Here is a 72,089-nt window from a genome sequence, read left to right on the forward strand (position 1 = left end):
CACACTTGATATTTAGGTAAACCCAGACACATGCACACACACTGTATTTTCATCAATTCTAAGCGCATTCAACACTGTATTTCTAACACTGCCTCGCAATTGTTTGTCTTGAACACAGGGAGATTCCCATGCCTTTTGGGGGTATGGGAACACTGTCACCCGAGGTTGGTATATGGAGCTACCCGACACGGTGCGTCATATTGTCGACCGGGCTGGCTTTGGAACCTTCTGCATAGGACTCTCGCGCCTTACTACGAGTAGGCCCCTTCTTATTGCTCTGGTGGAGAGGTGGTGGGACACCACCGACTCCTTCCACCTTTCTGCCACCGGGGAGATGACGATGACTCCCTTTGACTTCTCCATGCTCACAAGCATCGGAGTAGGGGGTGATCCGATCCCCTTTGACACAGATATGGACGAGTGGGACGCCGCTCAGCTATACTTGCTCGGCATTAAGCCACCTCTTGCTCGAGCTGGATTTGTGAGGTACTCATGGTTTGAGGATCACCTCTGGATCGAGGCGCCTACTACTCGGGAGGAAGAGGAGCAGTATGCCCGCGACTTCATTATGTTCCTGCTGAAGACCACACTTTTCGCCGACCGGGCGAACACCGTCGCCCTCTACCTACTGAGTGCATTAGTGGGCGTGACACGGATCCGCCGCTACAACTAGGGTGGTGCGGGCTTGGCCACTCTTTATGGATATGAACTCATCCTCCCGCCTCAGCGGGCAGTTACTTGGAGGCTACTGGCGAGCTTGGGAGGTACACTTTTCCTTTTCTGTCTTTTCAATTCTGTTTTTCGTTATCTGTACATCACACACACTGCGTGCACACAGTCTGCTTTACACTGTTTGTACACTGCACACACTTCACAATACACTGCACATACGACACATCTATATACTGCTTTGTCTGATAAGCATACTCATAACTGCTCTGTTACATTCTGTAGTTGTGGGTGTACGCCTACTTTCCTAGGCTTATCCTAGTGCCAGATGAGGAGATTCCTCTCGGTGTTCCATTTTCTCACCGCTTTGACGTGAGATACGAGCGGAGGCCACGGGAGTTCTTCATGTTCTTCCGGAGCTACTTTGACACCATCACCGCAACCGGGGTATGTCAAACATTATAGTTCATTTAAGTTTTGCTTTATATTGTACTCTCAATATCAGTAGATAACCAACTGTGTATTATTTGTAGATCACCTGGCAGCCTTGGGCTCCGTTGCCTGACGTAGTTCGGGAGCGGTATGCCGGTGCTCGAGAGACTGCTCGTTTCAGAGTTCTGCTAGAAGGTCCAGTCTGCCGGGCATGGTACTTTGGGGAGCGCTTCTTACACCAGACCCTTGGTCTACCAGAGCAGACAATTCCAGCACCTCCTCCTACCCACGTGAGGCATACCGAGAGTTACACTCTACGGGAGATGACAGAGTACACCATCGGCTGGGAGTGCGACTGTTTCAGCGACGAGGGCGATTATGCCGAGTACATCCAGGCTTTTATCATGCGGCTTTTGATCGGTGCTCGTCAAGATGAGCGAGAGAGGCCAGCGGCGCCAGCAGTAGGAGTAGGGGCACCGAGGGCACCTCCGGCCCGAGGCAGGAGTGGGTCCCGGAGAGGACAGGGAGCTGGATGGCCAGAGCTTCCCACGATGATCACATGCCGATGACAGGGTGGGGAGACTTATCAGATCCCCTTCGGTCCTCCTCCGGCTGATCATGAGCTTGTCAGAGTCTATGGCTCGACCCCGGTATGTACTACTACACTTTGTATTCTGTACAGTCATTTCAATTCATTTGATATCCCGTAGAATACTAATGACTTCAACACTTTTGCAGGCTTCCGTCGAGTACACTCGCCAGTCCCTAGAGTTGACAGCCTTAGCGGTAAGGATGTTGCAGCGGTGCTTCAACTTGTTGACCATCTACAATATCCCAGTAAGTTCTTTCAACCGTAGTCTCAAAATCTGCCCAATCAGTTTCATACATAATCTGATGCATCAACACTATCATCACGACACTTGATACACAGCACTCACGGCATTGATACTCTGTAATCCACATGCTGTTCACAGCGTTCATTACGGCATTCATACACTGTACTCACGCATTGCATTCTGTACCGATATACTACTCACAGCATTAATACGCTGTAATCACACACTGTATTCAGCATTCATACTCTGCTTTGCGTAGCATAACTGATGTATTTGCCATTCGTCCTTTTCAGGCCCCGTTCCAGATTCCGGCCACAGGAGGTGCTCCAGCTGGACCATCTGTTCCTGCTCAAGGAGGAGGGGGAGTCAGGCGGAGGATGACTATCCACAGTTGAGGCAGACATAGGCATACCCATGCTGAGAGCAGTTCCCGAGAGCCCACTCCAGATGACGATGAGTCAGATAAGGAGGCGGCGTCATCCCATGGTGAGGCCGGAGACAGCTCAGATTCTGACTATGGAGATGGCGGTGGTGACCCTGGACCCTCGTCCAGGAAGAGGACCAGGACCGACTCCCGCACTTGAGACGACTGATATTGATCCAGACATTCTGCTGCTTTTTCTTCTTTTTTTGCTTTGTTCAGACATTTTGTTGCTCTTCTCCTTTCCTTTTGCTTCACTTTACTTTTTACTGGTAGTTTGAGCACATTGTACTGCCTCAAGCAGGTTTTATTTTCTCAAAAACTATGTACTTTTGTAAAAGACATGATGGAAATGAAACAGCTATTTTGTTCAAAAAGTGTTACATTTGTACATTTTATGCATCGCATTGCATAACAATGTAAATGAGATTTGAACTTTTGTTTGAAAATTAAGCACTTACATCGTAATAATCAGGTAGTGAACCGACTAACGACAAAAACAACTCGATAATCGAAGCAAAGAACTCGATAAGCTAACCAAGTGTAAATACAACTCGATAAGCAAAGCAAAGACTTAAAGAAAGTGAAATACAACTCGATAAGCAAATGTAAAACAACTCGATAAACAAATAGCTGTAACAAGTGTGACCTCGTAAAATCATCACCAAAAGGCATTGGAAGTAGAATCAGTTACAAGTTCTCAGCATGTTCCATACATAATCAACACAAGGAACAAGAAGGAATGCCATCGGCCACTAGAAATGGCCATCGGCCACAATGTTTAGCCGATCGGCCAAAGGAGATAGTCGGTCGGCACTAATTTTGGCCGATCAACCAAAAATGACAAGCACCTCCAGAACGTTGACACCTGTCTTCCACTCACCATCTTATCCTCTACAAAAGCTTCAGCTTCGCAATTTTCCTCATTTCAACACTATTTTACATCAGAATAGAGGCATTTCTCATCCAAAATCTCACAACTTGGATTGTCACCTTGGATGGCTAGGAAAAGTTGAATTTCTGGGGCTTCGGCATAAATGCACTATTCACTTTGGGTCACACCCCCCTGCGTTTTCCATTCCTCCATGCTGCAGCAAGGTTTTGGAATCCGGTGACACACGTGTTTAGCTTTGGCAGACAAGAGATGTGTCCCGCTTTCGAGGACTTCCAAGCCTTAATGGAATCCGAGCGCGATGAAGAAATCTTGCCTCAATTCTTGTTTGGACATGTCCAAGCGCTAGGAAGGATGTGCGGTTTTACTTTGCATGATGCTCGGTCATTGATTTGTGATGGAGAGTTGGACATTTCGAGCTTGGTTTGTCGATTTTCTGATGTTGGCGACCGCGTCGACCATCATTGGCAGGGTTATCGACGACATGCGCTCTGCTTGTGCATGTTGTCTCATTTCCTATTGGCCCCGGGCTTTGGCGGGTTTAGCACTCGTTTGATTGAGGTCGCCGAGGGCTTAAAAGAGGGCAAAAGCTGCATCGCCATGACACTAACCAAAACGTTGATGGGATTGGATGCTTTTCATCGCCGGGAGACAACTAGGTTTGTAGGGAGTCCACTACTATTGCAGGTAATGTTTCCCACCCTATCTCACATATATTGCTCACATCACTCGGCGCTCAGGCTCGATTTTTCTCTCAAAAACCTTCTACTCACTTTTTCTCTCAACGTATACCTCTCTATTCTTTATTCTCTCATTTTTCATCCCTCCCCAAGTGTGGTTGATGGACAAGTTAAGAGTTGTGGACTCGTGTCCGCCATATTCAGCTCGTAGCTACTTCTCCCGGTGATGTCTAATCGATGCTCCGGATGAAGGATGGTGGTACAGTTGGATGTGCAATTTGTCCGCGGATCGCATTGCTTGGCACTGCCCCTAGCTCAATTTACCGGCAATGAGCTATAGCATGACCACATTAGCCCGGGATCCAGTTGATTGGCCTGACACACTGCGTGTTTTACTTTCCATTTTGGTTCCGGCGCCAGTTCGGACATGATCAGACTTGCCCAGAGGAGGGGATTGAGTACCCCGCTACATTTTCGGTCCGAGGCGCGCAGCTAGCTCGGTATACCACAGCATGGAGGACGAGAGAACTTTTGGCCCCCGCTCCTGCTTTCAGCTACATCCTCTCTGATGAGTGCTTAGATTGGCTCAATGAAGAGGCACAGATCGGGCCAAGCTTGGCATCAAAGGCTAAGACCAGCTCTGGGAGAGGGTGCAGGAACACCTGACTATGCCCCGAATTTATTTGCTTTAATAAGAACTTTCAAGTTTTCTTTATGAATGTAATGAAAAGCAACTTCAATTTTGTATTAAAGAGCAAGGGAACTCTGTATTGAAATTAATGAAATTGAAAGTTGTGGCACTGAAAATTTTCCGTTCGGCCCAAAATGATCTAAGTTGTAAAAAGATTAATTTGAGCAAAGTCAACTTTTATTAAAACTTTTCAAAATTATTTTCGATATGGATCAGAACTGGACACGCTTGAGATCTGTCGCTAAGATGTACAACCCCGGATCCCAGCAACTGGAAAGTTGCCCCTAGTCTGAGCAGCATTGCACCGAAGATCACGACTGAGCTCTGAATGCTGAATAGACAAAGATGACCAAGGCGATCACATAGACAAAGTTGATCAGGGAAATGTTTATGGCTGAACTTCGAGATGAAGTTGCCTACGTATCCCAAAGATGGGAATCAAGCCTTACGTAGTTCGGCTCAGGTTCGCTCTTGTATTAACCCTCACCTTTTGCGCTCTAACTTTTTCCAAGGCCACCCTTTGCGGATTTTCAACCTTGTGAGCTCAGTTTTTATCATTTCAACTTTTTTGTACTCTAACTTTTGCCTAGGTCGCCCTTTCGGGTTTTTGGCCTAACGAGCTTCTCAGGGAAAATATTTCTTCAACTTGTCCATGTTGATTGGTTGGGAGAACTCTAGGCCATCTAGGTCCATCAGAACGACAACTCCACCCAACCAGATAGACTTGATGATATAAGGACCAGTCCAATTGGGTCTGAACTTGCCCCTAGGGTCGTGGATGGGAGCTCGGTTGTCCTTGAGCACCAAATCTCCTTCTTTCAAATTTCTGGACTTAACTTTCTTATTGAAAGCCCTGGCAATTCGTCGTTGATGACCCTGAACATGGTACAGTGCTTTCAGCTTCCTCTCATCAAAGAGCATGCGTTCTTCAAACCTGTTCTGCTGCCAATCTACCTCAGCTATCTGACACTCAGCCAGTACCCGTAACGACAGAACCTCAATTTCGATAGGTAGAACAACCTCCATTCCATAGACCAACGAATACGGAGTCGCTCCAGTAGAAGTTCTAATTGAAGTTCGGTAGTCCCACAGAGCAAATGGAAACTTATCTGGCCAGTCCCGGTAGGTTTCCACCATCTTCTGCAGAATACACTTGATGTTCTTGTTGGAGGCTTCAACGGCTCCGTTGGTTTGTGGCCGATATGTGGATGACTTATGAAAAGCCACATTGTATTTCTCCAACAAGTCGATCACTTCCTTCTTGAAGTGGGAGCCATTATCTGAAATAATCTCGTTTGGGACCCCGTAGCGACAGATGATGTTGTTCCTGATAAACTTTGCAACTTGCGACGCCTTCAACACTGCATAAGATTAGGCCTCGACCCACTTTGTAAAGTAATCTATCGCGACTGGAATGAACTTATGCCCATTGGACCCTTTTGGAGTGACAGCCCTAATCACATCGATCCCCCAAACTGAAAATGGCCATGGCGAAGTCATGTTGTACAGTTTCGATGGCAGGATGTTCACACGGTTTGCATGGATCTGACATTTGTGGCATCGTCGAACAAAGCCGATACAATCGTCCTCCATGGTGGACCAGTAGTAACCTTGTCTGAGGATTTTGCGGGCCAGCATCACCCCGTTCGTATGTGCTCTGCACTCTCCTCCATGGATGGCCTCCATTAGGTGCTTCGCCTCTTGAGCCTCAACACACAGCTTATGCATTCCCAGATAACCTCTCTTGTACAGTTTTCCTCCGCAGATGATGAACTGAGCAGCCATTCTTCTGATTGCCCTTTTATCCTTGGCATTTGCCCCTAGTGGATATGCTTCTTTCTCCAAGAAGTTCTAGACATCGTAATACTAGGGGTTCTCATCTTGAACCTCTTCTATGGCAGTAATCGACTCGTAGGCCGGCGCAAACTTCTGGTCAATGATGATCGGACGCATCTGGACTCCAAAAGGGATGTCTATCATAGAAGATAGAGTTGCTAGTGAATATGCGAACATGTTGTTCTCTCTTAGTAGATGAGTGAAGTTCAGCTTCTCAAACCGACGAATCAACAAATCCAAGGTGTGGTGATAGATTCTCATCTTTTTTTCTTTGACTTTCCAATCTCCTTTTGCCTGAGATACAACAAGGTTCGAGTCCCCGATGACGTCCAACCGTTTTGCCCCTAGGTCTAGGGCTGCTTCTAATCCAGCAATACACGTCTCGTATTCTGCTTCATTGTTCGAGACTTTGAAACGGAGTTTGAATGCTAGGGGTATATGGGAATTGTCAGGTGCTATCAGTAACACCCCTATCCCATACCCGTATTGGTTTGATGCTTCATCAAAGTACATCGTCCAAGTTTCATCTTCGACATGCAGAATAGCCTCGTCTAGGAATAGGTACTCAACTGCTTCATCCCTGTCCACTGGGTGATCGACTAGGAACTCCACTACCGCTCTCCCATTTACTGACTTACGAGTCACATACTTCAGATCAAATTCAGAAAGCAGAAGCAACCAACGAGCTAGCCTACCTGTAAGTGCCGATTTCTCGAAGAGATATTTAATGGGTTCCAATCTTGAAACCAACGTTACAGAGTGGGCTAACAAGTAGTGCCGCAGCTTCCTGGTAGCCCATACCAAGGCTAAGCAAGCCTTTTCCAGTGGAGTATAACGGGTCTCGTAATCCAGCATCTTCTTGCTCAGGTAGTAGATAGCTCTCTCCATTTTGTCCTCAGACTCCTGTGCAAGCATGCAGCCCATTGTAGTTTCAGTTACTGAAAGGTACAAAATCAATGGTTTTCCCGGCTCAAGCGGTGACAACGGTTCTGTAAGTATTGCTTGATTTGTTCAAAAGTAGCTTGGCATCGACCGTCCCGTTGGAATTTCTTTCCTTTCTTCAGGAGACCAAAGAGTGGTTCACAAGTTAAGGTTAATTTAGAAATAAACCGTCTTATGAATTGCACTTTACCTAGAAAGCCTCGCACCTCCTTTTCAGTCCTCGGTGGTGGCATTTCTAAGATGGCCTTGATTTTGGAAGGGTCGACTTCGATACCTCTCTGTGTAATCAAGAACCCCAGCATTTTCCCTGCTATAACACCAAACGTACATTTCTGAGGATTCAGCCGCAACCGAAATTCTCTGATCCTTTGGAAAAACTTTTGCAGAGCGGTGTAGTGGCCCTTTCTTTCTTTGGACTTGACAATCATGTCGTCCACGTACACCTCAACCTCTTTGTGGATCATGTCATGCAATATCGTGGTCGCAACCCGTTAATATGTAGCTCTAGCATTCTTCAGCCCAAATGGCATCACCCTATAACAATAGGTCCCCCACGGGGTGGTAAAAGCAGTCTTCTCCCGGTCTTCGGGTGCCATTACAATCTGGTTGTAGCCTGAGAAGCCATCCATGAACAAAAGCAATGTATGTCCAGCAGTAAAATCCACTAACTCATCGATATGCGGCAGAGGAAAGTCGTCCTTCAGACTGGCTTTGTTCAAATCTCTGAAATCCACACATACCCAGATTCTGCCATCCTTCTTCGGCACTGGAACAATGTTGGCCAACCAAGTTGGGTATTCGGATACCAGCAGGAACCCTGCGTCAATTTGCTTGGTGACCTCTTCTTTGATCTTGATGGCCCAGTCCGGGCAGATCTTTCTGAGTTTCTACTTAACGGGTCGGGCCTCTAGGTCAAGAGGGATCCGGTGCTGTACAATCTCAGGATCAATTCTAGGCATGTCTTCGTAGGACCACGCGAAAACATCTTTGAAATCTTTTAATAAAGCGACTAAGCGCTTGTGCTCCTCTGAAGACAACGTGGACCCGATCTGGACCAGCCGCGGGTCCTTCTCAGTACCAACATTAATTTGGATGATTTCATCAACCAGTGATTTTACAAACCTCTCCTACTCTTGTTCTAACAAATATTTCAAAACCGGAGGAATTTCTTCCTCGTCGTTTTCATCGAAATTTTGAAAGTCGAAGTTAATGCAATAAATTAAAGGCACAGAAAAATACTCAAAAGCCACAGCCACTTCATTCTCATTAATTACTTCCAAGTCGCCTAATTCCTTTGTTACAATAGACTCAAAGGAAAAAGAAAAAGACGACCTAGACAGGACTACGACATCTGGGTTGTCGCCCCCAAGAATACCGGACTCAGACTCAGACGAGCTCGAACCTGATTCTGACCCACAAGACTCGGTGGAATCAGATTCCGGCTCACTACCTGACCCGGTGTTACTCGATAAAAATCCCTCCTCGTACTGTCAGACGAGGGAGGGTGCAATGGATGCATCCAAAATGTTTGCAGATGGGCTCGCAGCTGCTTCATTTCCAATCATGGACACTGAAAGATTATCCCCCAAGAACTCATGTGCGATCGGAGGATCTGATAGTAGACTAGCCAGTGCTACCCCCTTTTCAATGTCGATGCCCTCGGAATCCACTTCCTTACACTGCTCAACCTCAGGTGATGGGTTTGTCTGCTTCTTGGCAACATCATCCCCAGAAAATTGTAAGTCGAAGAAGATCTCGAAACCTGGAAGAAGCCTCTTCTCGGTATTCAGCCATGGTTCTGGAAAGCAGCAAAATGGAAAGTCTTCCCCCTTCCGGACGAAGCGTCCATTTAGGGTGCCCTGGATAGGCCGATGTATCAAATCGAAATGCCTCCCGGTCTGCTTGGCTCTGGCTCTCTCGGCCATTTCCTTGCCCTTTCTTACCTAGTCCTCCTTGGTGGGCAGATAGCCTAAACCAAAGGTATGCGGGTTATGCGGCACTTCGGCCGATACTGCAATGCCCTTCCGGCCACTCTTTCTTAATCCTATCCCAGGGACGTGTTAAAGCTTATTCATGAGGTATACTAACTGTGCGCTGACATACAACCCCTCATCAGCAGCCAAAATGTTCTGAACGACCCGGGCCTCGGCTAGGGTAAAACTTGATAGGAACACATTCTCTACACCGTGCTCGATTTCCAAAACCGGTATAGACATTTCTGGCGGTGGATGGATTGACGAATTCCCAAAAACAATAGCCACGCCCTTCCCGTGGGGTTATTTTAACATCTGATGCAGGGTGGAAGAGACTGCCTTTTCCTGGTGCAGCCACGACCGCCCCAAGAGTAGATTAAAGGTCGCAGGGACGTCCAAGACATGAAAGTCAATCTCGTGTTGTCCCGGACCAACCTTAGTGTGAATCCTCGCAGTCCCCATCACCTCTCTGCTTGTATTGTCATATGCCTGTATCACCTGGGCAGTTGGCTCAAAGTTCGCGGGCTTCAACCCGATTGCATATGTTGTCCTTGACAGGCACACATTAATGGTGGATCCTGTGTCGACAAGAACTATCGGTACCCACTTATCTCTACACTCCACAGAGATATAGAGCGGTTTGTTATGGTTTGCACCCTCAGGTAGTAGATCTTTGTTAGAAAAGGTCAATGTCGGGGAAGCTCCTCCCGGAAAGACCAATCCTACCAGCTGCTCAGGCGTGGCGTCTATTGAGAGTTTGGCTTTGTCCATTGCAGATAGGGCAGCTTGTCTATGAACTCGTGAAGCCATAAGGAGTCCCCAGATGGAGATGTCTACCTGTATCTTCTTCAGCTGCTTTAGCACAGCCTTTTCTTCGAGTAACTTTTCTTTTTGTTTCTCCACCTCCTCGTCCTTCCTGGACGCCTCTTGTTGATCTAGATGTGGGGGTTTGAAACACCGCCCGCTCCTAGTCATGTGATCAACTTCGCCAATGTACTATCATCCGGCTGGTTACTCCTCCAGTCATTATCTGTGTGGGCAAGACATAGATCGTCATCTTCCCACCACATGCCATCTGCAGCCGACAGACACCTGTCCGGCTCTGTCACAACTATTCCTGTGCCCACAGCACCTTCAGTTTCGATTCTCACAACACGCTCTGTCCCCTCAGGGGCTTTGGCTTTCCTGACTCTTTCAGAATCCTCGATCCTTTCTTGCTCAAACTGCTTTAGCGCGGCTTGCTGTTGAATATCCTCTATACTCGAAATGCTCTAGTTCTGAGCAAAATTATTATCACCGGTGCTTTCGGGCAGTGCATTTTGATTCCCGGCCCTTCCGGCCACAGTCGATGTCTCCGTCCCAGACGGACCCTGTTCTAGTTGAGGTTGTTCAACAACATCTGGTTGGTCGTCAAGCCACCCAGTAAACTCTGCTGACTCATCAAACCAATTGACTGTCACGTCCCCTGAATCCTGTTCTTCAAAGAATTGCAGATTTACAAGGTCTTCTTCCAAATCCGCTAGGTTATCTAGCCCTTGATCAGGTCCATCCTCTCGTGCTACACAAATCTCTGCCCCTACTGGCAATTCCACATCCGGCCTAGCCTGGCCTACTGATGTAATGTAACCACTCGGGTTGTACTTGAAACTCGCAGAACCCTTAGGTTCTGACTGTTCATCCTTGTCTGTTTCCACAGTTGACCCAGTTCCATCTCCGATAGTTACCACCACCGTTTTTGGTTGGGTATGGGAGATGTCCAACACGCACAAGTCAGTGCTGTCAGGAATGGACACCTCCGACTTGGGTAGGTGAGAAGGGGTGATATATATGCTAGGGTCATATGACGCGACCCTAGTTTGGATGAAATTGATGCGTTTAGGAGGTGGAGCTTGGTTGTGTGGTGGGAGAGGGTTGGTTGTGACATTCGGTTTCTCCGGAGGCACGATCACCCTATTGTCGATGAGACCCTGAATCTCATGACGTAATCGAAAGCACTGGTTAGTATCATGACCATGCTATTGGTGAAATGCACAGTATTTCGCCGAGTTATGGGAGGGGGGAAATTTTTCTAGCAGTGGCCGCGGCTCTAGGGGCTTCAAGTGCCCTTTTCTGATTAAAACCCCCAAAGCTTTGGACAGGGGCATATATAGTGGAGTGAAGGTTCTTTGCTCTTTGGGTGCGTATCTGGCTGTTTGCGAGCTACTACCGGACGCATCAGTGAATGGCGTAGCTGCAAGGGCTCTTAGGGTATTGGTGGTGGTAACCATGCTCATATCTGAAGATCTAGCAACTGCAGCACTGCTCGTGCCTGCATTCGTACTACTATTGAATGTTCTCTTGGGCTGTTCTCTCTCATTATCAATGAGGATAGCGTCTTCGATCTGAACCCCTATCTTATGTAAATCTGCAAAGGTGAGGAGGGGGAGAACGATCATCTTCTGCATAAGTTTGGGCTGGAGGTTACGCACAACCATCCGAATCTGATCTTTGTCAACAGGCCTGATGGTCATCATCAAGGCTTTGGCCCTCCATCGGGTTACAAAATCGGAGAAACTCTCCTTGGGCTCCTGCCTAGTTGTCTCAAGATCGCGGATCGTAATCTTGATCTGTGTATTATATGAGTATTGAGCTATGAAGGCCTCGGCCATCTCCTCCCAACTTCTCTTGACGGAATCTTCCAATTTTGCGTATCAAATGGCCGCTATACCTGACAAGGTCCGGCCAAACAAGGACAGCTTTTGTAATCTAGAGAGGCCCATCGGCCTTAGAATGTCTGAAAATAGCCGCAAGTGCACCATACGATCTCCTGACCTGTCAAAGCGGTCAATATGTGGCATCTTAAAACGGTCCGGCAGCGTCACGGCCGAGTCAGTATACACATCCTCTATATCTGGAATGGATTTTACACCCTGAGATTTCTTAAACAGGTTTTCAAGCTTGCTCACCTTTAATGTCGTGGGGTCCACTTCGAACTTAAAGGGGGAATCCGACAGGTTGATAGGTGTTTTGGATAGCTAGGGTAGAATCGGGGGCGGAGCCAGCCCAATCGGAACGTCCGTATCATCCTAGACGGGTGCTATCTCCTCGAGTATAGGAACTCTTGGTGGGGGAGGAACTTGGTGTGAAGCAGATGCTCCGATTTGCTGCTGTAACCTGGCAATTAACTCTGCCTGTTGGGCCATGACCTCGGCCTATTGTTTGGCGAATTCTACTTGACGAGTAATATCCTGCTGCATAGTTTTCATACTTTCTTGGAGCTGACGCATCATCTCCTCCATTCCTGCTATGTTATGCTGATCTAGCTAAATAACTGGTATATCTATCCCTGCAGTAGAAACTAAGACCTCAACCTGACTGTCCACTGATGGGGTAAACCACTGATCTGGCGACCGTTGCACCGATACACTGCGTCCTCTTGACCTTCATCTGGTAACCGGGGGTAAAGAAAGGAACACTGCTTGTCCGTTTATCAGATCCCTAGATCGATTAAGCCTGCGACCTCTAACCCAAAATGCTCGGGGGATATCTGTCTGGTCGGAATCAATTGTGCTAAACTACCTTGCAAAAAGATAAATAAAGCAAAAAATAAGGAAATAATGAATAGAAAAACAGACAGCACAACGGCTTAAATTAACACAACACACAGTTGGCAAACACAAGTTGAATGAACCGTTCTTAACCGCTGATCGCTGTTCCCAAAATCATTGCCCCAATCTGAATCTGATACTCACAGATATAACTGATTCTCAAAACACTGATGCTAATGCCCGCAGGCCTGATACCCAAACTTGCAGACTGATACATGCGTACCTGTAGAGGCCAACTCAAAAAGCACATAACAAGCAAGTAACAGCCAAAAACACCCCTATGTTGGGGTAGGATTTCCCTATCCTATTGTCAAGAGCTAGGGTTTCGCTACGCACACAGCAGTTTCAAGCAACCTATAATCGGGTAGCAACCTGTCCTAGATTGGAATAGTCATTATGGATTTCGAATATGTACTAGGTCAAATGGTCAAAAGGGGTGCCTCGGTAAAAATTGGGGCTTGTGTTCCTGTCGTGGCAGAGCCTGCAACCGGTCAGCCTTATGGCACGCTTCTCGAAGCGAGCCTCCGGCAAATCGTTCAGGAATAGTATACGGCAAACACGGTATCCTAGGCGCACCAATGCACATGCAATGCAAAGAAACACATAAGTGTAATCAAAACAAGATATCATGAGTTCGAGTCAAGTTCTCTAACTCTCCAGCGGAGTCGCCAGAAACTATAGACGCGCCCTGAGGGCCTTGCTTCTACAGTTCGGACTCAAAGTGTCACGGTTCTTAATCTGATCTCACAATGTGCGGTGTGAGATTGATAAATCACCAAAGAGTCTAAATCCGGCAAATTGTTTTGGAAAACTGATTTTTAAGAAAGAAGTGCCAAACATGGATTGCTTCGCCAGATACAGAGTCGCCACCTAAATATTTATTTTGGGGGAATTTAGGAAACCCTGACTCGTTGCCTAAGGCCACGTGTCTGTCATCACCAAAGTTGCCTCGGCTCGAGAACTTGGGTACGATTGGAGAAGGTCATGCAATGGGCACCCCCGCTCGCCCGATCAAAGATTGGCCTATACTAAACATGATATATTGTTTTTGAAAACACATGCGTTCTTATTCTGGTTAATTAGCTAACGTTACTATGTGATGCGAACAACACACAAGTATAGACTAGATCGCCTAATTTGGAACAAAGCATCGCATATCCGTTTGTTTGGAAATGGTTTGAGATTTGCTACTCGCAAGTAGGCTAAAATACGGATTTCAATGAATCGTTCCAATTCAAGTAATCCAACCTTCACCCACAGGCATTCATGCAGTTATATCACATAAGCAATTAGCCTCATGGCAAGCATGCTGTCATGTTTAACACTCACACACATGCAAGATGCTAAAGCGTAAACACTTACAGTGGACTCTGAGCCAAAACAAGAAACTAGTTAGCAATCATCATGACCTTAGTTCATGTTAAAATGGCTAATGCATCGCATGCAAAGTGCAACTAGAACAGGCTCGGCTAATTTAAAACGGCATATGAGATGCGACAACTCAATACATGTATTCAAGTAGGAATTGAAATACAATGCAGTTAGTATGATGCGTCGAGCCCGGTGCATGCAATACAGATGAATGGATGCAAACATGCATAGCATAAGGATGCTAATTGAAATATGCCCTAAGACTAACCATTGAAAGCAGGTAAGTAAAAGTAGGGGTGTGCGCGGTGCGGGTCGGTGCGGTTTGAGAGAAAAATAGAAACCGTATGGCGGGTGGCGGATTGATAAAAGTGTCACTAGAATTTGCCATTTTCCTTATCAAAAATCGGCGGTTCGGTTGGCAAATAATGGCGGATTTGCCTTGGCGGTTCGGGCGGATTGGCGGTTTATAAAAAATATAATTCAAATTACAAAACTTAAATCAAAGAGTAAAAAAAATACGAGAGATATCGTGATGTTAAGCATCTTGCGAAGCTTTCTTCTTATGCAGCAAGTGTAGCAACAACATGATAATATCAACGACTATGCCATCAGTTCATTACAAGCATCTGTGGAAGCTACAATGATCAAATACAATACATAAAATTCCCCTCGAGCAGTAATGTAATACTATATTCTAAGGTATAGAACAACAAGTAAACTTAAGTAAAAAAGAATTTTTAGAATCCTATAAAACATGATTTAATAGCGGTGCGGGTCGGTGCGGTTTTGAAGAAAAATAAAAACCGGCGGATTGATAAAAGTTTCACTAGAATTTGCCATTTTTCTTACCAAAAACCGGCGGTTTGATTGACAAATAATAACGAATTTGCCTTGGCGGTGCGGTTCGGTGCGGTTTTGGCGGTTTTGGCGGTATTATGCACACCCCTAAGTAAAAGGGAGAATGAGGTGGAGGTTGGAAGACATGCATCACACACACGCACGCTTATTACACAATTGCGCCCTCTCGAGGGAGAGACTGAAAGAATAATACAAAATTAACTAACTAACAAGCTAATTAATTATTACAAAACCAATTAACTAATTAAACAAATTAATTAAGCTAAGAAAGTAGTAAAGCAGCCTCGGGAAGAGGGATGTATGCATGCATGCTCGACTCCGCTCGGAAATCTATCGCCATACTCATACTACCTCTGGTTACACTGCTCTGCACCTCTGGAAACTGCACAAGTCTCAAGGATGCTCCTGAACCACCTTGGGGACATTATGAGAGTCCATTGACCAAGATATAAGGCCACCGGCCATGGGAGAATTGTCATCAACCAGAAGCAAGGAGCTCAGCCAACAATGCATAGCCGGCCGGCACTGAAGATGGTCGGTTGACCATCTCTTCCTGCAGAATTCTGTTTTTGCTGCAGCAGAGGACAAACAGAGCATGGCAATGCATTTTCAAGGAAATGTTTGCACAACCACCCTCTTTATCATGTTTAAGACTCAAAGGAGTATGATTCTCGACTCTTAGGCCACCAATCACACATTTCAATGCATGATAGCCAAAGGAGCAAAGTGTGCATTTAATATCAAATGAAATGCACATAAGCACATAAAAGTCCCTAACCTCTATCATACTTGATCAAGAGGCGAGGGATGCAAACATGCACAATGCTATGCAACCTAAACATGTAAGCAAACTAATTCAACATGAGCATGTGAACAAGTATGCAAACATGCAAGCATGTAACAACATATCAAACACATGACAAAGTGCAAGCTAACAAGGATGCAAAATGCAACTTAAGCATGCAATAATCATGCAATGAGCCAAGTGTACAACAATATACAAGGCAAGCATGCAACAACATGCAAATGATGGACTTACACCAAAATGGACAGCTCTCAAATAGGTCCAAATCAGTGGCCAATAGTGCCAAGGAGTAAGGGACAAAACACACCCAAACATGCACATGTAAGGGTTCAACACTTAGGCATAAAAAGGTCGAATCTTAAGCACATTTAAAGGAGATAAATATGGACAAGTAACAAGCATGAAAAGCTCTGAAAATATGCAAGGGATGATGCCAAATCAACCAAGCCATGCAAATAAAACATGCAAGGAGGCATAAAGCTTAAGGCTAGTGAAGGGACTTGAACCAAAGCTACACAAAACAAAGGGCATATGGCAAGCATGATCCAAAATAGTCTTAAAACATGGCAAAGCAAGCCTAAAACATACAAAGACCAAAGCCAAAACAAGCTAAGACAAAGGGGCAAGAACATGAGGCATGTAAGGCTACCAAAGATGTATTACACTACGCCTAAGACAACCAAACACAACGTGTTTTAAGCCAATAAAAACAGAGTTATGGCATGTCAAAATGAGCCCAAAAACCCGCTTAGATGGCATCCCAAAGGCCTAAACATGATGTCATACACAATGACACATTCATGAGACGCAACATACCAACTCTTTAAAAACATTAAAGGAGTCACAAGTGCAAGCATAGGAGCATACTATATGGACTGAAATAACATTATAAGTGATGCCAAACCACTGAAATGATCCAAGTAGAGCATGCTAGAGGATTCAACACTCAAAGCCTACAAGATAGATTGCATAGTAGCTATACAAAGCATGGCATATGTGGCCCAAGCAACCAAAATCAGACCTCAAGCATGGTAAAACAAAGCTAAACGCTTCTCAAAGCTAAGCCAAAACATGTAAGCATGGTGGTCTAAACATAAGGTGCATGTTAAGGCAAATGAGGGGATTGCAAAGCAAGCATATGAAGCATGTAAGAGCCGACTAAACCCACCCAAAATAGAGTCATGGCATGCTAAAACAACACCAAAAATCCACTGAAATGAGGTCAACATGAGCTAGAAGGACATGCTCAAACATGAAGCATACAAGACTAGTTTGCAAAATTTATACTATGAGTGCATAAACCAAGCATGGAATGACCAAGATGGGCAAAAATAGTGGCATATGACAGAAAAATAACCACAAATACCAGCTAAGACATAGCCAACATGAACTTAACAAAGTACTCACATGTGAGGTAAATATGACAAGTATTGAAGATAACAAGGAGAGGGGATGGCCCTCTCCTTCTTAGGACCTCAAAACACCATCCCCACCACTGAAATACCTCTGGATTTCAGTGGTGAGAATGCCAATACAAGGTGGTCTCGAAACTCACAAAAAAGGCACAAAAATGAGGCCAAACAAGGCTTAAGAGGGGGTAAACAACCCCAAACACCAAAATGATCTAAACAACTATTTTAAGCACTTAAAAACAGGACTTTTATTAGTTATGAGTTAAGCTTAAAAACAGATGCAATATAGGCTAAAAGCTTAAGCAAAAATGGGGAATAAAGGAGTAGTTTCTCACCCTTGAAGAACACTTCAAGAACACCAACTCCAGCACCTTCTTTTGATCAAAACTAACTCAAAAACTCTGAAAATAACTCCTTAACACCTCAGTAACTAAAGGAAAGTGTAACACTAGGTGCCTTAGTGCAAAAATATGAACAAAAAACCCTTTAGAACACTATTACACACACAAATATAGAAAGAGAAGGAGATATAGAGAGAGAGTGATATATCTCTAATATCTCCAGATTGTTCAACCTCTGGAAAGGGAGGGGAGGCCCTCATCTTATAGAGGTTCAATTTTGCCAAGCTTCTTGAAGAAGCTAAGCAAGGCTCAAATCCCTCCATACACGTGTATGGAGGGGGTTAATTGTGGATGCCAGCTGCACCAGCTGGCACAAAAATATCTGCATAAAGTATATGAACAGGGTTCGGCCACCAAAAATGGCCGATCGACCAACACAATGGCCGGTCGACCAAACATAGTGCCGATCGGCCAACACTCTTGACCGATGGAAAGCAAAAGGGGCTGATGGCTTCAAGCCTTGGCCGGTGGGGTGTAGGGATGGCCAACAAGCCACTTCCTACCCTCAGGTGCAAAAACACAAATGCTTGGTCCACAACTAAGCACAAAACAGTCAAGTTGAGAGATCCTAAGGCAAGGTGTGCGGCCGAGACCTTCGGGAACTTAAAACAAACACGAGCATGGATGATCAACGAGTGTTCAAATGATGACATCCAAGTCTTGAGGACTGTCAAAAATGGGTTGTCTACACCCAGAAACTCCCCCTTCACTCCTGATGTAGGATACTGGGACCTTACAATCTACTCCCTTTAGGGCTGCACATACTTGTGCAGTAGCCTGCGAGCTCACAAGTCCGCCCACATGCATCGAGAGATGCTAGGGGCCTACACTCGGTATTTCGGAGAGTCGGCTCTGATACCATTTGTAATGCCCCAACTCTTCATATGTCATTAATATTGTTCACTTTGGGTCATGCCCGCATGGATTTGTTCTTTCTAGTGAATCACCCATTCCAGAACTACTCCTACCTAAGCACGTTTAACTAGGGAGTTCTACTAGAGATTTCACCACCTGGGAAAAGGCCTCAATACTAGATAAGGGTCCAGGTTTTTAATTTTATACCCCAAGAACTTCCTCTATATTCCCGATGTGGGACACCGGGACCTTACAATCCACTCCTTTAGGGCTACACGTGTCCGTGCAGTAGCTTGCCAACTCACAAGCCTGCCTATATGCACTGAGAGACTCCAAAGGCCCATACTCAGTACTTCGGAGAGTCCGCTCTGATACCATTTCTAACGCCCCAACTCTTCACATGTGGGCCCCTGGCGTCTCTCGATGCATGTAGTGAGCTTGTGAGCTGACAGGCTACTACACGGGGACGTACAACCCTAAGGGGGGTGGATTGTAAGGTCCTAGTGTCTTACATTGAGAATAGAGAGGAAGTTCTTAAGTTATAAAAGTAAAAACTTAGACCCTTATATAGCATCGAGGCCTTTTCCCAGGTGATGAAATCCTTAGCAGAATTCCCTAGTTAAGCGTGCTTAGGCTGGTGTAGTTCTGAGATGGGTGACCCACTAGGAAGAATAAATTCGTGCGGGCATGATCCAAAGTAGACAATATCGATGACATGTGAAGGGTTGGGGCATTACAAATGATATTAGAGCCGACTCTCCGAAATACCGAGTGTGGGCCTATAGCATCTCTCGGTACATGTGGGCAGGCTTGTGAGTTGGCAGGCTATTGCACGGGGACGTGCAGCCCTAAGCAAGGTGGATTGTAAGGTCCCGGTGTCTTATATCGGGAATTGAGGAGGAGTTCCTAAGCTATAAAAGTAAAAATCTAGACCCTTATATAGCATCGATGCCTTTTATCGGATGGTGAGATCCCTAGTAGAACTCCCAAGTTAAGCGTGCTTAGGTTGAAGTAGTTCTGGGATGAGTGATCCACTAGGAAGAACAAATCCATGCAGGCGTGGCCCAAAGCAGACAATATCAATGACATGTGAATTACATTTACTAAATAAATAAATCAAGCTTAAACATATTTTAGTGCTTGTTAAGGTTTTCAAACTAAGTTTGAACAGTCAATTGCTCATTTGGCTTGATTCAGTAAGTCTAAAAATATATAAAATATTAAACTACTCGAGCTCGACTCGATAAAAGCTCGTCTAAGATTGGTTCAATAGTTTAACGAACCAAACTTTAACAAATTTTGAAACTTGTTAAAATTATCAACTCAAATTTGAATGATTAACTGTTCGACTCGTTTAGTTCGTTTATCACCCCTACTTGTAATCAAATAAATCATTAATTTTTAGTTTTGTCACTTTAAACTCTAATTTTTTTTTTTTTTCAATTTGAACAATTTACCTAGTTTCATTAACTAAATTAGTCAAAAAAAAAATATTTTAGTCATTAAACTCAATAAAAATGAGTGTTTTAGATATTTTATGAATGCCTATATTGAATTTAATGATTAAAATACTATTTTTATATCAATTAGTTAACAAAAATGGATAAATAATTTAAATAGAAGGGAAATTCTATGATACACACTCTTGAGTGTGTACCATACGCACATTTAGTTACGACCTTTGTGTAGGTTTTTGTTTTTATTTTTATTTTTAGAAAGGGACCTTTGTGTAGTTGGTTATGACTTATTATGTTATTAATTATGATATATTATATTGTTAGTTATAATATTATTTTGGTTATGATTCAAGAGTTACTTGATTAGAATTCATTTTTTTAGTTATGACTCTCATAGTATTAAGTTATCTGATGAGCTATTTACAAAGAGACCCCCTAAACTACTGAAAAGTATCACTTTAACCCCTAAACTTTAAAAACATACAAATGGACTTTCGAAATTATTGAGAAGTATCACTCTGCCCCCCTAAACTATAAAAATGTACAAATAGACCCCCTAAACTATTGGCGTTTGATCCCTTACGTTAACAATTCAATTTGTATATTTTTATAATTTAGGAACATCAGTATGTTTTTATAGTTTAGAGGACAAAATGAAATTTCTCAATAGTTTAGGTGTCCATTTATGCGTTTTTATAATTTAGGGGGTCAAATTGATATTTTTTAATAGTTTACAGGTATTAGTGTAAACAACTCTTATTTCATTTGTGATAATCAAATTCACAAATGATATAACTTGCGTATGTACCATAATATTTTTCTAAATTGAAACAAATAAAAAATTTAGAATTTAAATTGATAAAATTTTAAATTTTTTGTTATCGTCTATTCATTGGGGCTTATTAGATTTGGAAATTTATTCATATTGATTTTTTTTTAGGTCAAAATAGCATTAATATATGGGAAATTTGGCTATAAACCCTTTTTACCTTCCTTTCATTGTTAAAAGAACTAAGAAAAAAAATTATACTTTCTAAATCCCTCATAATTACAAAGTCTTGCCTAAAAGACAAAATTTATTATTTAAATATTTTATTAGACTATTATACCCTGAACTAAATTTTCCTACCTTCTCCACCCACTCTCTCCCCACCTTCTCTGTCTCTCTCCTTCCTCTCTCCCTTCTCTAACTCCTTCAAGCTTCAGATCTGGAAGCTCAGCTACCACCTCTGGAACTCCTGCGTCGACCTCACCAACGCTATCGACGTCTGATCCTCTTCCGCCGCTCCCTCTGGTGAACACGCCAAGCTCCGCCACGTCTCCGCTGATTTGCTCTTCCTATGTATATATGTATGTATGTATTTATATATATGTGTGTGCATGCATGTATGTATATATGACTCATACATACATGTGTTTATGTATATATATCGGTAAGTGAGTGTGTGTATGTATATTATGCGATATTTTTTTTAAACACAGATTTGAGTTTTGAATATATGTATATATATATATATATATATTTTTGTGTGTGTATGCGTGCTGTTGAACACATGTATTCTTTAAAATCAAAAGATAGAGAGATATTTGGATGTGTTCTCTGAAATGGCCACCTCAATCAAATTATGATTATGTTGATATTCGAATGTTTTTGTTTAGTTTTTGATCTGTGTGTTTTGTGGTTATATATCCTTGTAATATAGATTCGTATTTTTACTAGTTTTTGAATTGATCTGTTCATACTCAGCTTGTTCGATGGATGATCGATCTATTAAAATAGATGATCTATTCAATTTTTCTCTCTTTCTCTTTCTCTGATAAGAATCTCTCTATTAACAATTTCACACAAAAATTTTACTAATCAGAGTAAAGTTTACTCTGAATCAGAGTAAAATTTTACTCTGGTTAAAAAATGTTGATTTGTTTAAAAATATAAAATTTTACTTTAAATCATAATAACTATGATACAAAGTAAAACTTTACTCTGAAATTTTACTTTGGTTAAAAAACATGTTGATTTTCTCAGCAACCAAACTATATTTGGCTTTCTTGTTATGTTTCTGTGATTTTCTCAGCAATCAAACAAACAAGATTATTAATACATGACACTTAGTGTGATTCAAAGTGGATACTCTCCTTAAATTATAGTAAAATTGTACTTTTAGAGTAAAATTTTATTTTAAATCAGAGTAAAGTTTACTATGATTCAAAGTAAAATTTCACTTTGGTTAAAACCATGTTGATTTGCTTAACGATATAAAATTTTACTTTGAATCATAGTAAATTTTACTCTGATTCAAAGTAAAATTGTACTTTCAGAGTACTCTGATTCAAAGTAAAATTTTACTCTAAAATACATTATGAAGATGGCTTAATAAGAGAGCTAATAGATATGAGCGTAATATAATCTTTTTGAAAAATAAATTAGACAGTGATGAGTCTATCATCAAATCCCCCTTAATATATTCATGTAGTTAGATTACAAATTCATCACGCCATCGGTTCAAATCCGCGACCTCCCATTTATCGCACCTTAAGATATGACTAGTATAACCACACCCAGTCTCAATTGATTCATATTGATTGTCTCCTTGTTTTTTGAATTTTCGCAGATGGCCTCAAAAATTTGGAAACGTTTGAAAATCTGTGTCAAGTTTCAAAATTTTGGCCTCAAAATTCTATTAAAGCTTACAAATTTTTTTTGAAAATTCAGAAATTTTTTTTTTAAATATATAAAAATTAACATATGTCAACTGTAAAAAAAATAAAATAAAATTTACACGGTTTTGATCAACCGGTTAGGCCAAATTTCAAAAAAAAAAAAAAAAAAATTGAAAGTCGCTTCTGACACACAGTTTTCTGTTTGCTATGAAAATATAGTTTAAAAATTATATCCAAAACATGATATTAGAATGTGTGGTTGGAATTATAATTTAAAAATCGTTCCAAACGCAGCCTTTTATTTCTCTTTCTTCAATTTCAATCTTTTTCCAATTTGTACCCATCTATAATGGCCATCAAAGGTGACTGGAGGTTGATGGTCAAAGTCAGATGAAATATCTGGGTATATTCAACCCCCCCCGAAAAAAAAAATCTGGGTATCTCGTCTTTCTTATTCTTCATAATTCTGATATTTTTTTGCAAGTTAAGATATCCAAAATTGTGGCAAGAACACAGGGGAATGGTGATTGGTGGCACCATGTTTAGACCATGGTTCTTTCTATGTGTTGTGCTTCTATTTGTGTCACCCAAGCCCTGCTTTTCAATTGGAGGCGACACACTTTCAGCTGCCCAGAGTCTATCAGGGAGCCAAACTTTAGTATCTCAGGAAAGCATTTTTGAGCTGGGTTTCTTCAGACGGGGGAATTCCAACATTTACCTTGGCATTTGGTTTAAGAACTTTGCTGAACAGATCATAGTTTGGGTAGCAAACAGAGACAAACCACTGTCAGATCCATCTTCTGTGAGACTTGGATTGTCAGAGGATGGTAATTTAGTCCTGCTCGACAGTTTATCAAAAACTCCGATTTGGACTACGAATTTGGTATCACCACCAACATCTAACTCTACTGAAGCTGTCCTTCTTGATGGTGGAAATTTCATATTAAGGAATGGTTCGGAGCCATCTACTATATATTGGCAGAGCTTTGATCACCCAACCGACACATGGATGCCCGGTGCAAAGCTTGGCATCAATAAACTCACTGGCAAAACACAACTCCTCACTTCGTGGAAAAATTCAGAAGATCCAGCTCCTGGGAGGTTCTCACTTCAGGTAGACCCAAATGGAAGCAATCAATTTTTTATAGTGTGGAACATGTCCACAATATATTGGACTAGTGGAGTCTGGAATGGTCAAAGGTTTAGCTTAGTTCCTGAAATGAGGTCAAACGGCATTTTCAATTTCAGTTTTATCTCAAATGAAAGAGAGACCTATTTTACCTACTCTCTTTATAATAGTTCTGCACTATCAAGACTAGTAATGGAGCAAACAGGGCAGATTACGCAGCGACTATGGTTAGCAAATTTATGGAATTGGAATTTATTCTGGGTACCGGTAGACAAATCCGAAGTTTATGCTTTTTGCGGGGCATTTGGGATCTTCAATGTTACATCCTTAACCCATTGTGCATGTTTGCCAGGTTTCGTTCCGCTTTCACCTGATGAGACGCAGCGGTTAAATGACTGGTCAGGCGGTTGTGTGAGGAAAACCCGTTTGCAGTGTGAAAGTAATATTTCCAACGCGAAAAATGATGGGTTTCTGAAAATTTCAAATTTGAAATCACCACCAGCAAATTCAAAAGCATATCCTGCTAGGAATGGTAAACAGTGTGAATCAGCTTGTAGCCTGAATTGTTCTTGCATAGCTTATGCTTATAATGGTAGTGAGTGTTCAATATGGGATGGAGCTTTATTGAATTTACGGCTCTCAGATGGGAACAACACTAGGCAAAATCTCTACATCAAGCTTGCTGCTTCTGAGCTTCAAGATGTTGGAGGTATGCCTATGCAATTGCTCAAAGTTAGGGCCTTAAAAGAGTTTGAAAAAAAAAGAATGGAACTGGTAAATTGATCTGGATTGATCTAAATCTCTATGGTTTGGTTCAGTTTTTTGAGGTTCTGGTTCCAAGTAATTAAGAACTGTTGATTAAGACTGAATGATTGAACCAAACGAACTGTTTTCTTTTTATTATATGTATTAATTTTAATATTTACGACACAAGGGTGTCATGCAAGGTGGTTGCTCTTCTTCTTATTGGGGTTTTTTGAATCTCAATCTCATTTTTACAAATTTTATATTATTAAAATAATATGATGAATTTATTGTGTTTTACACATTTTATAATAGTTTGTTTCAAGAATATTAAGTAAATTCAAAGTAAGTTATTTGATTTTGGTGGAAAGTAGATAATTGGTGAAGTAAGATAGTTTTGATATAATGGTGAATTTTATAGCCTAAAATAGTGAAACTAAACCGTTTTTCACAGTTTGGTTTTTGTTTGGTTCCAAAAGTTTCACGGTTCCATTTAATCCTTAAATTTTTGGAACCATAAAGACTAATTTTATTCTTGATTCACTTAAAACTGAATCAAACTGATCTGTAAACACCATAATCGAAACAACGTCTACTAATATCCTTTTATTCCAAAAGTACGTAGATATATATATATATATATATATATATACTATTTTGCCCTTGAACTTCATGCTTATCATGATTCTATTATCAAAATTCAGGGAACAGAAGAAAGTCGTGGGTGATCATAGCAATTCTGGTTCCCCTTGCTATGCTTATTACAGGCTTCTCCCTTTGGCATTTATGGAGGAAAAAGCTCAAACAAAATGGTATGTTTTTTTTTTTTTTTTTGGTTAAATCAGAAACAACAAAATGGTATGTATACATGGTTTTAGCCATAGGTTTCAAAGCTCATATTCAAAGAAGTCATTAAATGATAATATAGGGGAAATTCCACAATCTGTAAGAAGTGAAAGTAAGAGTAATGCTACAATAACTATCTATTTGTACGATCTTATTTTTCCATATGATATGTCAGTCTAGTTGTCATACACTGCATTAGAGATATACATTTTGGGATCAATCGGCAGGAGATGATTATTTATAAATATAAAGAGAATTACATCAATCTGGTGCTATGTAGGAAGTCTAACAATATATACTCACAAGTCCAACTCCAACAAACAACTATATCAATACAAAAAGGAGCCCCATAACGAAGAAAAATAAAAAACTAAAGAGACTCCTAATAGAGAAGAAATAATCAATCGTTTCCTTGGGCAAAAATTGACTCCCTGACCTCTTAATTGAGTGTACATGAGTGGCAAACTGAGCTATTATAGTTGATTGAATGCAAACTCCACTTGTATCTCCATATTTTTGCGATTACTTTCATTTCTTTCCACTGATTTGCAATTGCATCATGACTTACTTGAAGAGTATATTTTAGCCTGTGTACAATTTGGTCACTTTGAACTTCTTTTATTTGAAAATTGTTGTGCTTTTCAAAGAAATGATGAAGAGTATATTTTAGCTTGTGTACAATATTGTTGTTTTATGATAAGCAGGGGCAAAGTATCCAAGTGAGGATTTGTTGGTATTTGATTTTGATGGTAGTTCTAATGCAACTGATCATGAAACAAATGCTGGATATAATTTGACAAGGGGGAAGAAGAATGATGCTGATTTGCCATTCTTTAGTTTTGCAAGTGTCTCTGCCGCTACCGATGGTTTCTCATCATCCAATAAGCTTGGACAGGGTGGCTTTGGACCTGTTTACAAGGTAACATTGAATAGTGCTTTAAATTATGACTGTTTAAAGATTTGTCCCATGTCACCTTTCGATGTCACTTTGGTTCATGTAGTCTAAAGCCTCTTTACTCATTGCCAATAGTTTTGGGTTGGATGCCTCTACAATTTTAACATGGTCATGAAACTAGGACTTAGGTGATCTCTCGAGCTAATAGTCTTTGGATTAAAAACTTGTCTCACATTCCATCTCTATGCCATCCAAAAACCACCCACATCGTTAGGCCACTAGAAATTACAACTACACCTTCATGTTCAGCATGTCATGTCATGATTTGGCTTCTTTTTTCTTTTTCCTTTTTTTTTTTCTTTTTCCCCTCAGCAGTTGGAGATGTTTCTCCATTGTTAGTATTTATTCAGCTAGTTACATCTCTAATGAGGCAATGTTCTTTTTATTTTGTCTTTTCCTCTTCTTTTTTTGTGTGTGGTTATTTTCATCCAGGGTAAATTACTCAAGGGACAAGAAATAGCAGTAAAGAGGCTTTCAAAAAGATCAGGACAAGGGCTTGAGGAGTTCAAAAATGAGATAGTATTGATTGCCAAACTCCAACATCGGAATCTTGTTAGACTCTTGGGTTGTTGCATGGAGCAAGATGAACATATACTGATCTATGAGTACATGATCAATAAAAGTCTTGATTTCTTCCTATTTGGTTAGTTTTTCTCCTCCCATGTTTAATGTTTTGCAAATTATTGAAGTGTTGAAAAAACTTCCTAACAAACTTAAACACAGATCCAAGCAAGCGAGAGATGCTAGATTGGAGGACACGTATTCATATAATTGAAGGGATTGCTCAAGGGCTTCTTTACCTACATCAATATTCGAGGTTGCGCATTATTCATAGAGATCTAAAGGCTAGCAACATTCTTCTAGATGACGAAATGAACCCCAAAATATCAGATTTTGGCATGGCACGTATATTTGGTGGTAATCAGTCACAGGCAAACACAAACCGGATTGTTGGAACTTAGTAAGTGGAAAAACAAAAAATCCCACTAAAATTGTTGAGTGAAAGTTATATATATCACTAAGTTACTAAAAATGTTTTTATTTGCACACTTAAAATTTAGTGGATACATGGCTCCGGAATATGCAATGGAAGGCATTATTTCCATAAAATCGGACGTGTTCAGCTTTGGAGTATTGTTGCTAGAGATTGTGAGTGGGAAGAGGAATACTGGTTTTTATCACAGTAATTCTTTCGATCTTCTTGGACATGTGAGCTAATCGATGAGACCCTTGCCTTCTCATTCCATTTAATTTCTCACTTTGTGATGTTGAATTTCTTATTATCTTTTAATTGAAATTTTCAGGCATGGGATCTGTGGAATGCAGACCGTGGCTTGGACTTGCTCGACCCAGTTGTCAATTGTCCTTCAAGTTTGATGTTGTTGAGATACATCAACATAGGGCTTCTATGTGTGCAAGAAAATCCAGTTGATCGACCTACTATGTCTTATGTCATCTCAATGCTTAATAATGAACTTGCACTTCTACCAAAACCTAAGCAACCTGCTTTCTCTACCAGCCGAACTGTTGTGGACCCGAATCCATTGCTGAGCAGTGAAGAAAATTGTTCGCTAAATGGTGTTACAATGTCATTGATTCAAGCCAGGTAGTAACGGTGTTCAATAAAACTAGATAAATAGATAAATCAATTCAAAGTGGTTCAAATGTTTTGATCCAATTTTTATTTTATTTTAAAAGAACTACATTTTGGTTTCAAAAAATTAAGAACCATTGATTATAGTTACAAATTAAGGCTCAAAAAGACATGATTAAATTGAGCCAAACTGTTCACTACTTAATTATTTTTAATAAAATTGGGGTTTTCAAACCTCAGGGGATGTCAACATAAATTACCCTTAAAAAAATGTGTATTTATAGTAATTATATAATATGAAGAATTTGTCGTGTTTGCACACATTTTATGAAAGCTAATTTTGAGAATATTCATAAAAATTTGAATTATGCTTGTGAATTGTTTGGATTGATTCTATTGTTTACAGCACCCTATTGTTAGCATGACATCCTAAAAAATGGTTTAGTTAAAAGGGTTCTATTCATATCCCTTCTCACTGTATCCTTACTAAACACTCAAATTTTACCAAAGTAATTAAGTATTTTTTTCCCCCCAAAATCCTTTAAAATTTCAAGAATGTGAGTGACATGATTACTTGTGATAACATGATAAGATAATTGAGGAAATCCAACAAGTTACATCGTTTACTATCCTATATGCTAATCTATCTATCTATACTATATTAAAAAGGCAACACCTCATTTGGTGTTTTGAAGTTTCAATTTTTTTACTTTCCTAAAATAACATGAAGATTAAACAAATTATGAATGATATTTTCAATCCATAATAACAAGCAAATAAATCACTTTCTTCTAGAGTGTGTGCATAACAACAATCACTTTCAATTGTTTCTGCACGTTATCCCATGAAGATTGAGGAAAGCCCACTGCCAAGAGAGGTTATTCAATTGTCTTGGGGCATAACCAATTGGTGTCCCAGGAAAATTGTGATTGGTGGAGGGATGAGACCCACAATTTTGTGTTGGGGCACATGGCGCCCCCAGGGCAACTTCAAAATCCCACTATCCATACGTTAAGAAATGGGGTCCAACAATCCAAGAATGCATAACAAGCTAACACTCCTTACGTCTAACTAAAGTTCTGATATATTATCCAAAAATCTTGAGTTGTTAAGAAATGAAACCAACAATGTATATCAAAATAACAGTGAGGTAATAATAATTTCACCTAGAAGCAAAACCCTTCAAATTAGCTACCTCTATCCTGGAAACTGGACTAAGTATGCATATGTTTTGAACACTACCAATTCAGCAAACTATATGCTGATCAACATTAAGTTTAGCAACATAAAAAGCTACATGTTGTAGTACCTTCTCAAAAGTACATTTATTAATTCATAAGACGCACACCGCATCCCAGGACGACTACTGTTGTTTGCTTCTTTCAATCATCTGCAACCAACACATAGAGAGACACTGATTCAAAATCTCATTCTATTTAAAAAAAATTTACCCTTTCAAATTGGGTTGGCAAAAGCTGTCTGGTTTAGAGTTAACTCACCATTTGGGGAACAAGCACTCCTGGATGAGATTTCAGACGAAGGCATTGGAACAGAGATTGATAACTGAGTGGTGGAGAATGTATTCTTGTCATATCTCTGATCATCAAGTTCAGACCACGAATCTCTAGCTTTAGGCCAATCATCAAAGAAAGGCCTTATAGCATGACTCTCCTGTTTCACAGGCCCAGGTGAACCAATCTCGCTTCCAAAGAGGAAATGTTGTTGCCGTTGTCTTGTCATTGCAGCATTGTCCATTGACTCAAAATCCTACAGCATGTGTGGTTTAACAGGAGTTACTTAGGACATGAGTACCATAACATGGATTTAGAGAGGACTCTACCTGAACAGATGATGGTGTGAGATGCCACGTGCTGTCCACATCACGGTTTATGCCAAGGACCTGAACACTTCCTGAACCTTCTGGATGGAAACCTAGTTCATTTGCTTCGGGCTTCACTCCTTGGAGATACCTGCATGTTCGAGTTTGCAAAGAGAGGCCAAGTTTTAATTTCAATTTCCATTAGCAAGATGATATGATCAGAGTAATTCATGTCAATTCAACCGCATAAACCAATTTACTGTACATGAGAATGCTAGCCAGAAGAGATAGATCTACAAAAAGAAAAAGAAAAAGTCAAGCAATACAGAAACTGACACAATCCTCTCACATGAGGTGGGCACCACCTTTCTTGGATTCTCACACCCATATGAGAGAGTTGTGTCCGATTTTGTGGTTGATTTCTGTGCAAATAGAATAACTGAAAGAAAAAACTTTATCCAGCCCCAACACCATCACGACAATGCATGGATGGGATGATAGAACAAATTAACTGCTTGAGCTGAAAAAGAATTATTTAATTCTCATTTTGTACTTGACAGATCTAAAAAGTGACAAATAGAGAGGAAGAAGTGGGGAATTATATCATTAGATTTAAATATTTTAAAGCTACACACCAAGTATAGATTGTTTGAATTGATGGCATCTAAAATGTCATCTGCAAATTCCTCCAATACTAACCAGAAAGGCATATAAGCTATTAACAAGTCAGGGGCATGGTGTGTAACAACCATAAAAATTTGTTACTATGATATAAATTTCAGTGTTAAAAAGATAATTTATGAGAACGATTTCTGGAAAGTGATGCTAGCCAAAGTTCTGAGTAAAAGGGTTCATCAAAACTGAGATAGTTCTTAGAGTTAGCCGTGGCCTCCAGGTTTTATTTGTATGCCTGTTGGATGCTTCTCTCTCATTCCTTTTGCAGTTTGGTTTATTACACTAACTCTCCCAACCAATTCAAGGATTGAACTACCAACCTAACTTGTGGCATCACAACCCTTATATTTCATCAATTATCCATTTGTCATGTCCCGCCAAATCAAACATGGAAAAATAGCTCAATCTCTTATATTTTTATAAAATTCAATCTCAAATCCCTTCATTTGAAATCCATCCATATCCAAACAGAGCCTAATATTTAGAGAACTATAAACATGAAATAAATACTACATAACAATTCATCTTTAAAAAGAGAGTCATTAACTCCTTTCCTTTTTCTTTCAACAAATTAATTTATAGACTGTTACAAAAGATTGAATAAAGTACTTAATCTATAGCAATTAAAGACCTGTAATGGAGAATTGGTTTTCAACACAAACATTTATTATTTGTCTCCTCGCCATTTGTATCTTTCTTTTTTTCTTTTTTCTTTTTTTTGATCAATAGAAATTTCCATTAAGATAGGAAAGCCAAACAGCACTTACAAAGGAATCCAATCCAACAAAATAAAAGCTTACACCAAACAAAGAAAAAATGGAGAATTACACTAACAGTCCTTATAGTGTGGGACTTGTGTCACTTTGATCGCAAACTTTTCAATTGTGATACATTTGACCTTGAATTTCAAATCTTGTTCCAAACAAGGACAATCAAAGATACTTCCTTCGCAAAAAGTTCATTTTAAGGGCAAAGTCATCAAACAACTTATTTTGTGTTGGTTAATTTGTATGTTATTTGAAATGTAATGACATTTTTTTTTAATGAATGATGTTGGCACTTTCTTGGTTATAAAGTTTTGTTTTGTTTGGTTTAGTTTTCAAAATCTATTTTTAGAAAAATTTTCTAAGAAATTAAAAATTAAATTGGTGAAAAAAAATTAAAAACACATCGTTTTTATAAAATGAAATAATTTTTTTAAATTTATTTTCGTTAATTCAGTTTCTATTTTTTCAAAAATCAAATATGATGACAACTTTGATGTCATTATTAAACCAATCTATTAAATCAAAAAATCCAAAACTAAAAAAATTTCATATATTAAACATATTGATTACACATTAAAAGCTTAATAACCATCCATTACATAATAACCATTCAAAAATATCTGTTAACAACTAAAATAACCATATATTACATGATAGCCATCCAAAAACATCAACAAAAACAAACACCCATTACATGATCATCATCCAAACACAAACTAAAAATTAATTTAGTAAAAAAATAAAATATAAAAATGTAAAAGATTTATCATTTTTATATAATTTTATCTTTGGTGGGTAGAAATAATTTTTAAAAATTCAAAAATAACTTTTCGCTATTTATTTTTGTCAAACTAGCTTATATTTTATCAAATTGACGACTTTACCCTTCAAATAGAGCATTTTTTGTTTGCAAAAGAAACGGTGCCTTCAATTGTCCTTATTTAGAACGAAATTCAAAATTCTGGGTCAAATATATTATAATTAAAAGGTCAGGGATCAACGTGACACAAGCCTCAAACTACAGGGACCGTTTGTGTAACTCGCCCAAAAAAATATTCTCAAAGAAAGCACAAAAGAGAAGCTATGAATATATCAAGACGCAAAGCTCATACTGCGAAGCAACACTCGATCATAAAAGTTTGACAATAGAGCAAGTCTGAGATAAATACATAGGTTACAACCATTTGTATCTTTCAAAACATTAAAACCATTTACGTTTTAAGATCAAACACATTACTTAATTAACAGTTCCTTCAAATACTATATAAAACCCTCTTGCATGCTTCCCATGTCATCCAAGAGGTGAGAAATAGAAACCAGAAATAGAGAATTGAAATGGCATCCTATTTTGCTAGATATTCCAGGCTAGTTTCTCTTGTATTCGTGTTCATGTTGATTGGTCCCATATTTGGTGAAAAATCATAATAAGCTCAAGAAAATATGTTCTAAGACTATTGATAAACGTCAATGCATGAAGCTTATGAAATCTGATTCGCGTACTGCAGATACTAATATTCGTCGCCTCACTGAGGTTGCGATTACCTTAGCACACTCCAAGGCTAAAGACATTCATAGGGATCTCAATTTGCGTTATGATAACCGAATCAACTATCACTTCAATGATCGATTTAGCTCATGCTCCAAAAATTATCAGGATGCCATCAGAGACCTTGAACAAACCAGGAAACTCTTCTATGATGGTGACTATAAGCGCATAGCGGTTCAAGTGAATGATGCAAAGGAAGAAGTTCATGATTGCAAAAATCAAATCGAAAAATCAGCAAGTTACACATCCGACGTCAAAAGATGGAATAAGGAATTTGAACTTCTTTGCGATGTAGTCAAGGTTTCTTCTAAATCATTGTCCGATGATTCATATTCTCAGTATCCATGAGTCCAAGACGTAGAAATCTGAAAACGAATATTCTATGAACTTAGAGTAGGAATTCATGGTAGTAATTGGTTTGGATAATTGTTTTGTACCTACAGCTATGGAGGCTGTTTTCCAAACTGAGAAGGTTTTGTGAACTTGAAAGAGCTTGATGAATATGGGATGGATGTCTTCTACTCTCTCCACATTGGAATGTATGCTCTCTATTAAGGTTGAAAGCTTATCGTGTAAGAGTAGGGACCTAATCATAATGATTCTTAAATGTCTTTCTCATCATATACTCCAAAAAATTGCTCTTATCACTACCGTGCACCCTTATCCTACAGTTATAGTATAGCTAAGTTGCGACTTATTCTAAACAGAAATGACCACTAGCTGTCAAACGGGATCATCAACATGCCTTCTAGGATCGAGTAACAACCAATCCAGCCTTTTTAGAAACCAGAAATAATTGATATATTGTGCCACTCATCAAAAATGTTCTTTCATGCCCGTCAACTTAATTAATTTTGGTACATGTTAATATTTGATTGATCAAATGAATAAATTAATATGGATTATTTATGAGAAGTGAAAATTCAAGAAACTTCATCAAAGAGTAGAATGAAAGGTTCTCACATTGATCTAGGCATATTACTACTTGCCTATTTGGACTTGCATATAACCTGCACGAATGCGTCAAGTCCATGGTCGCGGAGGAGATGGAGCTGTTTAGCCTGTTGCCTTCTGACATCTAGCCATCTTGGATGCAAATTTGTTCATTTCCCTAGTGAGCATGTAGCCCATAATTATATTAATTTTAATTAACAACCACTAATCATTAATGGATTGTTCATAATAGACCATTATACTTGTAATTAATTCGTAAGCAAGGTTCTGAAAAGTGGTTGCGGTCGCCGTAACGGTGGCGGTAGCGCAGTTGCGGTTGCGGGGTGTAAAGGCTGTAGCATAACGGTTGCAGTAACCGGAACCGCGAATTTTTTTATTTTTCGCACAATTTAAAAAAAATTTACCGATACACGTTTTTTTTCCATAATCATATTTATTGGGTTTTAAAATAAATATTGATCAATTTTTAAATATGATCCAATATGTTTCATATTTTTAAATCACTATAAACTGAGTTTTTTACATTTTATTTTAATAATTAATGACTTTATATGTCATAAATCCATGTTCTGCTTGTGGCAACAAAAAAAAATTATTGGGCTTAGATGTATAAAATTATTTTTTTAATTATTATACTTGTGGAAGCATATGCAACTTTTAATCTGAATAGTTTTAAAAAATAAATTATACATGCTAATGTAATCATATAAAAATTAAAAAAAAAATTATAAAGAAATTTTTTTTGTTTGGGTTTGGATTACTTGAATATTCATTTTCTTTTTGGATAACTAGTAAATAAAGATAAAATAAACAAATCAAAAAAATTGATATGTATAAAAAATGTATTAATATATAATTGTAAATGTTATGTTTTCTAGATATTTTACAAAAAAAATCAATCACTAAACAATGATAAAAGTAAAAGAATAAATAATAGCCTAAATATATATATAAATAGATAATGACTACACTTATTATTATTATTATTATTATTATTATTATTATTATTATTATTATCAAACAATATATAGATAAACGCACATAAACAAAATGGTTGAGTGATAGCAACTGAATAGAATAACATAGGTCTTACAGTTTTAACAAATCAATAACATGTTCATCATCTTCTCTCTTTTCTCTCTCTATCTCTCACTCATCCATCTTTCCTTTTCATTTTCCCTCTTCTCTCTCTATCCCTCTTCCCCCATTTTCAGTTTTTTTATTTTTTTATTTTTTATTTTTTCTTTTCGAAAGAAGCAGTTCGGAGCCGTTACGTAACGATGCGTAACTAGCCGTTACGGCACCGTTACGGCCGTTATAGCAGCCGCTACGGCCGACACACCAGTGAATCTCAATCACACTGCAAAAGCGGCCGTAACAGGTGGCGGTAATCACCAAAACCGTTACGTAACGGTTGCGGCCGCTTTTTAAAACCTTGTTCGTAAGTAGAGGCTCATGGTGCCTATATATAGACCCATTCAGCACCAGCTCCCACTGCATTTGCTCCGTCTATATACCACATACTTGAGAAATATGAGGCTAGAGAAAGGTGTTCATTTTGGTGAAGTTTTGGGCTCGACATCTTGTGCAAAGATCATGCGAGCCAAACGACACAGTTGGACTTTTGTATAATGGAGGGGACAAGTCAATACAAGAAGACTTTTGTGCCGGTTATCTAGGCTCTTCCAATCCCACACCTACAAAGCCTAGCTATAAAGTTCTAGGAGTGAAATCTAAAACTTTGATTGAACATGTGAATTTTCACATAAAGAAAAAGAAAGTGTGAAATATGTAAAAATTCCCACTAGTGTGGCCACCTAAGCTGCTACGCATGGTATTTTCTGTCAAAAATATTAATGCTCATCATCCATTTGACCAAATTGACATGAATTGAAAATCTAAAGAGAATAAGAAAGAGAACATTAATCATCTTCTCATACAATGTTCATATGTGAGACAAGTTCTCCACTATTTTTAGCATAGAAAATTAAAGTCACTTTTATAAGCCAAGGAATGGGTAACAGATAGGCTAGAGAAGGCACCTGGCTTCCAAACAGTAGGAAAGATGCAGGAAAAGTAGAGAATGAGAAAGAGATGTAAAACAAATAGAGAAGCAAAAAGTCGAGATGCAAGATGGGCTGGCATTTTTGCATTACTTCAATTCCAACCAACCCCTTAAAAGAGGCAAGGCAAAGTGCATACAGAAAAAGCAATGAACATCTTAAGATCTTATCCACTGGTTAACCCCCAAGCTTATGTGTCTATGTCTTATATCAATTCTGACATCCAATTGTCACGTGATTGGCATCTAAAAACGTGAGCAAAATTTAAGTGGTCATTTGTTTTTTTCTATTAGGTGCCAAACATGGTTATCCATTTGTCCTGGCAGACTAAATCAAACATGGAACAAACAACTGAATAGTTCAATCTCTTCTATTTCTATAAAATTCAATCTCAAATCCCGCCATTTGAAATCCATTTGTACCCAAACAGAGCCTAATATTTAGAGAACTATAAACATGGAATAAATACTGCACAACAGTTCAACTTTAAAAAGAGTGAGAGTCGTTAACTCCTTTCCTTTTCCTTTCAACGAATTAATTTATAGACGGTTACAAAAGAACTGGTTTTCAATACAAACATTTATTATTTGTCTCCTTGCCTTTTAACATTAAAAACATTTATGTTTTAAGACCAAATACATTACTTAATTAACAGTTCCTTCAAATGCTATATAAAACCCTCTCACATGCTTACCATGTCATCCAAGAGGTAAGAAAGAGAAACCAGAAATAGAGAATTGAAAATGGCATCCTATTTGGCTAGATATTCCATGCTAGTTTCTCTTGTATTCGTGTTCATGTTGATTGGTCCCATATTTGGTGAAAATCATAATAAGCTCAAGAAAATATGTTCTAAGACTATCGATCAACGTCAGTGCATGAAGCTTATGAAATCTGATTCGCGTACTGCAGATACTAATATTCGTCGCCTCACTGAGGTTGCGATTGACTTAGCATACTCCAAGGCTAAAGACATTCATAGGGATCTCAATTGGCGTTATGATAACCGAATCAACTATCACTTCAATGATAGATTCAGCTCGTGTTCCAAAAATTATCAGGATGCCATCAGAGACCTTGAACAAACCAGGAAACTCTTCTATGATGGTGACTATAAGCGCATAGCGGTTCAAGTGAATGATGCAAAGGAAGAAGTTCATGACTGCAAATATCAAATTGAAAATTCAGCCAGTTACACATCTGACCTCAAAAGATGGAATAAGGAATTTGAACTTCTTTGCGACGTAGTCAAGGTTTCTTCTAAATCATTGTCCGACAATTCATATTCTCAGTATCCATGAGTCCAAGATTTAGAACTCTGAAAACAAATCTTCTATGAACTTAGAGCGGGAAATCCTGGCAGTAATTGGTTTGGGTATTCAAATATTAAATGTTTTGTACCTACAGCTATGGCGGTTGTTTTGTAAACTTGAAAGAGCTTGATGAACATGGGATGTGTGTCTTCTACCCTCTACATTTGGATGTATGCTCTCTATCAACAAGGTTGAAAGCTTATCATGTAAGAGAAGGGACCTAATCACAATGATTCTTAAAAGAATTTCTCATCATATACTCGAGAAAAATTGCTCTTATCACTCTCTTTCATCCCTACCCTACAGTTATAGTATAGCTAAAGTGTGTCTTTTTCTCAAGAAAAATGACAACTACCTGTCAAACAGGATCATCAACATGCCTTACAGGATCAAGCAACAATTGATCCGTTTTTTTTAGCAACCAGAAACAATTGATATATTGGCCCACTCATCAGAAAAATTCTTACATACACATCTACTAAATTAATTTTGGTGCATTTTAATATTTGATTGGTCAAATGAATAAATTAACATGGATTATTTATGAGAAGTGGAAATTTTATTTTTTTTTGATAAATTTTATGAGAAATGGAAATTCATGAAACTTCATTAAAGAGTATAATGAAAGGTTCTCAGGCTGATCTAGGCTTATTACTACTTGTCTTTTCTGACTTGGGGATAACCTGCATGGATGGATCGAGTCCATGAGATGGAGTGGTTTAGCCCATTGATGTCCAAATCCTACTGCATCTAGATATCTTGGATACAAATCTGTTCATCTACCTACTCCGCATGGCCCATAATTATATTAATTTTAATTAACCATTAATTATCATTGGATTGTTCATAATAGACCATTGTAGTTGTAATTAATTTGTAAGTAGAGGCTCATGGTGCCTATATATAGACCCACTTAGGACCAGCTCCCATTGCATCTGCTCCATCTACGTAGCACATATTTGAGAGATATCAGGCTAGATAAAGGTGTTCGTTTTGTTTAGCCTTTGGGCTCAACATCTTGTACAAAGGCTGTGCAAGTCAAACGACTTGGTTGGACTGCCAGGGGACAAGTGAATACAAGAAGATCGCTGCATTGGCTATCTAGGCTCTTCCAAACCCACAACCCTATGTGCTTTAACTATAAAGATATATGCCTGAAATTTAAAAGTTGACTGAACTTGTAGATTTCCACATAAAAACTCTGTCTAGCGTGGACACATAAGCTACACATGGTCATTTTCCATAAAAAATATTCGCTCATTATTGATTGGATCAAATTGACACAAATTGAAAAATTAAAGAGAATCAGAAAGAGACCATTAACCACCTTTGCATACAATGTTCTTATGCGAGACAAGAGTTCTCCACTATTTTTAGCATAGCAAATTGCATCAACTTTTGTAATGGGTAATAGATAGGCCAAAGAAGGGACCTGGCATCCAAACAGTACGAAAGATGCAGGAAAAGTAGAGAATGAGAAAGAGATGTAAAATAAATAGAGAAGCAAAGACGAGATGCAAGATGGGCAGGGATTTTTGTATTACTTCAATTCCAATAGCCCCCTTAGAAGTGTGGCAAGGCAAAGTGCATAAGGAAAAAGCAATAAACATCTTAAGATCCTATCCATTGGTTAATTTTGATATCCAATTGTCACGTGACTCGCATCCAAAAGCATGAGAAAACTTAAGCTGTCATTTGACTGGCATTTTTTTTAGGTGCCAAATATGTTTATCCATTTCTCATGACAGACAAAATCGAACAAATAATGACATAATTCTAGACAAGGAAGTTCACATTAAGAGCGAGCCCACACAGCTTATTAACTCAAAGGTTGACTAAAGCAATCACAAGGTTTGCACAGCCTACATGATAGACACCATACATACACATAAGATTCATGTGGAACTATGGGAGGACCACTTTCGAAACACGTTGAGGTTGAAAATACATAGATGTACTTGTCTAGAGGTAAATGATCTATACTATTGGAAGCGGACGGCTATTTAAATTCAAAAAACACACCAAAATCCTAATCGAAAAGTTTCAAAATGATCCAATGACAGCAAAAGTATAAAGATGAAACCCTCCACTCTCATGAGTTTTTTCTATTAAGCCACCCTCTCCACAAAAACAAAATTTAGAATTTTGGTGTTTGCAAATCTTCTATTCCAAAACCAACAAAACCATCTCCCTGCCACACCAAATAGCTCTCACTATGTTCAGATCTTGGATTTGTCAAGAAGAATACAAATAAAATCATTCCAAAATTGACTCATGTTATTGTAATCTTTCACAGTAGAAACACAGCATAACCATATATCAAAAATCTGATGGCACGCTTTCCCAGAACCTATAAACAGTTTTCTCCAAACATATAATCTTCCTACTGGCAGTGGTCACCAGTTGCTTGTGTGTAACAACTATACCTCAAATCTGATGATACACCACATGCATTTTAAATTGTTTTCAGATGAACTACAGTAACACATACAGATAAATTCACTTTCCACAAGTACACTAAATGACTTAGAAGACTAAATGTGCCTAAAAAGAAGGAAATGTGAGGATACCATTTCATAAATCACAAGGGAAAAAGCAGTGTACCTGTATTCTTTGTTATTGATCCCATAGGAGACAGGCTCCATCTGCCACTTTGATGCATTACTTTGAAGTAATGAGTCGTCATTATTAACAATGGAGTGCAAAGGCATGTTTTGGAAGCTACCAGTTCCACTACTACTCCCAGTAGCACTGTGTGATATCACAGTTGACAATGACTGAGACGTAGATTGAGATTCCACAGGCTTTCTTGAACGGTTGCGGCCTCGGTGCATGTGCCGCTCACAGTATTTGGAGTCCGGATACACATCTTTGGAGCACCTCCACTTCTTTCCATCCGTCCTCCGGCACCTACCTGGCTCCGGGTCTATTTTCTTCCCATAATAGGAACAATAGCCCACTGAAAATGAGAAAACAGAATTATGTATGATGAACTGAGTTTAGTTACCAGAGTGTAGATATAATTGGCTTAATCAATCCACAAAAAGATCCATCAATAAAAAATTAAAAAAAAATGAAAAGTTGATTAATTCCTCTAGAGAACCTATATTTGCATAAATTAGAGTATCTCTAATCCTTACTCTCTTTTTTCATCAAATTTGAGTGAAAATTTTGATTAAAAGCTTGATCTGATATATAACACTCCAAATTTTACTCTTTTCTTCTTCATCAAATCCTTTTGAAAAATTCCAAACTTATCGTAAAAAACCTGTTTTAACAATTTTTGATGAAAGAAAACCATCTCCATCCTTACTCTTTATAAAATTTCATCAAATTTGAATAAAAATCTGATTGCTGGAATTTTGGTGAAGGATTTTGTTTATCCTTGATTTGGTGAAAAAAATTGTCTTTCCCTTGATTTGATATAGATTTGATGAACTGGTTGGGGCGCATTTTAGCCATTTTTTCATCAAATTTGACGAAGGATTGGAGTCTTATAGGTTCTTCACAGATCAAATACTAAACAGACTGTATTCAAGTAAGTGCACAATCCTGGGAAATTCAACCACATGCTAAACACTCTATTGCCAATTATACAGGGTAAAAATTACTGTTCATAGCAGATGCAAGCTATAATTACCCGCAAAACAGAAAAGTAAATTTCTTGAACATTTTCATACTCAGATTACAAAATTGACTATGTCAAGAAAACAAAATTAACCACAAAGACTATTCAGAGCCGTACAAGATAAAGAAACAATACCAACAAACTTATTGAAGAAAAAAGAAAGAAATTGAAGTACAGCTCAAAGCAAAAAAAAACCAATCTAAGGCTGTGATAAAGAGAGAATCAATAAGTTGTGATCAGAGAACATTGAACATCAAGCCTAACTCTTCACTGTACATACATACATACACGTATACACGTATACGTAGAGAGAGAGAGAGAGAGAGAGAGAGAGAGAGAGTTACAGGTCGATTGGGGAAAGAACCTAGCCGACATAGATTCGAAGCTGCGTCGAATCGGGGCGAGTAGGTCTGGCGGCACAGGCAATCCCGCTACTAAATACTTGTATATCAGAGCTTGATGCTCCAGCTCCTGCCACTGCGCCGCCGTGAACGGCGGCCGAAACCCCGGTCCGGCCGCCGCCGACGAAGCTCCACTCATTTCACTCACTCTTTCTCTTCCTCCCACACCAAAAACCTCCAAACAGTTCCTTCACTTCCAACAAAAAGCTGCAACAATGGCAAAAACACGAACTAATCAATACTCACATATAATATATATATATATATATATAGAGAGAGAGAGAGAGAGAGAGAGAGAGAGGGTGGCGGTTACCTTGGGGGAGACAGATATAGGGTTTGGCCATGGTTGGATTGTGTGAGGCAGAGCCCAGAAGAAGCTGGAAAAGTGGGAAGTAAAAAGGTACGGTGGAATGGAACTGAAGAGAAGTTATTGGCTGATCCTGGCACACCACTACCTAGTGTCCTGTTCTGATTGATGGAGAAAGTAATGTCAGAATTTTGTGTTGTGTGATTAGAAACTTAGAAGAATGAGAGTTTGTGATTGGTTCGGGACAGGGTCAGATGGTGCCGCTGGTCCAACTAATAATTTTTTTTTTTTAAGAATTGAGGGTTGTTTCTCTGTAATGATGATGAGTATTTTTCTTAATTAATAAGCATTTGATTATGTTTTGATTATGTTCACCATTAGTAGATAATTGGCTTGGTTTTTGAGCTTTGTTAATTACAGTCCTATTGACAGAGTAACTTTAACTCTTACCCAGCAAATGTACAACTATTTGAAGGAACGGGGAGGTACAAATTACTCTGTCAAAAGCAATTACTGTTTCTGTATAAATTGGAGAAAGTCGGTTGTGGTAATGGAAAAACCTTGGGTTTTTTTTAATTAAGGATTTGTTTTATTGATTTTTTTTAGAGAAATATCACAGCAGCAGGGTTTTAAAAAAGTTATTATAAATCAGTGAAAACTTTTATAAAAATTAATAATTAAAATTGTAAATTTTTTTATGAATATGCAATTTTTTTTTTATTTTCACTAGGGTGTAATTATTCTATTTTTTTATTAGAATATTTTTGTTTTTAGTGAATTTTTTTTAAAAAAATTAAAAAAAAAAGATTTTTAAATTCTACACAAAATTTTTAAAAAAAAAATCCTTAAAAGACAAAAATGGTAGACCTTCTTTGTTTATTTTGGATTTTTTGCAATCGTTTTTTGAAATTTTTTTATTTTTTAGATTTGTCAACGTAAGGTGGACCGAAAAAGTACAAAATTGTGACATAATATTAAGGTAAAGTTTGGCATTTTCCCAAAAAGTTAAAAAATTACTCAAAAAAATTAAAAAGTTATTGCTATTCACAAAAAAAAAATATAAAAAATTAATTTTCCAAGCCAAGTACAACTCAGTGATGTAAGCAATCACTGCTCGGTGCTATGTGTGACCGAACAAATCTGATCAGATTGGGTGCAATTGAACACATTGTTGTTCGGCCCGTGGGGCCCCATCACGGGTCCCGTTTTGATAATCTGAATCGTGCAATGTATAGAAATCGTCGAGTACTATACGCTTGTAAAAAATCACGTTAATCGGATATCGATAACTATATGATCAAATCAGTTTTGTATAAAAAAAAAAGATGGTATTATAATTAACGATTGAAAAAAAACAAATTTGATCAGATAGCTATCGATATCTGATCAACATGATTTTTTATACGTATATAGTACTTGACAAGCTCTACACATTGACAGTTCAGATTATCAAAATGGGACCTGTGATGGCCCCCACGAGCCGAACAAAACCGCTCAGTGCAAGGCCCAAACATTGGCCAATAATTTCTTACCATCAATTCAATTGCACAAATTGTACAGCTGTCAACCCACATTCCTAATTTTCTCCTACACATTTCTTTACACAATTTTTTAATACACATTTTTTTCATAAAAAGTCAAAAAATTAACCCAAACATCCAAAAAAAAATTCTCAATTTTTTAGTCCAAAAAGACAAAAAGTGCACTTATTTAGGACACCCCAAACAACCCCTAAAAAAGATCAATAAAGACAACAATAATTGAAAAAAAAAATGTGGCTTATTTGCTAGTTCCAAACAGTCCCTAAGGTACATGTTGCTTTTTCTTTTTCTTTCATCTTTTTTTAGGATTATTATTTACCTCTACCTTTTTACTTTGCCCCTTACTTTTTTGAACTCCCACCCAGCAAAATGAGTTCCTTCTATTTTCTCTTTGAACCACTACCTTAATACCAATTATACCACTAACCCCAAACTCTAGCCTCACTCCCAACCACAACCTCCAACATCACTGTTGCTGCCTCTAGTAGCCAATCCGCAACCCATTCACTAGCAAACTCCTTTCTTTTATGTCCAACAGATACGACCTTTCTTCTTCTTCATCTTTTTTTTTTTAATTATCTTCCAAATCTGGAAAACTCTCTAGATATGAAAATTTATCGCACGTTTTCATGGTGGTGGAGAGTGATGACATAAGTTTGTGATTGAAGTAGACTTGAGAAGCATGACAGGAAACATAGGAGAAGAAGAGAGAAAGGTAGCGGCGAATGATAGGGAAGATGAGGGAAGAGAGGTTGAAGAAGTAGTGATTACCACTTTTCTCCCTTCATCTTCGACCCCATCTTTGTTGTGTTTGTCTCTTCCGAAGAAAAATTGTTTTTCACTTCTCACTTTTCTAGTAAGAATCGCATTGCTACATATTTCATCTTAGTTTCATTCACAGACTTTCATTGATTATTTTAGGCTTTATTGTTAGGGTTTTAATTTCTACCTCGTATTCACGCTAATTGATGTGCTTCTGTGAGGTGCTTCAATGGCGAGTAAGAAGTCTTCCATGTGTTTAGTGACGGCAGAGATGACAAAGGAAATTAGAGTTAGGGTTAGGGCATTGGTGTAGTCGATGAGGAGTATAGGTAGTAGCTAGAGTTAAGAGTGGTTAGGATTTGGGTTTGGGAAATTAGGGTTAGAAAATTAGGAATGAGGGTAAAAGTAGAACTTTATGTTTGGACAAAATTAGAATTAAAAAAAATAGAGGGAGTGGAGGTTCTAAGAAAAAAGATAAGAATAAACCGCATCCTTATTTTCTTTTTGTTTTTTTTTTAGGGAAAATTAGTCTAACATCCCTCTATAATTTTGGGTAATAGAAGAAATTCATAATTATTTTTTATTTATTTTTCTTTTTTTTATGTCAAATAAGGTCTCTCACATCTTTTACTTTTATTTTATTAAAAAAAGGATAAATTACAAACACACCCCCTGAAGTTTACTTAAATTACAAATTACCCCCTATGGTTCTAGAAATTATATTATGTCCCCTAAGGTTTCTAATTTCACAACAAATAGGTCCTTTTATTAATAAATCATCAAGTTAATTAATAGCTTTTAATAATGTTAAAATTTTATTTCAATTAATAATTCACATAATTTTATTATTGTATAGGTGAATAGTTAGAAATTTTACTTTTTCAATTAATTCTGTTAAATAAAAAATTCTGATGGAGAGGTATTTGTAATTTTCCAAATCACGGGGGGCAATTCGTATTTTAAGCAAACCTTAGGGGGGTGTATTTGTAATTTACCCTATCTATCTCTCTGATCTCTCATTCCCAAACCCTAAAACCCAAATCTACCATATCTTCACTCACCTACACCGCCACCTTTCATTCTTTTCACTCTGAAAGCCACTTCATCACTGTCGCTAGCTCCCACTCTGGCACCATATTTCCATTTATCTTCTCTCGTCTCTCTTTTTCTATAGATTTGGATCTCTTCACCACCTCACAATCTTCTTTTCCTAAACCCCAGAACCTAAATCCACCATCTCTTTATTCTTCAACATCGTTACCTCCACCTCCATCTATTCCGACAACCGTTTCATGACCGCCGACCTTGTTCATGTCTTCGACACCAAGTTCCAAATCCTCTCCGCTACCTTTGCGACCACGTTCGTCCCGTTGATCTTGTCCACTACCATGAGGATGGATCCTTGATCTATTTGTTGAAGAATAAAGAATGAGTGATTATGGACAATAATAAACTTATGAATCTTGAAGAATTTGGAGGACTTATTGAAATTTCTCTAAATCTATACCATAGAAATTTCACTTGACCTATACCAAGCAATTTTCTCTGGACCTATACTAGAGAATATAGAGGACCTGCTGAAATTTCTCTAGATCTATATCATAGAAATTTCACTAGACCTATACCAGGTAATTTTCTTTGGACCAATACCAGAGAATTTGGAGAACTTGCTGAAATTTCTTTGGACCTATACTAGAAGTTTCTCTGGACTTATAGTAGAGAATTTGGAGGACCTATTGAAAGTTCTCTGGACTTATACTAGAGAAATTTCATTGGACATATGATAGAAATTTCTCTGGAACTATACCAGAGAATTTTGAGGACCTGCTGAAATTCCTTTGGACTTGTACCAAAGAATTTTTTTTTTTGAAATTTAACTGGACTTATACCAGAGAAATTTCACTTAAACCTATATCTAGAATTTCTCTGTAATATTGATCTTCTTTGGCCATTACACACTTGTAATATGAAATTTCACTGGACCTATATTTGAAATTTCTCTGTTATGTTGATTTTCTTTGAATTGTCTCTGCAAATGTAGTTAGATAAATTCACTTGCATGTTGATTTTTTTCTAACACATTTGATTTTGCTCTAAAATTTCTCTACAAATGTAGTAAAAGAAATTAAGTTGCATGTTGATTTTCTCTACACATTTGATTTTCTCTTAAATTTCTCTACAAATGTAGTCAGAGAAATTTACTTGCATGTTGATTTTCTTTAAAATTTCTATGTAAATGTAATCAGAGAAATTTATTTCATGTTGATTTCTAACTTCGTGAAATTTTGTCAATTTTTTTTCTCCTGAATTTCATATTTATCATAGATCTTGTTTGATAGATCTTGACGAGAGCACTCCAAAAATATATATATATATATATATATTTTTGAAAATGGACATCTAAATCAAAAGTTATTGAATTTTTAATTTTGAAAATTTTCAAAAAGTGAAAGACGTTGATGTAAAATGCAAGGATATTTTAGAGAGAAGAGGCGCATGTTTTTTAGGGAGCTGAGGTAGTATGAAAGTTTGGAATGTCTTTTATCTTCTAAAATTGTAATATTACGAACCTTAAAAAAAAAAATCTCATTTTTTTTAATGTACAAAAATTATGTAAAACATTCATAAAAAATGAAACGTCTTGAGGTTTGTATTAATACAAACCCCCTCTAAAATTCTAAAAATTACATTATTGTTTGTGAGATTTATAATTGTGTTACAATTTAACTCACCCAATTAACTAGTAGTCAGGGTAATTAACACCTTGGTAATATCATTAATTTTTGGGGGGTAAATTATATAAAGTCTCTATAGTTTACATGATGTGTTAATTTAGTGTATGTTGTTTTAATTTGCTTGATTTTACTCCTTAATTTAATAAATTGTCATTTTAGTCCAATAAATAACGATTGTTAAGTTTTGTGAACGAAAAGTCAAATTATATGTCAATTTGGTCCTTGTAATTTACACAATATGTCAATTTGATCCCTGTCAAAATCAAGTAAATTAAAAGAACATGAACCAAATTGACACACTGTGTAGACTTTCCATCCACTAAACTTAACAACCATTATTTATTAGACTAAAATGACACAATCTGTTAAATTAAGGAACAAAATTGAACAAATTAAAACAATAAGAACCACACATCGTGTAAATTACAGAGATCATCTACATAATTTATCTTAATTTTTATTTATTTTTTTAAATGTAACTTGAATGTTGGATTTGCCTACACTCCTTAAAGATTGCCTAAGTTTTCGACAAAACCAACCTCTCAACTATAACTTATCAACTCAACTCTAGTCTAAGCCAAAAAAAAATAAAATAAATAAACTTGAAGTTAAACTCAAATTATTCACAAATTTTACGATGAGTGATATTTTTAATTTTTTTTGACAATTAGATTGATTACTTTTTAGATATTTCCCTAATATAGACGGAGCTTAAAAACACAATCAAACGAAGCGAGTCTATCAAAAAGAGAGTCATTTAGATAATATCCTCATTCTTTCAACAAATTAATTTATAAACTGTTACGAAATATTGAATAAAGTACTTAGTCGTCATTTGGTTTATATTTTGAGGCTAAAAATGTACAAAAAGATAAAATAGGTTACATAAGTCAATAAGACAAAATGTCATATTCAAACCAAAATTATTGTACTTTTTCTCTCACAAAAATCAAAAAAATCCAAAAATAAAAGCCAAACGAGGCTAAAAAAACCAAGCTAAAAAAATTCCAACACAAAAAAGTTAGCTACCGTAGCCAATGCCAAACGAAGCTTTAATATGTAGCAATTAACATTAGGTCTAGCTAATAAATACCCCTAAGACACAAGAAAAAGGAAAAATATTTGTAAAACACAATACACATTTTACTAAATTTAATGCACTTTTACTGAACTCAATATATTTTTTAATATTTTTATATATTTTTAATGTACCTTTTTGTAAACGTCCCCGAACGTCCCGGGAGGAACGAGCTCCCGTTCTGTTCATTTTGGGGTCACTACAGCTTAGGACTCTCAAATTGTCACGGTTCTAAGTCTGAACCAAAGAGTCCAAATCCGGCAAATCGTTTTGAGAAAAAAACAGATTTTTGAAAGAAGTGCCAAACATGGACTGCTTTGCCAGATACAGAGTCGCCACCTAAATGTTTTTTTAATGGGAAATTTAGGAAACCCTGACTCGGTGCCAAATGCCACGTGTCCGTCATCACCAAAGTTACCTCGGCTCGGGAACTTGGGTATGATTGGGGAAGGTCACTTCGTGAGCACCCCCGCTCGCCCGATCAAAGATCGGCCTCTACTAACCATGATATCTATTTTTAAAAACTTTGTGTGTCCTTATTCCGGTTATTAGCCTAGGTTACTATGTGATGCACACAGCATATAAGTATAGACTAGGTCGCCCGAATTGGAACAAAACATTTCATGCTTGTTTATTTGAAAGATGGTTTGCTACTCGCAAGTAGGCTTAAAATGTAGATTTTGCCACCCGCAGGTGGGCTTAGAAAAGATGGTTTTGCCACTATCTAGTGGGCTTAAAACAAACAGTTGATGATTTATTCCAATTTAAACAACCCAACCTTCACCCACAGGCACTCAGGCAGTTATATCACATAAGCATATTGCCTCATGGTAAGCATGCTATCATGGCATTCACTCACACGCATGTAAGGATGCTAAAGCATAAAACTCACCGAGTACTCCAAGCCAAAACAAAAACTCATTAGAAATCATGCATGACCCTAAGTATACAGAAATGCCTAATACAATACATGCAAAAATGCAACCTACAGTAGGCTCGGCTATTCTAAACATGGCATATGGAATGCTACAGCTAACAAGTATTCAACTTTAGAATTGAAATACAATGCAGTTAGTATGATGCGCCGAGCCTGGTGCATGCAATACAGATGAATGATGCAAACATGCTGTCATACTGTATGCTAATTGAAATATGCTCTAATCTAACCATCATAAGCTGGTAAATAAAAGGGAAGAAAGACGTGGGGTTGGAAGACATACATCACACACACGCACACTTATTACAGTTGTGCCCTTGCGCAGAGGGTCCGAATAAATATACAGTCCCGAATAAAAGAATATTACAGTCCAAATATTACAGTCCGAATAATATACAAATTTCTAATTAATTAACGAATTAACTAAGAAAGCTGTAAAACTGGCATGCAAGCCAGGGACTGCCTTGCTCCTGATGAATGATGCATGTCCGGGTTGTCTTGCGCGGAAATCCACCGGGATGCCCCAATTAGCCTCTGTTTAGCAGTTATTCTTGGAAAGCGTGCCGAGCTTCGAAAAGTTGTTGATTCTTCATTTTGTTGCAACAGAGAGCAGGAAAGGGGCATAGCAATGTATTTTCACAAATATATGCATGCCTCGATCCTCGTGCCACCAATCACGCATACCGAGGCATGATGGCCGAGGAGTCGAATTGCACAACTCAATATAGAATGAATGCACATGAAAACACAACAAGACCTAACTCCATCATGGATGATCCGGAGTGTCGGTGACTGGGGAATTGAGACACGTTCTGTCACTCGGAGTACGAAATGCACCTCGTTTCCCGTGCCCGGGCTAACTCCTATTCCGAACACGATGCAATATGCATGACATGCATGAAATGCGACTAAGATACAGCCTAGTATGCACAATGCTATGAAAATGAGATGTCTCAAAATGCGTGCACGCGGGCACGCAAACCGAGAAAATGACAGAATGCGATCTAAGATACAACCTAGTATGCACTATGCTGTAAAAATGAGATGCCTCGAAATGCATGCACACGGGCACGCAAATCGAGAAAATGACAGAATGCGATATAAGATACAACTTAGTATGCACTATGCTGTAAAAATGAGATGCCTCGAAATGCGTGCACACGGGCACGCAAACCGAGAAAATGACAGAATGCAATGCAAGATACAACCTAGTATGCACTATGCTGTAAAAATGAGATGCCTCGAAATGCGTGCACACGGGCACGCAAACCGAGAAAATGACAGAATGCAATGCAAATGACATGGAAATAGGATATGGGCTTACACTAACATGAGACAGCCTCAGCCACACTCACATAAGAGGCCGATGAATGAAAATGAAGTGCCTCGAAATGCGTGCACACGAGCACGCAAACCGCGGTAATGGCATACACAATGCAATATGGCTAAAATGGCATATAGAATGCAACATGGACTTACACTAACATGAGAGAGGCTCAGCTACACTCACATAAGAGGCCGATGAATGAAAATGAAGTGCCTCGAAATGCGTGCACACGGGCACGCAAACCGAGGTAATGGCATACGCAATGCAATATGGCTAAAATGGCATATAGAATGCAACATGGACTTACACTAACATGAGAGAGGCTCAGCTACACTCACATAAGAGGCCGATGAATGAAAATGAAGTGCCTCGAAATGCGTGCACACGGGCACACAAACCGAGATAATGGCATACGCAATGCAATATGGCTAAAATGGCATATGCAAACATGCTAATGGATTTTCAGCAATGAAATGTGGGGGAAAACGGCCCCGAAATGAGGCGAAAACACACCCGATGCATGCAATCTCTCCCGAAATGCAAAATTAGGCGCATAGAATGAACTACAGCTATACAAAGCATGCATAATTGGTACATGGAATGAAAAGACAGAAGCAAGGCAGCCTCAAAATAAGCATTTTTCCAGTACAAATCATGGCCAAACAGCAAGCAAAGATAGGGCAACAATGGCATGCAAAAATGGCCCTAAACATGAGATTATGAAGCAACTCACAGCTGCTAACTCCAAATAGGTTAGGGCCCTTCAACAAAATTGAAGAGGGGCAAAAAATAAGCCACTTTACAGAACTGTAAAAACCCTAAAAACAAACATAGATATGGCTAAGCTCTTATGCAAGAAAAGGGCCAAAAGGTGGCCAAAGAGGCAAGTGGTATATGCAAAGCCCAAACTGAAAAATTTCCTTCTACAACATTGAAGAGGGACCAAAAATATGACTATTTACGGAACTGTAAAAACCCCAAAACAGTATACAAACATGCTAAAAATGCAATGCAAAATGAGGCTCAAAAGTGGCTTATAACACAAAGTATACAAAATATTCATCAAACAGCCAAAGGCCCTTAATGAAACATGAAGAATGGGCCAAAATAAGACTATTTTTAGTACTGTAAAAAGACTAAAAACCGAAGCACAATAGGCTGCCAAAGCATGCAAGAAAATAGCATTTAAGGAAGACATTGAAGCAAGTGCAATATGGGGGGCTCAAACAGGGTTGAGCCCTTAAGAAAAAGTGAAAAAGAGCTCAAAAGAAGGCTACTTTCAGTTATGGTCGGAGCTCAAAGCAAAAAGCATATATGGCTAAGAAATGTTGCAAAAATAAGCTTAAAAATGGGGAAATGGCAACTCACCCTTGTAGACCACTCTTTGGTTGTTCCTTGGACCAAGTTGCAGCACCTTTAGCCTCTGAGAAGCCCTCCTTGCTGCTGGAAATGGAGTGGTGGTGGTGGTGCTTGGTGTTGATGAAGAAATGAGGTGTAGAACTTGGATGTTTTTTAAGGAAATGAGAGAGATGAAGAGGGATTCTTGTATTCAAGCTTGAAGAGCAAATTTTCTAACCCTTTTCCTCTATGTTGCCTGCTGGTTATAAGGACCAAAAGAGGGAGCAAGGGAGGGGCAAAGGTGGGGGAAAATTAGACAAGTTTTTCCCCACAAAATATCCCCCGGATTGGGATATTTTCTGGGGGAAACAGCTATACAGCTGTAAAGTGGATGTTGTAAGGATCATGGCCGGCTGGTTTTTGGAGCTCCAGGTGGCCGGCCAGCCACCTCCCCTAGCCGGCCGGCTAGGGGTCAAAAGGGTCAAGTTGAAATAGTGGCCGGCCACCACTTTTTAGGGTCCTCCCATGTGTGTACAACACAAATATGTGGTCCAAAGTTCAAGAAAGTGGCCCCAAGGTGTTCAACATTAGCCCGGAAGGAGGGGTTCAAAAGGGTCAAGCAACATTACTGGCCGGCCACTAACTTTTAGGATCCTCCCAAGTGTGTACATCACAAATATATGGTCCAAAGTTCGAGAAAGTGGCCCCAAGGTGTTCAACATTAGCCTGGAAGTGTGAAAAACGGGCATCGGAGGGCGTCGGAGGATGTATAACTGGTTGCTGCAACAATTACTGGCCTCCCACCCTTCTACGGCCTTCCCAGTGATAAAACAGAGGTACCTGCCAAAAATGAACGAAAACCATTGCAAAACGAATGTTCGGGGGCCAAAACGCGCAGTTCGGGGTCCCGAAAATGGGCTGTTAAGCACCGAAAGTGGCGTTCAGCCACGAAGTGGGTTTCTGAGACCCCAATGTCCCTCAAAAGGGAGTAAATAGGAGGTATGCCAAAAACCGGGGCAAACGGAGATGGTTAGGCGGTCCCGAACCGAGGCACATGGCCAACAGTCCCGAAAAACCGAAAACCGAACTCCAAAATGGGCAAAATGGCCTACGGCCACGAAACGTAGCCTACGGCCACTGAGAGATGATCTACGGGACCTCTCTCTTCCCTCAGGAAAAGAAACAGAGAAAACCGAGTCTGGTTCGCAAACCGAGGCAAGGCACAGAAGAGGGTTCGGAAATCCGGAGGCAGGGCTCGCAGCCGCGACTCTGAAACTTCTGAACAAGCACAACATGCAATATCACCGAGTGCTCAACTGGTGACGTCTAGATCTTAAGGTCGGTCAAAAATGGGGTGTCTACACTTTTACATACTTTTTAACATTAAACAATACGCAGGGACACATGCTAGCATTCGCAATTAAATTGAATTGGTTTTCAACGTAACATTTATTATTTCTCTTCCCTCCCATTTGTACCTTTCAAAACATTAAAACCATTCAAAGTTTTAAGGTCAAATATATTTCTTAATTTACAATTTCTTCAAGTTAGTCTTTCTTGTATGCTTTCCATGTCATCCAAGAGGTAAGAAATGTTGAAAAAAAAAAAGTTTTATAGTCACTTTAATGTGAAATTAACGTAGGTCTCAACTATTAGTTGAAGTTGGATTAAATGGGTTTAGATTCTTTGTAACATGGTCTTTACACCATAAAAAGAAGGACAGAAAATTATTGAAAATTGAATGAGAAATTGTCTCATAAAGATGGCATCATGAATTAGGTACTAGGAATTGTATATAACTACTAATTCCACATTGATTGTAGATAAAGGCTTTAATGGGTATTTAAACCTTAAGATTTTGATAAGAGTATAAGCCCTTTGGGGCACCTAAATTTTCAAAGGAAGGGAGTTATAGGTGCTTCAAGGATGGGCTTGGGACAAGACTATAGTCTAAGTTAGTTATGGCAAAATTGCCACACGCGCGTGCGGCCTGCCTGTAATAACTCCGACCCATGATTAACGTTAATGTATGATTAATTATGCCTAATTAGCAATTAAGGTGAAATTCTGAATTAAAACGCACGTGTGTGTTGCATTGTTGTGTTTATATCTGTTAAGCGTAGAAAGATCTGTTCATGTTTTAGTTTCGGTTTGTGAATTGAAAACCTTATCGGCGTTCGAATCAGAAATTGACTTGATTTATGTACTAATTAGGATTTATAGAATTTTATGATAGGTTTAATTAAAATTCGGTTCGGAACGATTAAACTAGATTAAAATAATGCCATTTGTTTACTTTTGAATAAATTACTACTTATTAGGCTAATTGAGCCCCACTCACCTCTTTTATTCATCTTGATTACACTTGAGCCCATTCTAAGAGAGAAAGACATGAGAGAGGGTGAGAGTAGGGGAATTTGGTTCAAGAATTGGAGATTGAACCTAACTCAAGGAGGTGCTAAGAATTGTTGATAATTGAAAAAGATTTGTAGAGCCTCAACCTTAATTTTTGGAGATTGAAGCCTCTAGGTAAGAGACTAAGCTCTTCATTAAGTAATTGAGTTAGATCCAACAAGATTGTTAGTGAACTAAGTGAATTCATATAGGAATTGTTAAAATTCACCTACTACACACCTACCACTACCACCTACTACACACTCACCTACTTCACCTACTCTCCACCTACTCCTCACCTACTCCATACCTACTACACACTCACCTATTCTCTTCCCACATCCTCTCTTCTATATATAGGAATCATTGTAACAATCAACATATCAATCAATAATACAATTCTCTATTTCTCTTTATACATTAAATTTCTACATGGTATCAGAGGCATAAGATTTAGGCCCGTATTTTGTTTTCTCACCGGCGGGCAGCCGGCCGGCAACCTTGCCTTCGCTGCCCGCTGGAATTTTGTATACATACCTTCACTTTCCTGCATCTTCCAACTTTCTTACAACTGTTGTCCCATAGATGGGCTTCATATCTACCAGTCCATCTATGCCTTGTGACACCTCTATACTGTGAAGTCCTCTGTCCAAATGTATCAATGGACTTCCTATGGCATGTACACTAGCCTATTCGTTTTCTGCGGACAGCAAGCCCATCTCCTGGTTGGCCATGTTCTTCCTCTCAGATCTCTCCCTGAAGGTGCTGTTGTTTGGGTACTATTCCAAGACTTTGGTTGGCCACCAGTGCTGCCAAATTGAGATCTCTTTGTCATTGTAAAGCTTTCTGATTCCTCCATCAAAGCCATCGACTGCATTGCCTACTTCTCTGTGGTGCTTCCTATTTCTTGCCACTGTCCTCCATCGTGACCCCAGGGTGTACTGTTTGAACTCCAGTATTACCGTGTCACTATTGTGACATTGGCAATGGGTTCTGCTCCCTTCGCATGGTTCAATGTGACCAACAACTCCATACCACCAACCATAAGGGAACTCATGGTTTCTTCTCCACTGAATCTCGATATGATCTCCTGGGTTTAAATCATCTAAACAATCAGAGACATGAAGAACATGTGCAGGAATATCGACAGCTGGTACTTCACGACTCACTGCCCTTTCAAGAATCACTGCTGCTAAAGCAATTGCCCCACACGGGCTTGTCCCCCTCTTTTCATTTCTTTATTTATTTATTTATTTTTATTTATTTTTCTTTTACTCACCCATGTGACCCACGATGTCCCAACCTATACTTTTCTTTTCATTACACTCTTGTTCCCCACTTTCTTTATTATATATATATCTTTTTATTATATTATATTAAAAAAAAAAAAAAAACATCATTATCTCTTCTCCGTTTAATTTCCAACTCCATTATTTTTATTTCTTTTCTCCACACCACTTTCCTTATTTCCCCCATCTTTCATTTTTGATTTCAAATATATTTTTATTATTTCTTTCTTTATTTTTTCTTTCACATTATTTTTTATCTTTTTCAAATTCCATTCATACCATATAGCTTTGCACACCAAACCATAATTTATTCATCTCAGGGATTAACCCCGATCACAATTTTACGCAAAAAAAAAAAAAAAAAAAAACAACAACAACAAACCAAAACACAACACCAAAAGATTTGTTTTCGTTTCTGCAGACGGCCACCCACCCACCTCACTTCTTCGCCTATTCCGCCGGTCTTTTCTTTTTGCCTCCGTCCTGGGCGGCCCTTGACGGTGTTGCCTCCGTGTTTCCCACTCCACTGGGCACGATCACTCCATCCTGCTCCTCCACTGCAGCATATGGCGGACTTCCAAATCGGAACATAACGGTGGCCTTCCGCTTCAGCTCCTTGTTTTCTGCCTTTAGCACACTTATCTCTGCTCGCGCATCCTTATACATGCGTTGGAGCAGAGCCAGTTGGGCGTTTAGCTGCTGCACCTCATTTGTTCGACTTTGCAGCCGGTGTGACAAGTTTGTGACCGCCGTCATGGTCTCCACACATGACTTCAAAGTATACTGATTGGCCTCAATATCAGTTTGCACCGTCATTTTTTGCTCCACAGACCGCATCGGAAAGTTCAACGGAGCTAAACCAGAGGTGTTTGGTTGAGGTTCACTGGCCACCGCACTGGTTATCTCTCTTGTTGACTCGTTGAGGTCGGGAAAGAGAGTGAGTAGACCACGGGACGAAGAGGCCATATTCTGGGTAGCTGAACGGGAAGAAGAGGCCATTGGTCAGATGTTTTAGAATGCAAATATTCAGATATTTCAGAATGAAAATGTTCAGCGGTTTCAGACTGGTTTGCACAGCCTCCGCCTCAACCTTGGTTTAAAAAGCCAGGGCCGATCCGCGCATCGCGCGCCACTTGACGCCAGACGACAAAACGGGCGCGCAAGCCAATGTGGTGACGCGCCTCGCCATCATGTCCGGCACATCTTTTTATGACTTGGGCTCGCCTTTTGATGGCACGCCTTTGTAACAAGCCCGCGGGGGACCTCGCTACAGCTCGGACTCGACTTTTCGTAGTCACGGTTCTAAGTCTGAACCAAAGAGTCCAAATCCGGCAAATCGTTTTGAGAAAAACAGATTTTTGAAAGAAGTGCCAAACATGGACTGCTTTGCCAGATACAGAGTCGCCACCTAAATATTTTATTTTGGGAAATTTAGGAAACCCTGACTCGGTGCCAAAAGGCCACGTGTCCGTCATCACCAAAGTTGCCTCGGCTCGGGAACTTGGGTACGATTGGGGAAGGTCACTTCGTGAGCACCCCCGCTCGCCCGGTCATAGACCGGCCTCTACTAACCATGATATCAATTTTTGAAAACATTGTGAGTTCTTATTCCGGTTATTAGCCTAGGTTACTATGTGATGCTCACAGCATACAAGTATAGACTGGATCGCCTGAATTGGAACAAAACATTTCATGCTTGTTTTTGAAAATGGTTTGCTACCCGCAGGTAGGCTTGAAACATTTTGATGATTCATCCCAATTCAGATAACCCAACCTTCACCCACAGGCATTCAGGCAGATATATCAGATAAGCACATAGCCTCATGGTAAGCATGCTATCATGGCATTCACTCACACGCATGCAAGGATGCTAAAGCATAAAGCTTACCGAGTACTCCAAGCCAAAATAGAAACTATATTAGAAATCATGCATGATCCTAAGTGTACAGAAATGCCTAATGCAACACATGCAAAATGCAACTATAGCAGGCTCGGTTATTCTAAGATGGCATATGGAATGCTATAACTACCATGTATTCAATTTGGAATTGAAAGTACAATGCAATTAGTATGATGCGCCGAGCCCGATGCATGCAATACAGATGAATGATGCAAACATGCTGTCATACTGTATGCTAATTGAAATATGCCCTAATCTAACCATCAAAAGCGGATAAATAAAAGGGAGAAAGACGTGGGGTTGGAAGACATACATCATACTCACCCACACTTATTACAGTTGTGCCGTCACTCGGAGGGTCCGAATAAATAATACAGTCCAAATATTACAGTCCCCAGAATAAAAGAATATTACAGTCCAAAATATTACAGAATTCTAATTAATTAATGAATTAACTAGAAAGCAAATAAACTGGCGTGCAAGCCAGGGACTGCCTTGCTTCTGGTGGATGATGCATGTCCGGACTGTCTTGCGCGGAAATCCACCGGAATGCCCCAATTAGCCTCTGTTTACACCTGTTATTCTTGAAAAACGTGCCAAGTCCCGGAAAGTTGCTGATTCCTGGTTTTGCTGCAACAGAGAGCAGGAAAGGGGCATAGCAATGTATTTTCACAAATATATGCATGTCTCGATCCACGTGCCACCAATCACGCATACCGAGGCATGATGGCCGAGGAGTCGAAATGCACAACTCAATATAGGATGAATGCACATGAAACTACAGCTAAAACCTAACTCCATCATGGATAATCCGGAGTGTCGGCGACTGGGGAATTGAGACGCATTCCGTCACTCGGAGTACGAAATGCACCTCGTTTCTCGTGCCCGGGCTAACTCTTATTCCGGACACGATGCAATATGCATGATATCCATGAAATGCAACCAAGATGCAATCCTAACATACATAATGCTATGAAAACGAAATGCCTCGAAATGCGTACACGGGCACGCAAATTGAGAAAATGATAGAATGCTATGAAAATGAAATGCCTCGGAGTGCGTGAACACGGGCACGCAAACTGAGAAAATGATGTGTGTCTCGAAATGTGTGCACGCGGGCACGCAAACCGAGATGATGAAATGTGTCTCGAAGTACGTGCACGCGGGCACGCAAACCGAGGTAATGATATGTGTCTCGAAGTACGTACACGCGGGCACGCAAACCGAGGCAATGATATGTGTCTCGAAGTACGTGCACGCGGGCACGCAAACCGAGGCAATGATATGTGTCTCGAAGTACGTGCACGCGGGCACGCAAACCGAGGCAATGATATGTGTCTCGAAGTACGTGCACGCGGGCACGCAAACCGAGGCAATGCTAGAATATGATGAAATGATATGGGAATGACAAATGGGCTTATACCAACATGAGTGAGCCTCAGCCACACTCACATGGGATGCCGTCGGCAGAAAATGAAGTGCCTCGAAATGCGTGCACACGGGCACGCAAACCGAGGCGACGCGAAAGCAATGCGAATGACATGGAAAATGCAACATGGACTTATACTAACATGAGAGGGCCTCAGTCACACTCACATAAGATGCCGATGGCAGAAAATGAAGTGCCTCGAAATGCGTGCACACGGGCACGCAAACCGAGGCGATGATAGAATGATATGAAAATGACAAACGGGCTTATACCAACATGAGAGAGCCTCAGCCACACTCACATCGGATGCCGATGGCAGAAAATGAAGTGCCTCGAAATGCGTGCACACGGGCACGCAAACCGAGGCGATGATAGAATGATATGAAAATGACAAAAATGATATGCAAGCATACTAATGGAATTTCAGTACTAAAATATGGGGGAAAACAGTCCCGAAATGAAGCGAAATGACATGAAATGCAAGGAAACGTCCCGAAATGCAACATTAGGCATCCGAAATGGCCTATAGCCATGCCAAACATGCACAGTATGGACACGCAATACAAAGACAGAAGCTAGACAGTCCCAAAAGATGCACTTTCACAGTTATAAACATGGCCAAACAGCAAGTATAGGCAGGGGAAAAATAGCATGCAAGAATAGGGGCCAAAAGAGGGGTAATGAAGCAAGTGGTATAAGCAAAACCCAAACTGAAAAATTTCCTTCTACAACACTGAAGATGGACCAAAAATATGAACATTTACAGTATATGGAAGCCTAAAAATCAGTATACAAATATGCTAAAAATGTGATGCAAAACAAAGCTCAAAAGGTGCTATAACATGAAGTATATAAAATAATCACCAAACAGAAAATAAGTGTGAATGAAACATGAAGTATAGGCCAAAACAAGGCCACTTTCAGTTCGGACCAAGGTCCAAAAACAGAAGCAAAGAGGGCTATCAATTTATGCAAAAATGGGGCCAAATAAGGGATATAACTACAAGTGACATATGGAAACACCAAACAAGGTTGAGCCCTTCCTCAATGTTGGAGAGGGGCTCAAAATAAGCCTAATATCAGTTTATAACATGCTCAAAAACAGATTTCTCATGGGCCAAAAATAGCATGCAAAACTATGACATACAAGATGATCAATGAAACAAGTATATTATGGAGGGCTCAAACAAGGTTGAGCCCTTAATGAGAAGTGAAGATGAGCTCAAAATATGGCCCTTTTCAGTTAGGGCCGGAGCTTGAAACCAAAAAGAAGTGGGGCTTAGAGATAGATCAAGGAAAAGGGTCAAAAGGTTAAAAGTGTAACTTACCCTTGAAGATTCAAGCTTTTGTTGCTTCTTGGATGGATTTGCAGCTTCTTTTGCCTTCTAGAAACCTTCCTTGCTGCTGGAGGTGAGGTGGTGGTGGTAGAGCTTGGTGGTGTAGAAGGAATGAAGGTTAGGGACTTAGGGTTTTTTGAAGAATTGAGAGGGAAGAAGATGGGGTTGGCTATGGAGCTTTGAAGGATAATTTTTCTAACCCTTATGAAGAAGGCCACCAGCTGGTTATAAAGATCAAAAATGGGGTGTAAAAGTGGGGGAGAAGGAGGGCAAAACTCCCCCACAAAATATCCCCCGGATACAGAAAATATCTGGGGGATATTGCCCCACAGCTGGAAAGGGTACAGTGCAAGGAAGCAGGCCGGCCTCATACTTTTGCTGGAGGTGGCCGGCCGGCCACACCCCCTAGCCGGCCGGCTAGGGGTCAAAAGGGTCAAGTTGATTTTCTGGCCGGTCAGCTACTGGGGAGGTACCCCTATGTGTGTACAACACAACCATGTAGTTGAAATTCCAAGAAAGTGGGCCAAAGGGGTTCAACAATGGCTCGGAAAGAGGGGGTCAAAAGGGTCAAGTTGACTTACTGGCCGGCCATGAACTTTTAGGGGCCTCTCATGTGTGTACATCACAGATATGTGGTTCAAAGTTCAAGAAAAAAGGTCCAAGGGGTTCAACATTAGCCCGGAAGAAAGGGGTCAAAAGGGTCAGGTGACCTTAATGGCCGGCCATGAACTTTTAGGGGCCTCTCATGTGTGTACATCACAGATATGTGGTTCAAAGTTGGCAACACTAGCTCCAAGGTATTCAACATTAGCCCGGAAGTGCGAAAAACGGGCGTCGGGAGGCTCCGGAAGAGAAATAACTGGTTGCTGCAACAATTGCTGGCCTCCCACCCTTCAGTGACCTTCCCTGTGATAAAACAGAGGTACCTGCCAAAAATGAACGAAAACCGTTGCAAAACGAACGTTCCGGGGCCAAAACACGCAGTTCGGGGTCCCGAAAATGGACTGTTAAGCACTGAAAATGGTATTCGACCTCGAAGTGGGTTTCTCAGCCCCCAGTGTCCCTCAAAAGGGATGAAATAAGATGTATGCCAAAAATCAGAGCAATAGGAGATGGTTAAGCGGTCCCGAACTGAGGCACACGGCATGACGGCTCCGAAAACCGGGAACCGGACTCCGAAATGGGCAAAATGGCCTACGGCCACCAAATGTAGCCTACGGACATTTGAGAGACGGTCTACGGGACCTTTCCCTTCCCTTGGGAAAAGAAACAGAGAAAACCGAGTCTGGCTCGCAAACCGAGACAAGGCACAGAAAAGGGTTCGGAAGTCTGGAGGCGGGGCTCGCAGCCGCGACTCTGAAACTTCTGAACGAGCACATTATGCAACATCACCTAGCGCTCAATCGGCGACGTCTGAGTCTTAAGGTCGGTCAAAAATGGGGTGTCTACAGTTGCCCCTCTTTGACAGAACTCGAAAGTCACAAGTGACGGGAGTGAATGTCAAAGCCCAGAGACGACCCATTTTTGACAAGGCCGAAGACTTAGACAAACATACTGGATAAACAGAGATGCGCCCGCAGGCATGCCCGCAGGCAGGGGGGGGGCAAAATGCAAATGATATGCAAGAAGCCGAAGGTAACCCAATGATCGTGCAAATGCAGCAAGCTGTAATGAAGCAAGTATTCGCAAATAGATGCAACAGTTTTAAGCAAGAATGCAAAGCAACAACTACATTTCATGCAGTTAAGAATGCGGAGGATTATTCAATCCCCGCCACGTCTCACACGGAGAAGATACAATACCTGCGCGATTCGTCTGGTCGCACCAGCTTCAATTGAACCGTACATACAATATCGTGCCTGCAAAAGAGAGAAATTGCAACAAACACAATATGCTAACAATATGTATTCAATGTGACTTTGAAAATTCGACACACGCAGTGCCGGTGAGTGAATGCATCGCAATGCAAAAGCAGAACATGCGTGACAACGTATGCTCAAACACAGAAGTATGATTAACATCAAGAAACGTGCATGTTAATGCGGGTATGTTCATGAAAATGCAAGATAATGTAACACGAGCAGGAATCAGGGCACTCGTTTGTCAGGAATCAGCGAGTACGAAAAAGCGTGTTTCGGCGAAGGTAACTCAATTGCGGCCTCCGATCCGCTTCTTTGAAATGTTACCATTCATTCAAAAAGGATACACTTTGATTTCGATGAATGAAGATGAGACACATGTCAGAACTTGAAACCGAAGTCCCAACGGAGCAATTTCGCGACCGGAAGTGTACTTTTCTCGAACTTTTTCAGGTCCCGGGAACTCCGATCTTCCTCAAAATTTGCAGAGAGCTAGGTGAGCATGCGGGGATGATGGCCGGCCGTTTATCTTCCCAAGGGGAGGTGGCCAACCGGTTTCCACAAAAGTAGATGGCTGGCCGGCCATTTCTGCAAAAAGCAGATGGCTGGCCAGCTAGAAATAGGGGCCGGCCGGCCATGCCCTTTTTCCGGGGGCATTTTGGTCTTTTTCCCTCCTTTTTGATGCTCTTGCAATCCAAGGCTTGAGGCCTATAAATGGCAGCCGAACCTCACTTCATTTCTTGCCTCTTTCAATACTTTCCTCTCCAGTTTTGAGTTTCACGCCCGTTTTCCAACGCCTCGCGCAAATTGTTTTCGTAAAAACACTTAGTTTTAAATACTTTGGAGCGATTAAATTCCGGCTTCGGAGCTTCCTTTTGCATTTTCACCACTTGAGGTAAGTTTATCTTAATATTTGGAATATTTTCTCGGGAGTTGACTTTTGTTGACTTTTTATTTCCCGAGAATTGACTTTTGTTGACTTTTTCCAATTTTGGCCCATTTTGCTCATTTTTCCTCCCCTTTTGCAGATTCCTGAAAATGGCGGGTACTTCTTCCCATGGTGGAGGTTTTCCGGGTGCCGGAGATGATTTCGATCCCACGACTCTACCTCTGAGGACCCGACCTTTTATTCCTGAGAGGTACCGTCCGGCGGCTCACGTCCTCCCGCGTGCCGTCTTCCGTCATTTTACCAGCTTCGACGAGAGAGCACCCGTGGATCTGCTTCTCAGAGAGCCGGAGCAGCATCTCTCTCACGAGGCCCGAGAGGTATTTACCTTATCTTCTGTATTTCACATTTCGCACCTTTGCCATGCTTGAATATGTAGTTTAGCTTATGACATAGTACTTTGCTTACATTTTGAATATGTAGTTTCAACACTTGAATTTCTGAACACTCGGCTCATTAATTAATTGCGAACACACAGCCCACATTAGAACACATGGCTCAAACACTGATTTGTCGAACACACAGCCCGAATTCGAAAGTGAACACAAAGCCCACACTTTAAATGGAAGTTGAACACGCAGCCCAAACTTCAAATTTTCTGAACACGCAGCCCAGATAGATGGTGAACACGCAGCCCACAATTTAACTGAAAGTTGAACACGCAGCCCAAAATTCAAATTTTTTGAACACGCAGCCCAGGTAGATAGTGAACACGCAGCCCACAAATTAACTGAAAGTTGAACACGCAGCCCAAACTTCAAATTTTCTGAACACGCAGCCCAGGTAGATAGTGAACACGCAGCCCACAAATTAACTGAAAGTTGAACACGCAGCCCAAAATTCAAATTTTCTGAACACGCAGCCCAGGTAGATAGTGGACACGCAGCCCACAAATTAACTGAAAGTTGAACACGCAGCCCAAAATTCAAATTTTCTGAACATGCAGCCCAGGTAGATAGTGAACACGCAGCCCACAAATTAACTGAAAGTTGAACACGCAGCCCAAAATTCAAATTTTCTGAACACGCAGCCCAGGTAGATAGTGAACACGCAGCCCACAAATTAACTGAAAGTTGAACACGCAGCCCAAAATTCAAATTTTCTGAACACGCAGCCCAGGTAGATAGTGAACACGCAGCCCACAAATTAACTGAAAGTTGAACACGCAGCCCAAAATTCAAATTTTCTGAACACGCAGCCCAGGTAGATAGTGAACACGCAGCCCACAAATTAACTGAAAGTTGAACACGCAGCCCAAAATTCAAATTTTCTGAACACGCAGCCCAGGTAGATAGTGAACACGCAGCCCACAAATTAACTGAAAGTTGAACACGCAGCCCAAAATTCAAATTTTCTGAACACGCAGCCCAGGTAGATTTTGCAAGTAGCTTATTTCACTTCATCGGCACACAGCCCAAACTTCATTTCATTGGCACACAGCCCTTTTTCATTTCATTGGCACACAGCCCATTTTCATTTCATTATTGACACATGTATTCATTCTGAATGCAGGGTAGTTCCCGCAGTGTGCGGGGGTATGGTTCCACTGCGGCGAGGGATTGGTACGCTGAGCTCCCGGAGGGCGTCAGAGACTTGGTAGATTTGGCGGGGTTCGGCCCCTTCTGTGTCGGGTTGTCACGTTGTCCTGCCAGGAGGACGCTGATGGCAGCCTTGGTAGAGAGATGGTGGGACACCACCAATTCCTTCCATTTCTCTGCTACCGGGGACATGACCATGACCCCTTTTGATTTTGCTGTATTGACCGGCCTTGACGTCGGAGGTTGGTCCATCCCTTACGACGAGGACATGGGCGAGTGGGAGGCCGCCTGGATGTATTTATTGGGGGCTCGCCCACCTGTTGACAGTGTCTCTGGGAGAGTCCGATATACTTGGTTCTCTTCCCATTTCCGGCGGGCAGAGATGGTGCCCGAGACTCCCGAGGAGACAGAGCAGTATGCTCGTGGCTTCCTGATGTTCCTCTTCGGGACTACCCTGTTCGCCGACAGAGGGAACACCATTGGGCTATACCTGTTGAGCGCTCTGGTTGACCTATCACAGGTCAGTAGGTATGATTGGGGTGGCGCTGGCCTGGCTACCCTCTACTTTTACATGAGCGCGACCTCCCGCGGGCGGGGCGACTTACTTGGCGGCTACTGGAGAGCTTGGGAGGTACTTTTCCGTCCCCCTGATTTACATTTCTGCTTCTCATTACTTGTACATTGCACCCACAGCGCACTTTTACAGTCTGTATTCTGCTCTCAGCATTTCGTACTTACATTCTGCACTGCTTTTCTCAGCTATGGGTTTATGTATACTTCCCATCATTAGCCCCAGAGCTGGAGGTGGTAGGGATTCCCGTGACCCCCTATTCATTGATATTTGAGGGCCCGCACCGGGCGAGGCCTCGAGAGACCCTCCTTCGCCTGCGACAGTTTTTCGACACGGTGCGACACTCAGAGGTACCTCAGAACTTTCAGTTCTTTTTATTTTCATCTTTGATTTGCACTGTATATTCTTGATTTCTGATCGGTTTATGCATTTGTCATCCGCAGATTACATGGCAGCCTTGGGCGCCCCTGGGTGATGATCTCCGACTTCAGTATACCGGAGCATCAGGCATCTCTCAGTATAGGGTCCTGCTTGAAGGGCCGGTCGGCAGGGCATGGTTCCTGGGGGAGCGCTTTCTGCGCCAGGTATGGGGGTATCTTTCTCAGGATATTCCCGCAGCACCCCCAGCTAGTATGCGGACCGCTGACAGGCTCTCTTACTCAGAGGTAGTCGGCGCCATGCTGGGTACTGAAGCCTTACTATATGTTGAGGAGGGGGACTACGCCACCTACCGTCACATATACTTGATGCCCCCATTGACGGAAGCTCGTATCCCGATGATGAGGCCTGCCGGTACATCATCCTCGGATCAGGCTCAGGCTCGAGCTACAGACATCCCTTCTTCTAGCAGGGCTGGCGCATCTAGAAGTGGGAGTAGACCGTTTCCTCCGACTCCGTCGATTCATCCTCATGTCGGATGGCCAGATATGCCGACTGAGTTGATGGCATGGCAGTATGGGGCTAGCTCTCCGACTCTGATTCCACTAGAGCCTCCGATGCCCAGTGATCGATACGCCATTGATCCGGACTCACCGCCGGTATGCTCCACTTCTTATTCATCATTCAGATGTTTAGACACTTTTCTGTTTACTGATGATTATGAGCTCGTTTTTGCAGCCATCGCGAGGATACATGGAGGAGGTGGTTGGACTGGTGGCCACACTCGAGGGCATGGTCCTGCGGAGGAAGGCACAGTTGTCTGTCGCGGGCATCCAGGTACCCTTCAGTTTTCTGGCATTTATCATACTTCTGATGACATGCTGATTTCTACTGCATCGATAGACTATTTGTGTAGAGCACATCTGACACACACACCTCTTGTACACTGTATTTACATGCATTCACTTCATGTAGCCTCTGCTTGTATCTGCATCTGATGTATATATTTGGACTGATGTATTTGAATTGAACTTTTTCCTTTCAGATGCCTTCATGGTCCGGCCAGCCGCAGACTAGGCCATCCGGGCCTCATTGGGGAGCTGGGCCATCTCGGCCTTCCAGAGGATCTGGGCCATCTAGGCCTTTCCGAGGAGCTCGAGGAGGGCCCGTTCGCAGACGCAGGGCTCATGTTGTGGAGGTAGAGTCTGATGAGGAGGAGGAGGAGGCTACCGACCGTCAGTTCGAGACATCTGTTGAGGAGGGAGGCTCCGGTTTTGGCTCGGGGAACAGAGGCGAGGCTGAGGAGGATCCTGAGGATGACGGCTCCGACTCAGATGATGGTGTGGAGGTCGTCCCGCAAAAGAGGACGAGGCGTGCTTCTCGTTCTCGTTCCCGAGGACTTTGATGTTGTTATTTCCTGCTTTATTTTTCTTTTTGCTAGTAGTTTGTAACACTTTGCACATTGTTAGGTAGTTTTATTTTTTGTAAAAATTGTACCTTTGTTTGTTGTAAAGCATGATGAAATGAAATAGCTTTTGAAAATATATTTGTATTTTTAGCATCGTATCGCATCAATTTATTTTGCACAAAAATAAAATTGAATGGAAATGCGCATTGTGTAAGCACCAAGTCAGGTAGTGAACCGACGCAACAAACTAAACAACTCAACTTACTAAGATATAACAGGACCTTAGAAAGTTTACAACTCGATAAGCAAAATGCAACAACACCAATAAACCAGACTTAAACAAAGATTGCTTAAACAGAGCGCAATGACTCAAAAACACGAAACACGTCCGCTCGACAAACAACTCGATAAGCAAAAACAACAACTCGAAAATCAAAACACCTTAACAAAAACAAAGTGTACTTTTGACGATCGGAACGCATCCGAAACGGAGGGAGATGAAGGCCTTTGAGTCTCCTGTTGCCCGGAAATGCTTGGAATTCTCTCTCGAAGGATAAGACAGGGTCAAGGAGATATACTGCAGCATTGCCAGCCATCCTTGGGAGCTGGCCGGCCATTTTTGAAAAAGAGAATGGCTGGCCAGCTAGTTTTGAAAAAGTAGATGGCTGGCCAGCCAGAAAAAGTAGCTGGCCGACCATTCAGTCCTGCAGCCACCGGATTTTTGACACGTGTCCCCGTGAATAGTGTTTTTCTTTCTATATAAGCCTCAACTTCGGGAACATTCATTTTATCTTCGTTTTAGGCAAAAATGGAGGCATTTCTTGCGGAAAATATCATATCTTGGATCTCTTCTCTAGATGGCTCGGAAAAGCTGAATTTCCGGGGTTTCGGCTTGAATGCACTATTCACGCTGAGCCATACTCCGTTACATCTCCCTTTTCTCCATGCCGCGGCAAGGTTCTGGAATCCAGTGACGCATGTTTTTAGCTTTGGCGGCCAAGAGATGTGTCCCACTTTCGAAGATTTTCAGGTTTTGATGGAGTCTGAATGCTCTGAAGTGATCTTGCCCCAGTTCCGTTTTGGTCACGCCCAGGCTTTAGGACGGATGTGTGGACTCACAGCACATGACGCTCGATCTCTGATCTGCAGTGGAGAGCTGGACATCCTCGGCTTGATCCATCGTTTTTCCGACGCTGGTGACCGCAGTAACCATTATTGGCAGGGTTTTCGGCAACACGCCCTCTGCTTATGTTTGTTGTCTCACTTTCTGCTTTCCTCGGGCTTCGGCGGGGCTAGCATTCGCCTGATTGAGGTCGCCCAAGGTTTGAGAGAAGGAAAGAGCTGTATTGCCATGACCTTGGCCGAGACATTGATGGGCTTAGATTCTGTCTATCGCCGGGAGGCGACTAGGTTTGCCGGGAGTCCACTGCTACTGCAGGTAATGTTTCCCACCCGACCTCACATATATATCTGCTCACATCACTCGACCCTCAGGCTCGATTTTTCTCTCAAAACCCTTGTCTTACTTTTCTCTCATCGTACATCTCTCTGTTCTTTAATCTCTCATTTTCCATCCCTCCCCTAGGTATGGTTAATGGACAAGTTGCAAGTTGTGGACTCTTGCCCGGCCTATTCAGCTCGAGGCTACTTCTTTCGGCAGCGCCTAGTCAATGCTCTTGACGAAAGGTGGTGGTTCGATTGGATGTGCAATTTGTCCGCAAACGGCATTGCCTGGCGTTGTCCTTGGCTCAACCTCCCGGCAATGAGCTATAGTATGTCTCGGCTGATTGGGATCCAACTGATTGGTCTAACCCATTGTGTATTCTATTTTCCGTTCCGGTTTCTGCGTCAGTTTGGCCATGATCAGACCTGTCCACCGGAGGGGATTGAGTACCCAGCCGCTTTCCCGGTCCGGGGTGCACAGCTTGCCCGATATGCCACGGCATGGAGGACGAGAGAGCTCCTGGCCCCCGCTTCTTCTTTCAGTTGCACTTTGTCCGATGAGTGCGTGAATTGGCTCAATGAGGAGGCACAGGTTGGGCCTAGTTTGGCATCAGACGTTCCGTCCAGCTCTGGGAGGGGACGCGGAGATACTTGATTCAACTATGCCTCAAATTTATTGCTTATTTATGCATTTTCAAGTTTTCTTTATGAATGTACTAAAATAAGCAACCTCGATTGTAATGCAAGAGCAGGAGAACTCTATTTTGAAATCAATGAAATTGAAAGTTATGGTACTGAAAATTTTCCACTTTTGGTCCAAAAATGGTCTTAGTCGTAAAAAGATTGATTTGAACAAAGTCAACTTTTATTAAAACTTTTCAAAACTATTTTCGATGTGGATCAGAATTGGACACGTCGGAGATCTGTCACTGAGATGCACAATCCCAGATCCCTGCAACTGGAAAGTTGCCCCTAGTCTGAAGAACAATGCGGCACTTCATAGCAACGGAAAGTTGCCCCTAGTCTGAGTAACTTTGCATCGTCACGGCAACGGAAAGTTGCCCCTAGTCTGAACAGCACTGTATCGGAGATCGCGATAAATGCTGATGAATAGAGATGACTGAGATGATCAAGATGAACAGAGTTGATCGGGGAAAAGTTTATGGCTGAACTTCAAGGTGAAGTTGCCTACGTATCCCAAAGATGGGAATCAAGCCTTACGTAGTTCAGGCTAAGGTTCGCTCGAGTATTTTCACTCTCCTTTTGCGCTCTAACTTTTGCCAAGGCCGCCCTTTGCGGGTTTTCAACCTTGCGAGCTCAGTTTTTATATTTTCTAATTTTTTGTGCTCTGACTTTTGCTTAGGTCGCCCTTTCGGGTTTTCGTCCTAGCGAGCCTCTCAAGGATAGTATTTCTTCAACTTGTCCATATTTATCGGTTGTGAGAACTCCAAGCCATCTAGATCCATCAGAACTACAGCCCCACCTGACCAGATAGCTTTGATGATGTAAGGACCAGTCCAATTAGGTTTGAACTTGCCCCTTGGGTCGTGGATGGGAGCTCGGTTGTCTTTGAGCACCAAATCTCCTTCTCTCAGATTCCTGGACTTAACCTTCTTGTTGAAAGCCCGGGCAATTCTGCGTTGATAGCCTTGGATGTGGTACAGTGCTTTCAGTCTTCTTTCATCAAAGAGCATGAGTTCTTCGAATCTGCTTTGCTGCCAATCTGCTTCGGCTATCTGGCATTCAGCCAATACTCGTAACGACGGAACCTCAATCTCAATGGGTAGAACAGCCTCCATTCCATAGACCAATGAATATGGAGTTGCTCCAGTAGAAGTTCTGATTGACGTCCTGTAGCCCCACAGAGCAAATGGTAGCTTGTCTGGCCAATCCCGATAGGTTTCCACCATCTTCTGCAGTATATGCTTGACATTCTTGTTGGCGGCCTCAACTGCTCCATTGGTCTGCGGCCGATATGTAGATGACTTATGAAAAGCCACATTGTATTTCTCCAACAAGTCTATCACTTCTTTCTTGAAGTGGGAACCATTATCTGAAATTATCTCGTTTGGCACCCCGTAGCGACAGATGATGTTGTTCCTGATGAACTTTGCGACATGCGACGCCTTCAACACTGCGTATGATTGGGCCTCGACCCACTTTGTGAAATAATCTATCGCTACTAGGATAAACTCATGCCCGTTGGACCCCTTCGGGGTAACAGCTCCGATCACATCAATTCCCCAGACTGAAAAAGGCCATGGCGAAGTCATGTTGTACAGTTTTGACGGCGGGATGTTCATGCGGTTTGCATGGATTTGACATTTGTGGCATCGCCGAACAAAGCTAATACAATCCTCCTCCATGGTTGACCAGTAGTAGCCCTGTCTGAGGATCTTTCTGGCCAGCATTACTCCATTCATGTGTGCACCGCACTCTCCCCCATGGATGGCTTCCATCAGGCGTTTTGACTCTTCAGCTTCTACACAGAGCTTATGCATTCCCAGATGACCCCTTTTGTACAGCTTTCCCCCGCAGATAACGAACTGAGCAGCCATTCTTCTGACAGCCCTCTTATCTTTGGCATTTGCCCCTAGTGGATATGTCTCCTTTTCCAAGAAGTTCCAGATGTCGTAGTACCAGGGGTTGCCGTCTTGAACCTCATCTATGGAGGAAATCGACTCGTATGCCGGCACGAACTTCTGATCAATAATGACTGGACGCATCCGGACTCCGGACGGGATGTCTATCATAGAAGATAGAGTTGCTAGTGAATCTGCAAACCTGTTGTTCTCTCTTACGAGGTGGGTGAAATTTAGCTTTTCAAAACGAGGAATTAACAAATCCAAAGTTTGGTGGTAGATTATCATCCTTTCCTCCTTGACTTTCCAATCTCCTTTTGCTTGAGACACAACAAGGTTCGAGTCCCCAATGACGTCCACTCGTCTTGCCCCTAGTTCCAGGGCTGCTTCCAGGCCAGCAATACATGCCTCATACTCTGCTTCATTGTTGGAAACCTTGAACCGGAGCTTGAATGCTAAAGGGATACGGGAATCGTCAGGCGCTATCAGCAACACCCCTATCCCATACCCATACTGGTTTGACGCTTCGTCAAAGTACATTGTCCAAGTTTCATCTTCGACGTGCAGAATAGCTTCATCTGGGAATAGATACTCAATCGCTTCATCCCCCTCAACCGGGTGGTCGGCAAGGAACTCCGCTACCGCTCTGCCTTTTACTGACTTGCGCGTTACATACTTCAAATCAAATTCGGAGAGCAACAGCAGCCATCGAGCTAGCCTACCCGTAAGTGCTGGTTTCTCGAAAAGATATTTGATGGGATCTAAACGTGAAACCAACATTACAGAGTGGGCTAACAGGTAGTGTCGCAGCTTCCTGGTTGCCCATACCAAGGCCAAACAAGCCTTCTCCAGCGGCGTATAGCGGGTCTCGTAATCCAGCATCTTTTTGCTCAGATAGTAGATGGCTCTTTCCACTTTGTCTTCTGACTCCTGCGCAAGCATGCAGCCCATGGTAGTCTCAGTTACCGAAAGATACAGTATCAACGGTCTCCCCGGCTCTGGCGGTGACAACACGGGTGGGTTCTGTAGATACTCCTTGATCTGCTCAAAAGCTACTTGACATCGGCCGTCCCATTGGAATTTCTTTCCTTTCTTCAGGAGACCAAAAAGTGGTTCACAAGTCAAGGTTAATTTAGAAATAAACCGTCTTATGAATTGCACTTTACCCAGAAAGCCTCGCACCTCCTTTTCAGTCCTTGGTGGGGGCATTTCTAAGATGGCCTTGATTTTGGAAGGGTCGACCTCGATGCCCCTTTGTGTGATCAGAAACCCTAGCATCTTCCCTGCTGTAACACCAAACGTGCATTTCTGGAGATTCAGTCGTAACCGAAACTCTTTGATCCTCTGAAAGAATTTTTGTAAGGCGGTGTAGTGGCCCTCTCTATCTTTGGACTTGACAATCATGTCGTCCACATACACCTCGACCTCCTTATGGATCATATCATGCAATATTGTAGTCGCTGCCCGTTGATACGTAGCTCCAGCATTTTTCAACCCGAATGGCATCACTCTATAACAATATGTCCCCCACGGGGTAGTGAACGCAGTCTTCTCCCGGTCTTCGGGTGCCATCACTATCTGGTTATAGCCTGAGAAACCATCCATAAACGAAAGCAAGGCATGTCCTGCCGTGAAGTCTACCAATTCATCGATGTGCGGCAAAGGGAAGTCGTCTTTCGGACTGGCCTTGTTCAAATCTCTGAAGTCTACACAGACCCGAATTCTGCCGTCCTTCTTCGGCACCGGAACTATGTTGGCCAACCAAGTTGGATATTCA

General features: G+C 40.7%; 2 protein-coding genes across 2 annotated transcripts; one reads left to right on the forward strand and one right to left on the reverse strand.

Annotated features, from left to right (window-relative positions):
- Nucleotides 1-23,159: 23,159 nt before the first annotated feature.
- On the forward strand, nt 23,160-28,415 carry LOC114299762 (G-type lectin S-receptor-like serine/threonine-protein kinase At4g27290). Its single transcript, XM_082895755.1, has 7 exons — nt 23,160-24,617; nt 25,357-25,464; nt 26,203-26,417; nt 26,886-27,096; nt 27,177-27,414; nt 27,515-27,662; nt 27,758-28,415. The coding sequence occupies exons 1-7, from the start codon at nt 23,300-23,302 to the stop codon at nt 28,061-28,063; spliced, it is 2,544 nt and encodes an 847-aa protein (XP_082751881.1). The 5' UTR covers nt 23,160-23,299; the 3' UTR covers nt 28,064-28,415.
- Nucleotides 28,416-29,108: 693 nt separating this feature from the next.
- Nucleotides 29,109-41,861, reverse strand: LOC145802917 (growth-regulating factor 4-like). Its single transcript, XM_082895756.1, has 6 exons — nt 41,527-41,861; nt 41,157-41,420; nt 39,789-40,143; nt 29,888-30,017; nt 29,547-29,814; nt 29,109-29,437 (listed from the first exon to the last, which is right to left on the reverse strand). Exons 2-6 carry the CDS (start codon nt 41,350-41,352, stop codon nt 29,430-29,432), a joined length of 957 nt encoding a protein of 318 aa, XP_082751882.1. The 5' UTR covers nt 41,353-41,420; nt 41,527-41,861; the 3' UTR covers nt 29,109-29,429.
- Nucleotides 41,862-72,089: the final 30,228 nt, after the last annotated feature.

Source organism: Camellia sinensis, chromosome 11 (assembly GCF_055761805.1).
Source record: "Camellia sinensis isolate YWXY chromosome 11, ASM5576180v1, whole genome shotgun sequence".
Classification (NCBI taxonomy): domain Eukaryota; kingdom Viridiplantae; phylum Streptophyta; class Magnoliopsida; order Ericales; family Theaceae; genus Camellia; species Camellia sinensis.

What these genes read in the sequence shown, in the direction of transcription:
- LOC114299762 (XM_082895755.1), top strand. Translation starts at nt 23,300, where the DNA reads ATGGTGATTGGTGGCACCATGTTTAGACCATGGTTCTTTCTATGTGTT. An exon ending in GAAAAAGCTCAAACAAAATG is followed by an intron (nt 25,465 to 26,202) that starts GTATGTTTTTTT and finishes TATGATAAGCAG; the next exon opens with GGGCAAAGTATCCAAGTGAG. An exon ending in AACCGGATTGTTGGAACTTA is followed by an intron (nt 27,415 to 27,514) that starts GTAAGTGGAAAA and finishes CTTAAAATTTAG; the next exon opens with TGGATACATGGCTCCGGAAT.
- LOC145802917 (XM_082895756.1), bottom strand. Translation starts at nt 41,352, where the DNA reads ATGAGTGGAGCTTCGTCGGCGGCGGCCGGACCGGGGTTTCGGCCGCCG. An exon ending in ATCAATAACAAAGAATACAG is followed by an intron (nt 30,018 to 39,788) that starts GTACACTGCTTT and finishes TCGAACATGCAG; the next exon opens with GTATCTCCAAGGAGTGAAGC. An exon ending in TCACACCATCATCTGTTCAG is followed by an intron (nt 29,815 to 29,887) that starts GTAGAGTCCTCT and finishes CACATGCTGTAG; the next exon opens with GATTTTGAGTCAATGGACAA.